The sequence below is a fragment of the Chenopodium album genome, chromosome 10 (assembly GCF_948465745.1).
Source record: "Chenopodium album chromosome 10, dcCheAlbu1.1, whole genome shotgun sequence".
In the NCBI taxonomy this organism is placed as follows: Eukaryota; Viridiplantae; Streptophyta; class Magnoliopsida; order Caryophyllales; family Amaranthaceae; genus Chenopodium; species Chenopodium album.
The window spans coordinates 46,000,918-46,073,006 of NC_137843.1; the positions used below are offsets into that span (position 1 = coordinate 46,000,918).

A 72,089-nucleotide genomic window follows, 5' to 3' on the forward strand; every position below is an offset into this window, starting at 1 on the left:
AGCAGCTGCTACTACATACTCAGCCTCTGCAGTAGACAATGCAACAGTATTTTATTTCTAGGAACCCCAAGAAACTAGACAAGAGCCAAGGAACTGAACCATACCTGAGGTGCTTTTCCTGTTGACTAAGTCACCAGCATAGTCAGCATCAGTAAATCCTCTAAGCATAAAGTCATCACTTCTAGGATAAAATAGACACAGGTTATATGTTCCTTTGAGGTATCTCAAAATTCTCTTAACAGCCGTTAGATGAGATTCCTTAGGGTTAGACTGAAATCTAGCACACAATCCAACACTAAAAGAGATGTCAGGCCTACTGGCTGTTAGATATAGCAATGAACCAATCATACCTCTATAAGTCGTTTGATCCTCACTTGTTCCTTGTGGATCATCATCAAGTCTCGTTGCTGTTCCCATAGGTGTGTGATTTGTCTTGGCATTCTCCATATTGTACTTCTTTAGAAGTTCCTTGATGTACTTCTGCTGGTGAATCATTATTCCTTCTGCTGTTTGCTTTATTTGAAGTCCAAGGAAGAAATTTAGTTCACCCATCATGCTCATCTCAAATTCACCACCCATTAGCTCAGCAAAGTACTTGCACAACCCATTGTTAGTATCACCAAATATAATATCATCAACATAAATCTGTACTACCAACAAATCAGTTCCTCTAGATTTAAGAAAAAGAGTTTTATCAACCTTTCCCCTTTTGAAATCATTTTTCAGGAGGAACTTTGAGAGCCTTTCATACCAGGCTCTTGGTGCTTGCTTAAGCCCATAAAGAGCTTTGTCAAGCTTGAAGACATGATTTGGAAATTTAGGGTTTTCGAAACCTGGAGGTTGTTCTACAAACACCTCCTCATTTAAGAAACCATTTAGAAAAGCACATTTCACATCCATTTGGTAGATTTTGAAACCCATAAAAGAAGCAAAAGCTACTAGAATTCTAATAGCTTCTAATCTAGCTACAGGAGCAAAGGTTTCATCGAAATCAATACCTTCCTGTTGGTTATAGCCTTTTACAACCAACCTTGCCTTGTTCCTTACAATGGTAGCTCATCTAACTTGTTCCTGAACACCCACTTGAGCCCAATGATCTTCTTTTCCTTAGGCTTTGGCTCAAGGTGCCAGACTTTGTTCCTTTCAAACTCATTTAGTTCCTCTTGCATGGCTACTATCCAGTCAGCATCTCCCAAGGCTTCTTGGTGATTTCGAGGCTCTAGGATGGACAGAAATGCTTGGAACGCATAGAAGTTCCTCATTTGCGATCTGTTTTGAGTTCCTTTCCCAATGTCACTGATTATGAGATCAGTAGGGTGGGAACCTTGATACCTGAACGGCTTGGGATGAAATTCCCTTGCTGGAACTCCAATTTGAGGAGCTTCTTGTCCTGTTCCTTCTGCATCTTCTTCTTCAGCTTGTTCCTCATTCACCTGTTCATCTTGGTGAGGAACATCTTTATTCTCTTGAGGTTCTTCTTCTGCTACAGGATGCTTTTCTTTGGTTGGCTTTTGATCTTCTTCTTCATCTTTGTCTCTGATCAATCCTATTTCAAAATCATTATCTTCTTCCTGTTCATGTACACTCACAAACTGGTTAACTTCATCAAATATTATGTGAATGCTTTCCTCAACACACATTGAGTTCTTATTGTAAACTCTATAAGCTTTGCTATCAGAGGCATATCCAAGAAATATAGCCTCTTCGCTTCTTTCATCAAATTTGCCTAGATTTTTCTTACCATTATTATGTACAAAGCACTTACAACCAAAGGCCCTAAGATGGGATATGTTTGGTTTCCTTCCCCTGAAAAGTTCATAGGGAGTCTTGTTGATGATGCTTCTGATTGTTACTTTGTTAAGAATGTAACATGCTGTATTCACGGCTTCAGCCCAGAAGTTCCTTGGCAATCCACTTGCAATCAGCATGGTTCTAGCCATTTCCTCAAGGGTTCGATTCTTCCTTTCCACAACCCCATTCTGTTGGGGAGTTCTTGGAGCTGAGAAGTTATGGTTCATGCCATTTTCCCTGCAAAACTCATCGAATCTTGAGTTCTCAAATTCAGTTCCGTGATCTGATCTGAGATGGACTAGTGAGTGACCACTGATTTTCTGTATTTTCTTGGCAAAAGCAACAAACTCGTCAAAAGTTTCATCTTTACTTGCAAGAAAAATAACCCAAGTGAATCTGGAATAATCATCAACAATAACCAAAACATATTTCTTGCCACTCCCGCTTTGAATTCTCATGGGACCACACAAGTCCATATGGATTAGTTCCAAAGGCTTTGTAGTGCTCACCATTTTCTTCAATTTAAAAGATGAACGAACATGCTTGCCTTTCACACATGCATCACAAACTTTATTCTGTAGGAACTTGATGATAGGAAGTCCCACAACCAAGTTCCTTGACCTCAGTTTGTCCAGTAGTGAAAAGCTAGCATGTCCAAAACGTTTATGCCATAGCAGGGGATCATCTTCAACAACACTCAGACATGTAAGGTTGTTCCTTGGGATTAAGTTGAGGTCTATAGTATATGTATTCCCTCTTCTTGTTCCTTCTAGAACAACCTTTCCTGATTTGTTGTTGATGATGTTGCAAGAATCAGAAGTAAAACTTACAGAGTTTCCCTTATCACAAAATTGTGATATACTGAGCAGATTGTGCATTAAGCCCTCGACCAGGAACACATTATCAATGGAATGAGATTTTGATCTTCCAATTTTTCCTTTTCCAATGATCTCGCCCTTCTTGTTGTCCCCAAAGGTTACTGTTCCTCCAGGGTAGTCTTCTAGTGAGTGGAATTTTGATTTATCACCTGTCATATGCTTTGAACACCCGCTGTCGAGATACCACGAGTTGTTCCTCCTCACTAGAACCTGCAAGAAAACTAAGCATTAGAATCAGGAACCCAGGTTTCCTTGGGTTCCTTTGACGTGGATGCAATATCAGTTTTCTTGACCCACACTTGTTTTACATTCCTTTTATTAGCTTCTTCTCTATTCCAACATTGACCATAGAGATGTCCAGTCTTACCACAAAAGGTACACATTTTCATGCTAGGAAGCTCAACATATTTCTTTTGTTTACCTTTCTCTTGGTCATATAACCAAGTCCTTCTGTTCTTTTTACTTGAGCTTCAGCAATCCATTTGGGTATAACTTTTGGGTCAATACTTCTATCCTTTCTAGCATTCAGTTCATTTTCAAGTTGATCCTTTTGATTTCTTAAAGTCGAAAGTTCATTTTTCAGATTTTCAAAATCAACATTGAATTTAAGCAACTGATCACTCGAGGAACTGCTAGAACTGATATCAGAATTCATGAGCTTATTATACTGAGTTAATTCAACATTCAGAAGAATACTTTCATTCTTGATTCTATCAGCTATCTCTTTTTGTGTTTATAATTATATTTAGCTCTTGCAATTTGCTTTGGGACTTGGCATAAGCTGTTTCCAACCAAGTGCCATGTTCCTTGCAAACTTTAAGAGCCTTCTCACACTTATTCAGTTTCACACAAGTTTCTCTAAAGAATTCTTCTTCTTCTAGACACGAATCTATTAAGACATCTTTAGAGAGAGTTTTAAGCTATTTAGGATCAAGAAATACCTCTTTGTGGAGTTCCTCAAGGTAGGCCTTTTCATCATCTGATTTGGCCATCAGACACAAATTGGCTGTCTCCTCTTCTGGTTGGTCATCCTCATCTTCTTCACTGTCAGAATCACCCCAAGCTGCTATCATGGCTTTCCTCATGTCCGACTTTTGAAAGTTTGCTTTGCTGAATTTTTCCTTTTCTTGCTCCTTACCCTTTCCTTTTCCTTTATCATTTTCCCAGAGGGGACAATCCCTGATAAAGTGATCTGGGGATCCACACTTGTGGCAGCTGTAGTCAGGTTTGGCATTGGAGTTCTTTTTCCCGAAGTTCCTTGAGGTGCGACCTTTCTTGAATATCCTTTTGAACCTTCGAACGATCATGGCAGCCTCATCCTCGTCCACTTCTGAGTCTTCCTCCTCCTCTTCTTTCAGAGCCAACCCCTTGTTCCTCATGGTTTCAGTGTTGACTCCAAGGTGTAGCTCATGGGTCATGAGAGAACCAGCAAGTTGCTCGATGTTGAACTTAGTGAAGTCCTTAGTTTCCTGTAGGGCTGTCACCTTAGCTCTCCATCTCTCGTCCTGTGGAAGACTTCTGAGAACCTTCCTAACCTGCTCATCTGTAAGAATCTGTCTACCAAGGGAAACCAGCTCATTTATGATGTTAGTGAAACGAGTTAGCATCTCCTGGATGGTTTCCTTAGGTTGCATCTCAAATCTTTCATACTTAGACATAAGTAGATCGATTTTCGAGCGTTTAACCTCATTAGTTCCTTCATAAGTAATCTGCAGCAAATCCCAGATTTCCTTAGCGTTCTTGCACCCCATAACACGATTGTGTTCGTGAGGTCCAAGCCCGCAATGGAGCAATTTCACAGCCATAGCATTGATTTCCAATTTGTCAAAATCCTCTTTCTCATATTCAGACATGGGCTTAGCTTAGGGATTACCTCATTCTGAGCGTTTGTCTTGATGACTTCGAAATCATCAACTTCAATGACCCTCCAAACTTGGTAGTTCTCCGCCTTGACAAAGACCTCCATACGGTTCTTCCAGTAGGTATAGAACTTCCCGTTGAACATAGGAGGTCTCTGAGTTGAGTATCCTTCCTCGAGCTTTTCGTGAGTATTCATTTCTCCAAGACCTTTCTTCTTCAGGGTTTTCTGATTCTCTTAGAAGTTAGGCTCTGATACCAATTGTTGTTTTAATGAATACTACAAGAAGGGGGGGTTGAATTGTAGTATGAGAATTTAGTCAAACTTTTTGCGGAATCAAAATTAAGTTAGCTAAAGGAACTGAGAGATTAACTAAAGGTACTAAAGAATGCAAGAGAGATTTTACGTGGAAAACTCCTTGGCCCTAACAAGGAGAAAAACCACGACCACTTGGGATTTTGGGAAAAGAATCTTCACTATAATAGGGCAAATGATCCTATTACAAGCTAAAGACTCAAACTCAAGTTCCTCTACGAACTTGAGACCCTGAGGAACAAGTCACCCAACTTGTTACTCTTCTCTTCTCTTTCTCTCTTCTCACTTCTCTGTTCTCTCTTCTCTTTCTCTTCTCTCTCTCTCTTCTCTTTCTCATACACAAACGTTCACTCGAACTTCCCCATTCCCCAATTACAACTCGAAAGAAAAACAAACTCTAGTATAAGAACATTAAGAATACTCTAATGAACTTGTGTGGAATTGACACTTGACTCGATTTGAAGCTTGAAAACTTATGTGAGCAAGGGTGAGTTTTTCCAGCAGAAATTAAGAGCTATTTATAGAGCATAAGACGCCTTGGAAAAACTTCTTTGTGCAGCAAATCCACTACGCCACTACTCATACCCACTAAGACGATCATGTCCCTAAAATTAAGGGACCATGAACTCCTCAATGTGCAAGACCATGTCTAGAAGAAGAACATGGGAGAGTAGGCCGCAAGTTTAGAGAAAACGTGAAAGATTTTATTTTTTAAAAATCATTTTCCGAAAATCAGAAAAAGAAAAGAAAATAAAATCTTTTTAATTAAAGAAAAGATAAACATTTAAATATCAACAGTTTTCCTAAAAACTAGCATGCACAATTTTTTATCCTAAGACCAATTCCACACAGAATTTTCGAGTGTAACTAACTTCCTTATACTTACATAAATCCTAAAATATATAAAATATTTAGTCTTCATGTTTCTCTGATGAAGCTTCTACTCCGAGGCTTCTGTTCCTTGTAAGGAACTTCTCTTCTCAAGTCTTCATTTCTGAAGCGCCAGTTCCTGTGAGGGAACTCTTCTTTTTGGATAACTTTGTTTCTGGCCTTCCTGTTCCTCATGGTATCTTTGCTCGACACTTAATTCTCCTAGTCTTTGCACTGATCACACACTTAAACAATCAAGCCTTTATTAGTATGTAAGTAAGTAAGGTTGTGTCATCATCAAAATCATTAAGTACAACAGATTGACACTCTGCCCGGAAGCTCTTTCATAGGTGCTGATGATATCAGCTATAACTGAGCATTCTTTAACCGTAGCTGTAGCAAATAAAATGCTGTCGTCTGCAAAGAAAAGGTGTGAAATTCTAGGGGCCCCAAAGCACACTCTTGCCCCATGAATCCGATTATCCATCGCCGTTCTCGATAAAAGGGTCGAAAAAGCATCCACAACAAGCAGGAATAAATATGGAGATATAGGGTCCCCTTGTTGGAGGCCCCTCGAAGGAATCACCTCACCAGAAATTCTCCCATTTATTTTGAAGGAGAAAGACACACTCGAAAGGCAGTCCATAACTCGCTGAACCCAACCATCATCAAAGCCCATTTTGTACATCACTCTCTCCAAAAATACCCACTCAACTCTTTCATAAGCCTTGCTTATATCCAACTTCATTGCTATTGAGTCATTCTTTCCATCACCCCGTCTCTTCATGGCATGAAAAATCTCAAAAGCGACTGAAGCATTGTCAGTGATCATTCTTTTCGGGATAAAAGCACTCTGATTGGCAGAGATTATTTTATCCAAAAAACGTTTCAATTTATTAGCTATCGTCTTCCAGATAATTTTATACAGTACATTGCAGCAACTTATGGGCCGGAATTCCGTCATACATTTTGGTTTGTCGCATTTCGGAATTAGAACTACACAAGTTTTATTCATATCATTCAATACAACATTGCCACGCCACCAATTCTTCACAAAACAAATTATATTATTTCTAACAATATGCCAAAATTTTTGAAAAAATAAAGCATGCATACCATCTGGGCCCGGGGCTTTATTAGGATGCATTTGAAATAATGCTCGCTTGATTTCTTCATTCGATGGCTCAGAGTTCAACGAAAAGTTCATATCATCAGACACCACTCTCTCCTAACCAGCAAGTGCTTGATCAAAATTACTAAGAGATTCTGAAGCAAAGAGAGACTTGAAATAACCCGCAACAATCTGCTCTAATTCCTCCTTCCCGGAACGCTATGTTCCACCGTCATCGAAGATACCAGAAATACTATTGTAATGCTTCCTGATACTAGCTTTTTGATGAAAGAAAGATGTGTTCTTATCCCATCCCGCATCTCATTCGTTCTATCTCTCGCATGCCAATATGATTCCTCCAAACGGTGCAAATCATCAAGTTCACAGGAAATAGTCTTACAATGTTCCAACATATTCGCATCAGGAAACAACGACTGGGCTGCTTCCAGTTTCTCCTCTGTCTCCTTAATTCTTTTTTTAATATTGCCGAAGGTTTTAGCCGCCCAATCAGTCAGGCTGTCCGCACATTTAGATAGACGTTGGGCAGTATGCACTCCAGCACTGTTAACCCAAGCTTCTTCAACCACTTTACCACATTCTGCATTTGATAACCAGAGGGCTTCAAAGTGGAATTTCCTCACATGTTTACCTCGTCATATTGAGCATTGGCATTTAATAATATGGGAGTGTGATCAGAGTGGTAGAAAGGGAAGTGCTTAACATCATAGTACGGGAACATTGAGCACCACCCTGTGTCACCAAGAAAACAATCCAGCCTTTCTCTGTTGAAAGTTGAAGGATGAGTACCACGTTTCCAAGTAAAGATGCTTCCACGGTAACCAAGATCCCTTAATCCACAATCATCTATTGCCATTCGTAACGCATTCATTAATCTTTCACAACGCGGAACACCCCCTTCTTTCTCATTATGGCTCACAATCTTGTTGAAATCTCCAAACATCACATATGGCAACGGGCTACTCGCTTTTAGACGGCTCATAAGAGACCAAGTTTGGTGCTTGTTCTCTTGCTCAGGCCTCCCATAGATCCCAACCGCTCTCCAACTAGGATTTGATCGAGCATATTCAAGGAAAATTTACTTCTTTTTTCAAACAACTGTATTTTCGTTTTTTTTTTACCAAAAAAAAAAAACATTGAAACGGGTTCTAGTAATCCTTAAATCATGGTGATATTTATTTTTGATGCAAATGAGGGGCTAGGCCCTGAGGAATAAAAATAAACAAACTCGGTCTATCCTTAATTATCTTTGCCTAAAATAATTTGTCAAAATTTTACTGTAATACAGTAAAAACTTCTTGGACCACCCCATTAGGCTATTACCCTATTATTTTTCCAAATTTTTGTATTTAACATTTAAAAGTTAAAATAAATTTTTTTTTTGTTTTCTTTTTTCTGTGCAGCGAAAATAACAAGGAATATTCATATACGTATTTAAGTTTTCTTTTACTAATTTTTGCATATGTTCAAATACCTATATAAAAACATGTGTTGGAACTTAGAAGTTATTTTAAATAATATAGAGAATTGGTAAAATTAGTTTCAATTGAATAAAAATAATTTCATTTCAATATAAATAATTTCAGTTCATTAATAAAAATAGGGAGAAGAGAATAGAACATAGCAGACTTAAACTTTATTTGAGCATGTTAAATAATGATTTCAAATAGTGATTTACATATTTGTTGTCCATTTAGAAATGCACAACAACTATTAGTTGGGATGATTATTCTATTTATATGCATGTATGAAGTATATATTTTTGAATTTATTAATTGTTCATTACTTCTTTTTAAATCATTAAAAGTGTACCTTAAAAAGTGATATCGTATTTTTTAAGATCGTGTTAATAAGGTGGTCCTAGATCATTAGTGGGTATCCCTACCTTGTTAGGGTATGATGAAAAAGGGGGTTGATCTTAATAAATTGCATTTTTTTATCATTCTTACCGGCAATAATACCCTTGTTGATTAAATTAATTGTTAAATACAATGTTGGATTCAATGTTTAAAGGTTCTTATCAATTTATTACCAACAGTGGAAAACGCGGCTCAGTTACACTGTATAATAATACTAGATAAGTTCTACTAAAACTTTTCACATCGTGAGGTGATACAAAAATAAATAAAAAAAAAAGAAAAAAAAAGAGGAAGTAAGATTAATTTGCCAAAAATCAATAAAAAACGGAGGATAAAACTCATTCGATAATGTAGCATAATAATGATTGTCACTCTATGATTTTTTTTTTTTACTCTATGATTGACAAGTATATCTCTACTCCATATTTAATACACCACTCATATTGTATTAATTAGATCTTTATTTAGACATCCCATAAATTTAATTTATGAATACACAAAATGAAAATGTATTTATTTTTATTTATTTATTTTTAACTAAGGTCATATATTTAGACATCAGTATATATTGGTCGTTGCAGCTAACCAAGGGCTTATTACTTTATTAGTTAATCACGTTCGTATTTAATATATATAACTTGAAGTCAACTACACATAATTGCTTAGCCAAAACATCTGTGTATATAATATAACACAAAAAATATGATTAGTCCATCCCAAATAATTATAGATAGCCCCAAAATAATAAAAAAAAAACTAATATTAAATTGCCTTGAACCAACAAAATTCGAAGAACATCATTGAAATTAAGTGCATTTGTGAGGCCTAATATGTTTTGTCACTCTAACGTTAGACATGAATATCCCTTACGTAAATATATATGATGTGGCATGGGAAAAAAAATATTAAGACAAGATAGGGCTAATTTTGCTCTTATATTTCTTATTTTATTTTACTAATTTTTACTAAACTAGAAATAAATTTACTAAACTGCACTTTTTTTGTTATGTTGAACTGAATTATTTTTACTAAAGTAAACTTATGCCATGTTCACTTCACATTATTTTTGCTGAACTGAAATTATTTTATTAAATTGAAATTATTTTTGTTGTAGTTGAATTAGTTATAGTGAACTGAAATTATTTTTGTTAAATTGAAATTATTTTTACTGATTCTCTATTATATTTCTTACTTCTTTATAATTAATGAGTTTTTATTAAACTGAAATTATTTATTGCTACTTTATAGTTATTTATTATTTACTAAACCCAAATATTCTTTACATATTTATAGTTACTTTTAAAAAAAAAAATGGGACTACCTAATATTTATTTAGGCTTCCTAATTCATTTTATGTGAAATATATCATTTTTCAACTCTTTGACTAAGCATTTGCATTTATTCATTTTAAGTTACACGATGTATTTCAAATAAATTACTTTTTAATAATAACGATGTTAATTAATATTCCAATTTAAAATCTCAATTTGAACAAGGATCGTTGTGTAAGGTAATGTTTTGGGCGAGCAACTATTTACAATATTTAAATTCGTACTTTCTACTTTAACAAGAACTAATGATGATTATTCTAATAAGACCTTTGGTTAGATAGAGTGACAATAATTTTAGTCAAGAGTACTAAAAATAGATGTGATTATCTTAAATAACCATAAACTTCTGTATTTTGTAAAAAAAAATAAAAATAAAAATAAAAAATTGAACCACTTCGTTTTCGGTATGTCGAAGTATTACTTAGGTATACCCAAAAGGGGAAATATTCTATGTACCGTGATCTATCTCTTAATCAATTTTTATCTTTGTCAATTGTTCTAATAAACTAATAAAATTTGAATTTTGGGTATTCTTAAAATTCAATTGGAGATTTCTAAAATAAAATTTATGTTGTGAGAGTCATAAGTTTTGTTCTATGCTAGAGTAATTCATTGCAAAAAAATAGGACTAATAAATGAAATTACTATGATTCTTGCATGTATGAATTTTGATAACAATCCTTTAATTAAAGGCAAACTAATCTTTAGCTATTTTTTTTGGGACTAACTAGTAGTCGTTTCAGATCACAGAATTTTGTTATTTGTTACGTAATATTTACATTCAAGTACATGTTTTCGCGCATCCTTAAATTAATTTAAAATAAGGGATTTGTCAATATAAACAAGGATTATTATGTAATAGGCAATGTTTTGTCCAAGCAACTATTTTCAGCATTTAAAATCGATTTCTTTATTTTAATAAAAATCGTGATTAATTGGTTAGATAGAGTTGCAATAAATCTCGTCAAGAGTGCTAAAAATGGATGTGATTATCCGAAATAACTTTATACTTTTGTATTTTTTTTGTAAACGAAAAGTAATTCAACCACTTTGTTTTAGGTATGCCCAAATATAACTTATGTATACCCGAATTGGGAAACATTTTATATATTCCCTGATCGATGTATGTTTTAATCAAGTCTTAGTCAATCCTTCTGATTAAATAAAAATCCACTTTTGGGTATGCCCAAAATTAAATTGGAAATATTTAGAACTGAAATTTATGTATGTATGCTCTATTGGGGTTGAGATTTTTTTTTTTTTTTTTCCTACGAAGGGTAATCCTCCATCGGGAACAATAGGACTAATACTCGAATTTTTTAGGATTCTTGTGTAGTATAAAATTTCGATAATCATCGATCCTTTGATTAAAGACAAACAGATATTCAACGTTTTATTTTGAGACTAACTAGTAGTCATTTGGGATGGCCTACTTGTGTTCATTATTGTTAAGTACTACGTGTAGGGTTTTAGGTATTATAATACGGAATTTCACGAATCATATTCGTTCGCACCTAAACAGGATCTACAAGCATAACACATAAAGAATCAAATAATACATACCTTTGACGAGTGATTTCCACGTTATGATCGCCTATCAATTAGGGAGAGAATAGAGCCCCAAGCGTGACTCCTCTACTTAGTCATCGGGATTCGAATGAGCCGTCCACCAATACTAGATTAGTCGAGTGAAGGAGGAAAACCACGATCACCACCTTTGCGGACAACCGTCCACCACCACGAACCACCACCACCGTGCTCATGTAACGCCCTAGAAATTCATTTCCTTTAAAATACATGTTTTGCTCTTTTTAAAACTCAAAATAGGAAAATCTAAGATATTACCGCCACCGTGAAAACGGCTAAGGCAATTATCAAAGACACATAGCGGAAGACTACCTTTAAAAACATTCAAAACAAGTCAACTATAAAGTCAACCAAAACGAAAGTAACCAAAGTCAAACGTACAACTTGGAACCATTGTAGGCCCTTATTAAAACCAAACAAACTTAAAAATCTTTGTGTTAGTCTCATAAGCATAATATGAAATAACTAAAGCAATAAATCACATCGTAATCTTATGGAAACTAAGCATGATTCGCTCTTCACTCATGCCCCATCATGAATATGCTTCATCACCTAAAAAACTCCTCTCTACTTGTCCCCACTACTCGCCATTAGAAATGGGTCGTCGTAGGGCCAAAGTAAAGATGAGGCCAAACAAACATAAAAATATACAATCAGCAATGCTGAGTACACAAGCGTAAATAAAACATACTAACATGTTTTCATCCTATCATCACACAACTTATCTTGTTGCACCTGTTTACAAGCATACATCATACCACATGATTCTATAAATAAATAACTAAATAATTTATTTACCTTGATTAGGCATCGAATAGGTTTCCCCTTAACCTACCCCATTAAAGGGGTACTAACACGGGAGCTAACCGTGCCAGTATAAAAGAACCACTCGTAAGTGGCGGAATTCCTACGCATAATAAAATGGAAAGTACAGCGTCCTGTACCCCCAGTAGAAGTTGTGGTCAAATATAAAGTCGCATAACTCCCCCCATATGTTCATACTCAAGGTATATACGTTCCAAGAGTTTTGGTGCATAATCTCTTTCACTTTACGTTACTTACATATTATTAGACTTGGTGATGACTGTAGGGAATATTTCAAGCATTAAGACCCCAAACTTGAACCCCACTATGATCATACACTAAAGTACGGTGGCGTTCCAAAGGGAAAGAAAAAGAGCAAAAAGAGTCGCCAACAAATTTTAGGAACTTGTAAACCCAAAAGACAATCCAAAGGACCATCAACTACTCCATAAGGTCTTGAACCAAACAGGGTCCGGGGATGAGGGTACGAATCCAATCTACAAAAGAAAGGACCTGCCCTATAAAATAGGCCTCTACTTTGTTCTACTCGTATTCATGCGCGCTTTTCGAATAACATACAAACATTATATTAAACCTAACCTGTTTATCTATGTTGGTTGAATATTAATGCACAAATAATACTATTATTAGCGATCACTTGAGTTAAAATCACATTAGCCTAAACCAAATTAATAATTATCTTATTAAGCGTGATTTCAAGTACAAATTCCCTTTAAACCTGCATAAGAGGTGTGATCAAGCAATAACAATAATATAAAACAAGCAACATAATAAATCAATATTAAATAATAACGATGATAATAGCATGATATAATAAAGCTTAAAAATAATAGCAAGATCCTAGGCATGATACTAACAAGATTAATAACAAATCCTATCATGTCACTAAGCAATAAAGATCAAAGCTTTAAACCTAACATGGTACTAACATGATATTAGAAAGAGTAAAGGCACCCTAAACATGATACTAGAAAGCATAAAATAACATCCTAACATGATACTAGAAATATAAAACAATAATAAACATGCTTTCTACATTGAAAGAGAGTAATAAGATTACATACTTTGAAGCCTCGTATCTCTTTCTAATAACAAAATACACAAGTTAGTAACTTCAACGAAAATAATAAAGAATAATTAAAGAATTAAAGAATTAAAGAAAAATCAAATTAAATAAAGTTTAGACTAGTTTTGGACCAAACCCTCAGAAATTATCAACCTTTCACGTCTAGGGCGAAGGCAACTTCGAACTTGGCTAAGAGACTTTAAGTCTAGCGAATGCGGAATTGTGTTTGTAAAAAGGCTAGTTTAGAAAGAGAGAGAGAAAAGAATTAAGTAATTCTTGAGAGGGAATAGAGAGAATTGAGAAAGAGTTTATGATTGTGAATTCTTTTTCAAAACAGGGATTGGGACGCTATTTATAATGAAAATAATCCGGAAAAACATAGAATTTGATAAGGAAAAAAACTCCACGCTGTCGCCAGGAATTAACTCTGTCGCGACGCGACAATGTCTGTCGCGAGGCGACAGGGTTTGTCGCGCGGCGACAGAGTCTGTCACGTGGCGACAGACTTGTCGTTTGGCGACAACCTGTATTAGCGCGTTTTTCTTCACGCGGAATCCGATCTTTAATCAACTTGATCTACGGAATCCGTACAGAAGATAAAATATATATTTTTAAGATAACAAAACGATATTTTATTCCAAATAAAAATCTATTAAAAATAATTAATTATTAAATCTAATAATATTAGAATTAAAAAGAACCTTCTAGAAACTTCTAGAAAACTATAATTAATCCTAATAATTTTAGGAATAATAATTAACATTGGGCCCTCCTCTAGATCATTGGGTCATATTTAAAATAATTAACTAGGCCCAGTTTAGTATTTTGGCCATAACTTCCTCAATATTCATCGGAATCGATCTCATAATATATCGTTGGAAAGATCTTTTCAAGCCCCATCCAACTACACTATTATTGGACCTTTATCATGGACCAAACGTAAACTGTTTCGGCTATTTTCAAATAAAGTCATTTTCAAAAACAGAGAGAAAAGAATTTTAATTAAAACTAAACCGCAACACCCGACTTTCAAACCACTTTCACCTAATTCGATAATAACACAAAGTGAAAGGCATTCATCACTGGGTTTGGTTTTGGGGAGACACAATTGGGTGTCCACAGAAGCCCCCACTTTGACTGAGTTTGGAGAAACTTAAGTTTCGAAAACAAAAGTCAAAGTAGCGATAGGGACGGAGAATGATTCAAAATGTTCTGCGATTCCAAATCATTCTTATAACGCCGATACCTGTAAAACAACCATTAGTTAAACAGATAAAAGAGTTAAGAAACGCGTATCTTGCACCGTCGAGCACACGTCTCTGAAAGTAACCATTTGTTGTTGCTTCATTTGTTGTTTGTGACAACACCCACAGTGCCTCGTGAACGCCATCGTTGAAGATAACCATATGTCGTCGTCTTCAATATTCTTGGTGACAATCCTCCACAGTATTTCGGGAACATCGTCGAAAATAACTATATGTCGTCATTTCCAGGGTGTGGCCGTACGTTGCCACGGCAGTACGTCGCCGCTATAGACAATCTCTTCTTTACCTTGAGGGACCGTCGAAGTTGATCTTGCTTCGCCATCTCCACTATTTGTGACACTACCTCGCCACGGCCGTGCTTCGCCACTAGACAACTCCTCTCTATGTTGGGACATCGCCAAAGAATCATTCTGCTTATTGACCCTTAATATATTGTTGTTTATCATTGCATTGTATATTTGTGCCAGTACTTTGGTGCTTTTGCCTTTGTGAACCATTACTTTGGTGCATTTATTGAACCAATATTTCGGTGCCTGTTGAACCAATATTTCGGTGCCTGTCGAACCAATATTTCGGTGCCTTATTATGAGCCAGTATTTAGGCGCTTTATGCTAAGTGAGACGATCTTCATCAAGTCGATCACTCAGTGCATTGCAATCAAGCTGACTAAATCATGTCAATTTGCTTAAAGGGGCTAACTGGCGTACCAAGGAACCCAAATTACTAAACTAAACCCACAAAACCACAAGGAGGGGCCTAGAATTCTGTCGCCGCTCCAACGCTGGCCAGAGATGCCTGTCGCGAGCTTTTGCATCTGTCGCCGCGCGACAGAGTCTGTCGCCTCGCGACAATTCTGTCGTTTGGCGGCAGAATCGGGGTTTTAAACCCGTCTTCTTCTTCATTTCTATTTCGCTGCTCTGCTTCTCACAAATTCACGAAACCTTCATCTCACTCGTTCTCGCTCATTTCTCAACCAAATTCGCTCAAACTTGTGGCAAATCGAAGCTTTTCTCATCTATTTTCCCGATCCATGTAAGTTTTGCTCAAACTCTACTCGATTTTTGACGAATTATGCATTCTTGTTCGCGAATTTTCGAAAAATTCGAAAAATGTTCTTGCTTAATTTGCTTTGTTTGTTGAATTTTATGCCTTGAATTTGTTTAATTATGCTTGTACATTACCTTGGGAGTATTTTGAGACTTGTTTGACTCAATTTGGTGAAGAAACGAAGGATTCACCATTGTTGGACCTCTTGAGGTCGTGAATAACAATGTGGGTCGTTCTTTGCATTTTTACTGCTTTTACTTGTACAATTTGTCACAATATTCATCATATGTTTGTAAGAAATTGTTTATTGGCTGAAAGAACATTTCCATGCTTGTTGAAATTTTGCTCTGTTTTAGTACTACGTACTCTGTTTTTTCTTTTTTTTTTTTTTTTTTTTTTTTTTTTTTTTTTTTTTTTTTTTGCGAACATAGTATCATGCGACCTAGGCGAACTTTAGATACTGTAGAGCCTTAAACTTAAATACTTTTACATACTTTAGCATGGCTAGACGACGTGGTTCCGGTTCTCGGTCGAGGGACACGCGTCGAGAGGACGAGCCCACCAGCGAGGGAGAGGACGTGCCTTCTACTTCCAGGCTGGGTCTCATGCCAGATTGGGACGAGCGCACCCTGTTTCACGCGCCGGTTCATCATTTGTCGGAGCGGATCCGACGAGGTCTTGCGAGTGGGAGGACCCGTAGCCATGGCTCGGGTAATTCTACCATCATTTCTCTGTACGACAACTACATCAGTCGCGATGAGGGTCTTCGTCGTCTTTGGGAGTCATGTGGGTTGACCCTCCTGCTGCAGGCCACCCGGGCCATGTTTTCATACGATGGGGGTAACCTCGTCGTCCGAGCTTTGGTGGAGTTCTTTTGGGACACCACCAACACCTTTTATTTTCCCTGGGGTGAGATGACAGTCACTCCAGCTGACTTCAGCCTCATTACGGGGCTAGAGTTTCAGTCTACTCCTCTGCCTTTCGATGCCGGTGTTACTGTCTATTCGCCGGAGGTTTAGGAGTTGTTGGGGCCGATCGTTGTTCGGGCCCAGGCTGAGGCTCAGTCGGGACAGTTGAGTTCCCGATGCATTCGTCGCGGCACGCTGGCTGCAGCTTTTGAGGATGCTGCTACCACCCGAGAGCAGCGGGTGCGCATCTTCATACTGATCTTGTTATCAGGGACGTTTTCCCCTGATCGAGGTAGTAGAGTACTACTATACTACCTGTCTGCTGTTTGCGACCTCCAGTTGGTCGGGACATATGACTGGGCCAGCATGGCCTATGCGGATTTTCTACTGGGCTTGCGGCGCTCCTATCGTCACAAGGCCTTGTCTGGAGAGATAGCCCTTTCCAGTTTTTGGAGGGTCGTAGAGGTACATCTCCTTTTCCTTTTTGAGATTTTAACTTTAGATTTAGAAGCATGACCTTTACTGATTTTCATTTGTTCCGTATAGATCTGGTTCTACGAGTATTTTCCTTCTCTTGCACCTGCGAGACCTTCTCCTCGCGTTCTCCCTATCGCTGCCAGTTGGGGAGGCCGCAGAGGTCCGCCGGAGGTGCTGCGCCTTCGAGAGATGATTCTCACGGTTGGTTTCTTCAATTCATACTTTTTCTTTTATCGTCTTTCGGTGTCAGTATCTTACTTAGTAATTTTTCAGGAGCCTAGCCCGGTTTATCGACCTTGGGCTGCTTTCCCTATCTCTGCGCTGGCGGCGCAGTATACAGCTGAGCGTCGTTACTTTCTGGGGACGTACGACGCGGTGGTCTACCTAGGGGAGAGGGTAGCCATCCAGCACTCCTCAGATACCTTTGTTGTTCCCGCTCCTCCACCTCGGCATATGTTCCACGATGCCTCACAGCGGGATCATGCTGGTGGACCTACTCGGGGTACTCCTTGGAGGTCCTACGTTCTCCTTGAGCAGAGCTACGAGGAGGACCTGTTGCCGTTGCTAGCGCCGGCTCCCGTCCTTTCGGAGGAGGCAGCGGTATGCTTTCATTTATTTAGTTTATCTTTCTTTAGGTAGCCCCCAAGTATCTTTCTAATCTTTTCATTCTTAACAGGCTGGCCCTAGGGAGTTCATCCCTCCGAGGATGTCCATACGCTACCAGGGCACGTATGGGCCGATCGAGGAGCTTATTCCGCCCGCTCCAGAGGGAGAGCAGTTCGTGGAGCGGTTTATTCCTCGTCACCAGACTCGAGTAAGTGGTTTCTCATATATCATCTTTATATTTGCTTCGTGATTGTTATTGACTTAGTTATTTTGACAGTTTTCTCGCGAGGTGGTGACGGCTATGGCTAGGTGCATAGACGCCTTTCGCAGCCAGCTTGTGAGGTTGCGGAACCGGGCTACCTGTCGTAGCAACGATGTTGAGGAGGTATTGCTTTTGTTTTTTATCTTTTTTGACTTTATTTTTTTCATTTGCTCTTGCTAACTTTGATTTACTTTTGCAGGGGCAGCCTATTCCTTCTCCGCGCACTCGGTCGAGACCCGAGCCTAGGAGAGAGACTACTAGGTCCGACTCGAGGCGTCGCCGGACTACTTCAGGTGGCCGGGGTGGTCGTTCTGAGGCCGCAGCGGTAGAGGACTCGGCGTCATCACCTGAGGAGGTTCCGACCGGGCCGACCGTTCGAGGTGGGATGGGTGGTGGGACGTTTGAGTTTGGCTCGTCGTCGCAGCAGCCTTTGCAGCCTCTTTCCGTCGGGTTTCAGGGTGAGGTTAGGTGGCCTGGCCCTAAGTTGCAGTTCGCGCCGCCTGGTGGTTCAGGGGACGATGATGGACATACTCCACGGAGTAGGACATTTTTCGATACATTCGGCATCCCTCGCGACTTGCGACCTCCGGCGCCATAGCTGTACCTGTGTTTATTTATTTTTGACTTTTGTAGGACTTTGTCTATCTTATTCATATGACTCATGTATTAGACACTTGTATATATATGCACTTTATTATTTATTAACATTTTATTTGCCAGATTTATTATTATGTAACAAATGTGTTGTGCATGTAAGTGTGTGAGAAAGTGTAATTTTTGCGCGAAATTTCCGTCATTTTTAATATTAGTGGAGGGTACCGACTCTCTCCACCAAAAAAGAAATAAAAAAGAAAAATGAAGGAAGAAAATATGATAAGCCTAGAATTAATTAAGCTTAATATGATATATGATAATAATAATAATAATAATAATAATAATAATAATAATAATAATAATAATAATAATAATATTGATAATAATAATAATAATGATAATAAGGGTGTATGAATAGGAATAGAACAGTTATAAAAGTTATAAATAGCCCCCGAATCATCCGTTTACTGCATAATTTAACCAGTTTATTACTTAGCTAATTAACTAGAAATCATGCCTTTAGCTAAAAGAACTTTTTGTGGATACATGGATGAATGGTGTCGTCATTTAACTGCTAAAGATAAAAAAGCATTAGATATTTGTCATATGGAGGGTATGTTTGGAATCAAGGGGATGAGTCTTGACATTGATTTTATTTATTCTGCCATAGACTATTGGGATATTGATACTCACTGTTTTAGATTTTTCCATGATGAAATATGTCCTTTACCGGAAGAATTTGGAGCCATTATAGGTTATTATTCCACAGGTCTTGCGGTAATGCCTAGAATCAATGAATATTATTATAAAGATTTTGAATGCTTTTTTGATTTGAGGGGTACGGCTTTAAAACATATAGTGCATGGGAATATAGTTGACTTGACGAAATTTGCACATTATTTTTATGATAATCCTAATCCCGATTTCCGTGTCTATAAGAGAAGGGCTTTTCTTTATTGCTTGTTTAACCAATTGCTCTTAGTTAGTGGTAATGATAATGAAGGCCAATCAATGATTATATCTGTTATAGAACAAGTTGAATCTGGGAGAAATCCAATGCCGCTAATTGTTGGAGAAACTATGCTATGGTTGGATGCATTAAGAAAGAATCCGAGAGCACCTTTTCGAGGTTCTCCAATTTTATTACAGGTATAAGATAATGCTATTTTTAATTTTCCAAGAATTAAAGAATATTATTTTTCACTGTAATACTAATTAAATACATATTTTACAGATATGGCTCATAGAGAGGTTAAAGCTTATTAATCCTCCTGACGATATACGCACATATGTTCCAAATTGCATAGTCCGGCGAAAGAAACGATTTTTGAAAATAGGTCGCCGTGAGTGGAGCAAGGTGTTTGCTGCCGGTGACTTTACCATAGGCTGGATTGTTCCTTGGTGGAGGATTGAGGCAATGGTTGGTTGTAGTAACCAAACATATTGTCGTCTCCCGAGCTTGTCAAGATTAACCTTTTATTTTCCTTGTAGAGTTATGATACAATATGGTCTTGCACAAACTATCCCTATAGGAGATCTCCGCCGTCCTTATGAATTTCCTATGTCACAAGAGATTGAGCGCTTTGACGGATACTGGAGGGGTAGGCCCTTATGGGAGGTGATTACCCACAAGGAGCCACCTTGTTTGTCAAATAAAGTGAAACAATGGCTTGATGGAAGATTCCAAAAATCTCAAGTCAAAATCGAGAAGACCAATGTGAAGGATCGTCTAGGCGACAAAAAGGTCCCTGCTAAAGAACGTCTAGGGGAAAGGATTGAATGCAAAACTCCTATTATGCCAGGAAAGAAAAGTTCTAAGAAAAATCAAGGAAAAAGAAAAGTTGACTCTACAAAGAAGGAAGCTTGGGTAGAAAAGAAACATGGAGTTCTAGCAGAGGGAGAAACCCTCTATACTAAGATAAAGTGTAGGTCTTCTAATGGTTGTCTCCTAGCAAAGGTTATGGATCAAGAGGAAGAGAATGAAGACACAAATTGGAAAAGAATCAAGAAAGAGAAAACAGACTAGAGCATTGCCTTTCCTTTGATTTATTAGACAAAGTTAATTTGTTTTAGTTAATTTTTCAGCTTTTATTTTATCAATAATGTACTTTCTTTATTAATTAATAAAATTCCCAGCTTTTATTTTAATTAACTTTCAATTAAAGCAATGAAAACAATTACAATATTTATTTTTCGGAGAATTAATTCGAGTACGGAAGTCGAATAAATTTCCAGAATATGTGAAACTGGTCTAGAAACTCGCAGAAAGTTGGCGCTGCTATCTGATTTACTGTCGCTGACGATTGGGCTCTGTCGCCTGGACAAAATTGTCGTCTGGCGACAGAGGCTATCGTCTGGCGCCAGTTTCGAAATTTTGCAGACATGCGTTTTTTACTTTGGGGATACAGAATTTGAAGAGATTAAAGTGGCCGCACCCCGTCTGGGTTGCCTACGTATCCTTTACTTAAGGAATCAGGCCAAACGTAGCTCTGGCCGAACCTCGCACAAGTGTGTGTATACCTCAAAAAGTTCTTTTAAGGGTTGTAACGTGGTTAGGCTAAAGGTTGAAGAAGAAAGGGATAAAGACTCAAGACCCTAGATAAGCCCCCCAAGGTGTGCAACCTTGTTTCTAAATCTTTATATTTTTTATGCTTGAGTTTTCTCATTTTTGAGCTTTTTTCTTTTTTGTTTTTGCTCTTCTTTTTTTGCTTTTGCATTCTTCATATTCGCATTTTTTTTTATAAGTGTGGGCAATCTCGATCATGCGGTTTATCACTCACTTGGCATTCATGTTTCTCAGGCACGGTACCGAGCACTCGATAAGAAACGCAATCTGAGATATGTTCTTATCAAAGATATTTTTATATCCAAGACATTGGAACACTTGCCCTTTTGTACACTTTTATTCATTTTTTCTTATTTTTATTTTACTCTTTTAAGATCACTCAAGCTTTCATATTTGGAACTTGCGTAAGTTACACACCATCCCATCCCAAGGTTAGTAGATGTGGGTTGAAAAAATGAAAGGTCTATCGTTAGACGAGGCTCAAAGTGGTTTATCAAGAAAAGGATTATATATTTAAAGGGTGAGAGATATGATATGGCTACAAGGGGTTCCTTAAATCATTGGTATACCTTGTGCTTAATTCGACCTTGATTTTTTTTAGTCGGCGTTGTTTGGTTGTTGGTGCGTTGTTGGAGTCTTATTTTCAAGTGTTTCCATTGCTTTAATTATTTCTTTATCATTTTCATCATTAGTTAAGCAATGCTCGTCATCTTTAGATAGAGAAGAACAAGAAGAATACGGGGAAGAAGACATATTATTAAATTCAGAAATCATTACATCAAATAAAGAAATGTTCGTTGGGACTTGATTGCTAACTATCCTAGGAGTAGAAATGGAAGATGAGGGTGCTACAGCTAAAGACTTAGAAGACTCGATAGGGGAAGACTCTAACTCAGACTTTGACTCAGGCGATTCTTCGAACATTGGTCCTTGTCCTGAAACATTCTCATCGTCATTGTCCCATACTCCATTAATCATGGCATCTTGTGGAAGTTGAACTAGCTTCTTCTCATCAATCAAACGTTGGACCAAGTCCTTAAACTTGAAGCATTGCTCTATTGTATGTCCCCCTGATTGATGATATGAACAATAATATTTGTCTATTCTTTTCAGTGATTCAAATGGTCTTGGTTCGAGAGGTTGAACTTTTCATTCTCGAAGAGCATTTTGAACATGTTTGTGTATGACGTCCCAATTGGAGTATATTTTCTATTATTCTTTTTGGGAGTGTCAATTACTTGGAGAGAAAAAGGTTTCTTTTGTTTAGATGGGGGTCTACTTCTAAGTAACTCATTTTTCTCTTTTATGGCCTCAAAGGTTTGTGAGATCAACTTTTTCAATTCTGTCAATATTAATGTCAATGCCACTACTTCTTGCTTGGTTGCAGGTTCCTAGCCATGGAATTCGAGAGCATCTTCGAAGATTTCTTCTTCCATGGTCTCGATAGGCTCTATGAGGCTAGATGGATCCTCTTGGTTTTCTTTGTCGGAAATGGCCAAGGGATCCGACAGCGGTGCGGTATTGATACTTGGTTTCTTACTTGCAGGAGGCAATGGGAGCTTGTTACTATCGATCAAGTCTTGAATGGCTTCCTTTAGTCTCCAACAATTTTCTGTAGGATGACCCCTACCTTGGTGATATTTGCAATGTGCATTTGGGTTCCAGCTAGCCGTTCTCCTTTCGACAGGTGGGTCCCCAAATGGTCCAATAGGAGTTATAAGACCTTTTGCATGTAAGCGATCAAATGCGGTGTCATAACTCATACCAATAGGAGTATAATTCTTCCTAAATGGTTTCTTTTGTCCTTGATTATTATTCATTGCCAAAACTTCATTTAGAGGAAAAGTGCTAACATTATTTGAGTAGGTAGATTTGGATGAAGAAAGATTGTCGTTCTTCTTATTTTTCCAGCCACTACTTGGGTTGTTATTAGCAACTTTTTGTTTAGCAAGGTCATCTTCAATATTAATTCCAATATCATCTACAGCTTTGAAAGTGTTTAAGTTGCTTTGGTACTTAAGGTGTTTAGAGTATTTTTCTTGGAGGTTCTTAATGAACATTCTAACGGATTCTTTTTCACTAGGCACTTCAACCATTTTTGCAGTAGTTTCCCTCCATTTATTAAAGAAGGAGGTGAAACCTTTATTTTCTTTTTGTTTTAGCATTTCTAATTCTCTATGATCGGTTTCAACTTGTATATTGCATTTATACCTTTCAATGAAAGCGCTCACAATGGATTCCCAACTAGAGGTTTTTTCTTTATCAAGTGAAAAGTACCACTGTTGACATACAGCTTCTAAGGATAATGAAAATACAGAATGAAACGCTTTTCTATCTATCCCCTTAATACTCATTACAGTTTCAAAAGCTCTTAAATGAAAATAAGGATTGTCCATAGCCTTGAACTTAGGGATGTCATTGGGATTGAACTTTTGTGGGAGAAGGTCCTTATCCACCGAGACCCCTTGGGAGCTAATCTCTTGAAATCTAAAGTCGCTGGACAATTTGCCCAAGCTTTCCTGGATTAGGTCCATTTGTTTTTGTTTTTCAGGATTACTTATTTGCAGCGATAGGTTTTGTAACATTTCAGCCAAGTTGGCTACCTGTCCTTTGACTTCATTAAGTTCTTCTTGACTAGCCATTGCCTTCTTAGCTTTCCTTTTCCTACCGACTGGTTTGTCAAAAAGTAAGACTTGAACAAAAGTGTTGTCTTTGATTAAACGCCCTTCCTTTCTTGACCACGCGCTGTAATTTAAACCATATTTGTTTTAATACTCGACTCTAATTGACTTGACTTTATGTTCAAAAGATTTAAAAGAAAAAGTGAAAAAATGAAAAAATGGGGTATATATTTTAAGGGATTTTAAAAATTGGAGGATTAATATCCGACTTACCCCCCTAAAAAAAATGACGGAAAACACGCATTCAAGACTCTCTAGACATGGTCAGAATGTGACAAACATGTTATGTGTGTGCTTTATGTGTATGTGAGTGACATGTTTTGACTACTAGTGTATGACCATGGGACTTTAAGTGCCTAAACTCAATTAAAGACTTAAACGTGGTTTGAACCATTAACAAACTGATTAATCCGATTAGTAGACTGTTAATTAGACTCGTCGTGATGACTCGAGCAAAAGAACTGGACTGTCGCTAAAACCACAGGACTGTCGCCACGGTTTGGAGCCTGTCGCCAGACGACAAGATTGTCGCCAAGCGACAGACGCTAAACTACAGCGCCACAGTCCAAATTCCTGCGCCATTGCTGGAACATTAATCTGGACTGTTTCCAGTAATTTTACTCTAAATGGACATGCCTAAAGTCATGCTAAGTCGAATTGATTAACTTATTAGTCTTTAATTAATTAATTAATTAGACAAAGTCCTTTTAGTCATTAGTCAATTTATTTAGTCTTTAACACAAGTCAAACAAACGGTTAACACATATATAATAAATACAAGCAAGGGTGCACAAGTAGTTCACATAGTCACAAGATGAGTTTGCAACCTAACCATGGCTCTAGTTCTCTAAAGTTCGAGGATATGGGTTAAGTCAAAAAGGTCCATGGTTAAGAATCCATATGCATTGCACACAAGCCTACCGGGAGGGTTGGAGCGAATGGACAGGATTCCGCGAGTGCGTGATGAAATCGGACTCGACTCCATGGTTTGGTGGATTCACAAACATTACACGTACCCAAATCTGAACTTTGCACATGATAGTGGAATATTCCATTGGGCAGGTGAAGCAGGAACCCCCAGAGGGTTATTTCCATATGTAGAACACATATGGGTTCAGAAAAGTGAGAAAATGACTCAATCAATAAGCAAAATCAAGCCAACAATGCTAGAAATGGTCAAAGCAAGAAGGCAGACCCCTGGCTCGGTATTGGAAGAACTTGGCGCCAGACTACAGGGACTGTCGCCAGGCGACAGAAACTTTTTACGGGCGACAAGCCCTGTTTTCTAGACGCTAGTTCCTACATGCCTTGGCAAGTTTCTGTGTTCTTCGAATTTTCCAGATTTCGCATCATCTTTTCGATTCTAGTCATGAAAGATATTTCTCAAATTTCCTACGTGTAAAATTCCTATGGATTGACTCATGGGGTACTCCCACGAGGACCTTTTAATGCATATGACAATAATGTTAATCAAATCACGCACATGAAATACTTAGAATTTTTCGAGTCTCATCCGCTCATTCTAAATAATTGCCAAAATTAAATAAATTTCAGGAATATAAATAGAAATCCTCCCCAGTGGAGTCGCCAAAAAACTGTAGGGAATATTTCAAGCATTAAGACCCCAAACTTGAACCCCACTGTGATCATACACTAAAGTACGGTGGTGTTCCAAAGGGAAAGAAAAAGAGCAAAAAGAGTCGCCAACAAGTTTTAGGAACTTGTAAACCCAAAAGACAATCCAAAGGACCATCAACTACTCCATAAGGTCTTGAACCAAACAGGGTCCGGGGATGAGGGTACGAATCCAATCTACAAAAGAAAGGACCCGCCCTATAAAATAGGCCTCTACTTTGTTCTACTCGTATTCATGCGCGCTTTTCGAATAACATACAAACATTATATTAAACCTAACCTGTTTATCTATGTTGGTTGAATATTAATGCACAAATAATACTATTATTGGCGATCACTTGAGTTAAAATCACATTAGCCTAAACCAAATTAATAATTATCTTATTAAGCGTGATTTCAAGTACAAATTCCCTTTAAACCTGCATAAGAGGTGTGATCAAGCAATAACAATAATATAAAACAAGCAACATAATAAATCAATATTAAATAATAACGATGATAATAGCATGATATAATAAAGCTTAAAAATAATAGCAAGATCCTAGGCATGATACTAACAAGATTAATAACAAATCCTAGCATGTCACTAAGCAATAAAGATCAAAGCTTTAAACCTAACATGGTACTAACATGATATTAGAAAGAGTAAAGGCACCCTAAACATGATACTAGAAAGCATAAAATAACATCCTAACATGATACTAGAAATATAAAACAATAATAAACATGCTTTCTACATTGAAAGAGAGTAATAAGATTACATACTTTGAAGCCTCGTACCTCTTTCTAATAACAAAATACACAAGTTAGTAACTTCAACGAAAATAATAAAGAATAATTAAAGAATTAAAGAATTAAAGAAAAATCAAATTAAATAAAGTTTAGACTAGTTTTGGACCAAACCCTCAGAAATTATCAACCTTTCACGTCTAGGGCGAAGGCAACTTCGAACTTGGCTAAGAGACTCTAAGTCTAGCGAATGCGGAATTGTGTTTGTAAAAAGGCTAGTTTAGAAAGAGAGAGAGAAAAGAATTAAGTAATTCTTGAGAGGGAATAGAGAGAATTGAGAAAGAGTTGATGATTATGAATTCTTTTTCAAAATAGGGATTCGGACGCTATTTATAATGAAAATAATCCGGAAAAACATAGAATTTGATAAGGAATAAAACTCCACGTTGTCGCCAGGAATTAACTCTGTCGCGACGCGACAATGTCTGTCACGAGGCGACAGGGTCTGTCGCGCGGCGACAGAGTCTGTCGCGTGGCGACAGACTTGTCGTTTGGCGACAACCTGTATTAGCGTGTTTTTCTTCACGCGGAATCCGATCTTTAATCAACTTGATCTACGGAATCCGTACAGAAGATAAAATATATATTTTTAAGATAATAAAACGATATTTTATTCCAAATAAAAATCTATTAAAAATAATTAATTATTAAATCTAATAATATTAGAATTAAAAAGAACCTTCTAGAAACTTCTAGAAAACTATAATTAATCCTAATAATTTTTGGAATAATAATTAACATTGGGCCCTCCTCTAGATCATTGGGTCATATTTAAAATAATTAACCAGGCCCAGTTTAGTATTTTGGCCATAACTTCCTCAATATTCATCGGAATCGATCTCATAATATATCGTTGGAAAGATCTTTTCAAGCCCCATCCAACTACACTATTATTGGACCTTTATCATGGACCAAACGTAAACTGGTTCGGCTATTTTCAAATAAAGTCATTTTCAAAAACAAAGAGAAAAGAATTTTAATTAAAACTAAACCGCAACACCCGACTTTCAAACCACTTTCACCTAATTCGATAATAACACAACGTGAAAGGCATTCATCACTGGGTTTGGTTTTGGGGAGACACAATTGGGTGTCTACAATGACTCTCAAACCATAATCATTCAATCATAATAATTATTCAAACAATCAAACATACCAATTTAATTCTTGAATAATTAGTGACCACATAATATTTAATGTTGAACCCTTTTTAAATCTACCTCGGTGTCAAAGACACCTTAAATACATAATGCGCCACAGATCCTATCCCTCGGTGTTGAAAACACCTTAAGTGACCGAAGGCACCAAAATATAATTTATTTCTCGTGTACAAAGACACTTAAATAGCTCTTTCTTCATGCTTATAGCATCAATAAAAATTATATGAACCATAATAAAATTCCTTTTCACTATTCCAACCTTAATTGAACATGCTTTCTATCATGTCATAAATAAAAGTGTGGTTCATATTCAACATGCCAAACAAATATTTTCCAATCATCAATCCATCACAATAAATCACGCTTCATAGTTCAATCACCAATATTAACCAAGCCACAAATTCCAATCACAATCTAGCATGATTCCACTTGGAATTAAATAATCAAAGTCTAGCATGCTCCTACATAATCAATTATATGCCAAATAAGCGAACGTACCTCAAATAAGCTATTAAAATAGCCGAGTACACTACAACAATTCCCGAACCAAGTCTCCTACATAAAGGGACAATAATACTATATTAATTACCCTTGTATACACAATTTTCAGCAACTTAAACTCACTTTAAGCAACTTATAATAATCTGAAAATTATAGTAAAACCCTTTATTAATCTCTCTTTCAATTGGTAATTAAACCCTTTTATTAAAATCACAATTCTACTACTTTAAATAAAATTCCAGCAATAATACTTTGTTAAAAGGAAAAATTAGAAAAAATAATCCCAACTTTCATCAATGTTGCTAGAATAATCCCAACTTTGGATTATTCTGGAATAATTCGAACTTTATGGGTTATTTTTTTTCTTCAATCCCTAACCGGTCAACCAAAGTCAATGACCCATTATATCAGGTCACTTGACACGTGTCAAGTCCTGATTGGTCTAAATTTTTTTTAAAAAAAAATAACAAAAAACAAAAAAAATTAAAACAAAAAAATTAAAAAAAAAAAGAAAAACCCATCCAGCAGCCTCCCCTCCCCCACCACTCCACCCTAACCTCCACCACTATAGAAATCCCGCCGCCTCACCATCACCGGACAACCGCCGTTCTTTCCTCAGTCACCGCGTTCTTCCCTCGCCATTTTCCCCCTTTCCCGAAATCCCCTTCAACGAGTTCAACCCCCCCACGCAACCACCAAAGCAACCCCTTACCCATGCCCGAAAAACCCCAATTACTCCTTCCCCACCTCAAAACCCTAGCGGCTAGGGTTTTCGACGATGGTGAAGGGGTTTTTGGTGGTTTTCGGGAGTGGGCAAGGTGGTTTAGAGGGATATTTCGAGAGTAGAGCTGCTGGTTTTTGGGGTTTTCGGGAGTGGGGCTAGTGGTTTTTGGGGATTGGCTGGTGGCGTGGGAGTTTCGGGGAGGTGATGCTGGTTTGTCAACCATAGGGTGGCTGGCGTCAGTCAGGGTTTGGGTTTGGTTGGTGTGAGAAGGGGAGGGGGAAGTTTTTACGGGATGGGGGAAAGGAGGGGGGAGGGTTTCGTAGGTGGGGGAAGGGAGGGGGAGGTGTTTTGGCGGGTGGGGGCGGTTTTCCGGCTGCGTTGGGGGTGTTTTCGGGTGGGGGCTAGTGAAAGGGGTGGGGGAGGGCTGGTGGAGGGGGTGGTTTGGGTGGGGGGTTGGTGGTTAAGGGGAAAGTGGGTGGGTTTATGTTTTGTTTTTTTTTTTTTAAATTTTCAAAGTTGTTCTTTTTTTTTTTTTTTTTTTTTAAAAAAAATTTGGACTAATCATGTGCTGACACGTGACTTTTAAAAAACATAAAAAAAAAATAAAAATTAACCTTCTCAACAGGTAACCGGTCATAAGGACTGAAGAAAAAAAAGACCCCCCAAAGTTCGGATTATTTCAGAATAATCTAAAGTTGGGATTATAGTACCAAAATTGATAAAAGTTGGGATTATTTTTTTCTAATTTTTCCTTGTTAAAACTCCTTAAAAACTCACCAAAATCATATCTTTATACTTAAATTATCCATAGAAACATTGAGTATATAAAAAGCCCCAAATTAATTTATACAAGAACCCTAAAAATCAAGTCTTGAATATATTAAAACCCTAACTTTTAATACTTTATAAAATCTGAAAATAAAACACTTTATAATATAAAATTTACAATGTTTAATCATCAAAACATAATTATAAAACATACTAATCATGTTTAGACAATTAAAATCCATACCCAAAATATATATAATATATAAATTAAATTAAAAACGAGGAGAGAGAAGGAAACCACCGTGGCTGGTGGCCGGCCGGCGGTGACGTGGCGGTGATGCGAGGTGGCCGCACTCCCACCTTCATGGGAACCCACGTGAAGGTGACCAAAAAAAGAAAGAATAAAAATGAGGAAAAAGGAAAGAAAAGAAGGAAAAAGAAAAGAAAAGTAAAATAAAACTTACCCCTTTGATTCTTGTGTGGCAAAATTTTTGGGGATCAAAGGGATATTTATAGTGTAGAGTAGGTTAGGGTAAATTTTGGGCTTATAAAAATTATAGACTTGGATGATGAAAAAGTTGGCCCAATTATTAAAATAGGATGATTGGGTTTACTATGAAGATAGGATATATTTAAATTAAATACTTATTAACCCAAATGTTAATACTTGTTTTATTTATAATCCAATAATTAAAATAGTTTGACCCAAAGTATATTTTATAATTAAATAAATAATTTATAAAATTCATTAAAATATGGGGTATTACAGTCTACCCCCCTTAAAAGAAGTTTCGTCCCCAAAACTTACGTCGTACGAAAACGAGAATTACCTCATTTGAAAACGAATACGTGCTTGTAAATTCTGAATTTTTTTTAAAATATATTTAGTTGCTGTACTTTTGTGATACTTACTTTCTACCTCATCTATTCATTCACACACAAACTAGTGTGTAAAGTAACCAACTTACTAACCAAGTTACACAAACTAGTGTGTAAGATAACAACTTTACTAACAAACCTACACAAAATAATGTGTAAACTATCACACTAGCTAACAACCTCGCACTACTATTAGTGTAAGATTCAACTTTGGTAATAAACTTACACATCTTAGTGTGTAAAATAATCAAACTAAATTACAAAGTTGGTGTAAAACTAACCGAAAAAGCACTTAAAATGCCAAAATTAAGGAAAAAGCGCGTATTTTATCGCACTCAGAGGCGGAGCCAAGGGGGGGCTGGTAGAGGCCTGGCCCCCGTGGCCCAAACACCAACTCTGTTATTTTTCACTGCTGGCCCCCTTTAAAATTAGGTTAAATAATAAAGGTATCCTATATTAATGCATAGAAAGATCTAGCTCAATGGTAATTATGAATGCCGCAATACTGGAAGACCCTAGACACAAGTTCGAATCTTGTTATGTTTTTTCTATTTCTAATCCTTTTTCTTTTTGTTAAATTTTGTACACCTTTTATACTATTTTAGTACTCCTTACTAATCTCTCTTTGCTTAATTCTCATATATTTTCTTTGGTCATGCCAATTTACTATTTTATTCAATCTTGTATTTATTTTTCTTGACTTTACTTTTGAACTTATCATCATATTATACAAATTTAACCATTGATAACTTTAATTTTACCTTTGTTTCTTATTATTTGCAACAAAAGAGATATTATTCCTTTTGATGTGAGATTTAAAAAATTTGTTTGGTGCAAGTAATATAGAAACGGAGGTAGTAATAATAATAATTAAAAGTTAAAAATGATTTTAAAAATATATAAGATCAATAAAAGTTATAAACACAAAAACAATAATTTAGCAATGAAAAAAGCGTACAAAATATTGTATGGAGTACTATTTTATTTGTATAAGTTTCGGCCCCCTCGAGTTTTAAATCCTGGCTTCGCCCCTGATCGCACTTTACTCCCCTTAAAGAAAACGAGTTACGCCCCCTTAACCCCACTTAACTCAACTATAGAGTTATGTTGTTCTCTTTCTTATTTATCCTTAGTAAAATCATAACACTTCTCTAAAAATCATAATTTAGACTTGTTGCGAGTACCAAAAAGCTCATCAATTCCTTACTCGTTATACCAAAATAATCAATTTTCATCTATAACATCTTTTACCAATCCTCTAGTAAAAGTATGAAGCACTTTGCTGTTCAAAACCTTGATTTTGTCTAGCTTTCTCTTGATCAAATTGGTTACACTCAATTGTTTCTTTTGCAATTCATACTTTAGTCAATGTTCTTCACAATAACTTATGAAGAAAAAAAATGTCTTATACCTTACCAACTACCAAGGTCCAATGATAAGGCTTTATTCGTCACTTTACCAATTTTACGCAAACTCATATGTTTTTATATACTTTAGCTCATCTTTTCTTTCTTACCAAAATTCATCCTTTGTTTCATAAATTACACTTTTATCAACACTTGTCCCTTGTGTACCTAGCACCACTCAAATCCATTCGTGAACACTTTTCACTTACATCACTTTATGTTTTATTTGTTTAAACGGTCATCTCACTTATGCTCCTTGACACAGTGAACTTTCATGGTTCATTCTATATCAATCTCAAAATGTTGCCATGCCAAAGTTGGCTTGTATGGTGATCTTGTTTTTATTTTCACTCCAAGCTATACCTACATCCTTTCTAAAATCGAATACGCATGTTCTCTGCATAACCTCCAATGTCATACATTTTTTTCTTCGTTTGTCCATTTACCAAATGGGTGGATGTTGTAATTGCCTCAATGTATTACCAAAGTTCTCCTATATTCTTTCCAGGATCTTGAAAGAAACATGGAATCTCTATCGGAAACGATATTCTTAAGAACTCCATGCAGTCTCACAACAAATTTGATGAAAGCCTTCGCAAGTTGCTTCATTCTCCAAGTCTCCTTCATTGGTGTTTAAACATCGATGACAATTAATCTATCCACCACAATCCAAATGAAACAATTACTCTAAACCATCAATACACTTTATTAAATCCTTTTACAAGTTGTCCTTTCCTGAGTGTATTTCAATTTCCCTTCATCATATTTCTTTTCAACCTCTTACTCTCACAAAGTATATTCAAGCTTTTATCTTCATGAATATTAAAATAGCACATCCTCTTACGAATTCGACTAAATTCACATTCTCTTCTTGATTTTCCTCCATCTCTTCGAACATCGTTGGTCATAAACTCTAGTCGCCCCAACATTTTTTTTACTTATCTTTTTCCAACGTTTTCGAAGAGATTGATTTTTTATTTCCCATTTACTTTTCGAATATTGCCAATGTATCAATCCACCACATTACCTCCCTTTTCAACGAGTATAGTATATAGAATACAGTGTAGATTTTTATTATTGAGTTCGAACACCTCTTGTAATTACTGAAAAATTTCTTTGTTACATTTTTGCTGTACTAGCTTGTTGATTATATCATGAATATTCTAGCTAGTTATCATTGAAGTAAACATGGGATGAAAAAGATGGAAGTTTGAAGGAATGTTTGAGTTCGAACACCTCTTGTAATTACCGAAAAAAATCAAGTACTGACTTGTTGTTGACCTTGTTCGTTGATAACATATGGTGAATATTTTTGTCATCATTGAAGCAAACATGAGATGAAGAAGATGAAAGATTGAATGAAAGTTGAAAAGTGATTACAAAAAAAGTTAACTACTGACTAGTTAGAAATAGAGACATTTAATTTGACGGTATGTCATTTGTGGGATAGAAGATTTGTACCCGTGGAAGAGTGAGAAAGTAGGTAGACAGAGTAGAAAGGACAATATTAGATCATACATGAATGAGAATATTCGGCTTACACTAAAAATAGAGCATATATAGGGGATAAAATGAGCTGAAATACTTAAAATTTCAACAAACGTAACACATACACACAACTGAAAACATAATTAAGAAGCGTCACTTCATCACCAAGACACCAAAGGTATCAAGTTGTCTTCATTTCTTCCCTCTCATACTAAAATTTTAGGATGTTACAGAATTAAAAACTTATACACGCATTATTTTCATAGCAACCATAGTACACTAAATGTTGCATCCTTTCCAGCATAAAGCACAACACCTACCAAACGGATATCAAATTGCATGATAAGGCAGTGAACATTAATAAACTTAGTTATTAACTTGTTCCTTTGGTGGATAGTGGCCGCCATGGCCATGACCGTGACCTCCATGACTGTAACCATAACCTCCATGGCCATAACCATAGCCCACTGGGTTCACATTACTTTCCTCTTTCTTTGGCTGATATTGACCATGTCCATGACCATGAACATGATGATATTCGTAACCTTCAAGGTTAACTTCATCCTTCTCCAGTAGACCATGACCATGCCCATGCCCATGCCCATGGCCATGACTGTGACCATAACCTTCAGGGTTAACATCATCCTTCTCTGATAGGCCATGACCATGACCGTGACCGTGACCATGATGATATCCATAACCTTCAGGGTTAACCTCTTCCTTCTCAAGGAGACCATGACCATGACCATGGCCAAGTCCATGTCCATGACCATGATGATATCCATAACCTTCAGGGTTAACTTCTTTATTCTCTAAGAGACCATGACCGTGACCATGTCCGTGGCCGTGACCATGACCATAACCTTCAGTGTTAACTTCTTCACTCTCTAAAAGACCATGACCGTGACCATGTCCATGTCCATGTCCATGGCCGTGGCCATGACCATAACCTTCTGGGTTAACTTCTTCACTCTCTAAGAGACCATGACCGTGACCATGTCCATGTACATGGTTGTGACCATGACCATAACCTTCTGGGTTAACTTCTTCACTCTCTAAGAGACCATGACCATGTCCGTGGCCATGACCATTACCATAACCTTCAGGGTTAACTTCTTCCTTCCCTTGGAGACCATGACCATGATAACCGTGGTCATGACCATGGTGATAACCATAACCTTCAGTGTTAACTTCTTTCTCATCTTCTATAGGCCCATGACCGTGTCCTCCATGATACCCATCCGTAGATTTTACTTCTGCGCGCACAAATAAATAAATAAGAAACATATTAAAACACAAATCAATGCATGCTTAAATCTAATATTTACATAAGAGCATTTTTTGCACCCATTAATTCTTCACACAACATGAATTTAAGGAAGAGGGATACATGAATGATATATTGCATTACATTATATAGTTAAATATTTTCCTATAATTTAGTACAGTAGCAAGGTTATTGGACATATAATTTGCATACGAAATGCCACCTCCTTTGTCTTAGAGTAATCTAACTTTTAATGGGATAACTAAATCCAAACGGAGATAGTATAAAGTATAAACATCGTTCATCTTATATTTGAATAACTTCAAAGATAAGTGAAAGAGAACAACTTACGAGTAGTCTCAGCTAGCTCACGAGCAGAAACCTCGGAAGAAATAAAAAGAAAAGAAGCATAAACAAGGCAAAAAACAACAAAGGGCATTGAGGAGGCCATCTTAGAAATTGTAAGTAAAATTGTTTGAGATTATAAAGCTATGGAGTAAACTAAACTCTATTTATAGATAGTTTACGCCCCAAAGTTGGGCCACACTTTGAAATTAATACGAGTATTGCTTCACAAGGGTCAATAATAAACCAGATTTTTTCGTGTAGATATGTTATTGCCCGAAAAAAAAAAAAAAAAAAAAAAAAAAAATGTTATCCTGGTAGTTAGAGAAATGAAAAGCTACTAAATACTTAGTAGGTGTTTTATTGATTATTTGAACAAAACCTTTTGCATGCCCCCGGTTTACAATAATTTTATTGTACATCGAACATTTTGCGAAAAGTGACCTTTTTTTTTTTTTACAAAAGTGACCTTTTTTTTCATAAAAGTGACCCTTTTTTTTTTTCAAAAGTGACATTTTTTTTTTCCACAAACGTGACCTTGAAAGTGACTCTTTTTCTCACAAAAGTGAACTTTTTTTTTCACAAAAGTGACCCTTTTTATCACAAAAGTAATTAAGTTACATATGCAAATTGCAAAACAGAGTATCAAAATGTCACTAGTTTTTTTTGTTTTTTTCATAAGTAACCCATATTCTGTTACTTTGATTCGAAACTTCTACTACTTTGATCTATTATTATTGCTGCTATTGTTACTCGCTTGATCTGTTGTGAAAGATGAACTATCAATTTAAATACAATTTTTCTGTTAACGAGGCTCAAGCTCACGTACGGTAGTGGTGGTGGCGGCGATGGCTTTTCGTAGTGGGTGAAAAATTAGATGAACATACATATCTCGAAATTGGCTGTAAAAGATAAATCATTTATCAAAACATGAAAATTATGTTACAAAATCAAGATAAAATCAAAAAAAAGAAGGAAATGGAAGAACAAAGGAGAGAGAAAGAGGGAAGAAGAAGTGTAGAGGAGAGAGAAAGTGCAGAGGAGAGAGAAGAGAGCAGACAAAAAAAGATCAAATAGAAACCCATGAAGAGAGAGAAAAATAGAAACTGTAGTACTCCGTAAAATTTTCTCACGTTGAATACCGCCATTCATTAAATTATTGTAAACCCGCGTTTTTTAAACTTTTGTGTTATTTGAATTATGCTAAGTACTTTTAAAGGTGAATAAAATTTTCTAAAATATGAGTTTGAATAATTGCACCTGTTATTAAAACTTTTATTTACTAACAAAGTGTTGACTCGCTTGTTAAAATTCTTAACTTTATCTTTGTTTTAGAGACATGGTCCGTAAATATTGAACTAAAAAATACCATGAGGGTTGAGGTATCATCAACATTCCTCCATATCAATTTCAAAAAATTAAGCAAGATATTATTATTATTAATTTCTTTTTTTAATAAAAGTCAGCAAGACTTTTTGTTATGTTAACTCTTCGTATCATATTGTAATTTAAGGCCAAATCAATAAAAATTTAAACTACATTCTATAAAAAATGTACGGTAAAGTTAAAAAGTATAAGTTGGAGTCTTGGAGACATCATAGTAACAATAAATGAATTCATTAACCGCAAAATTTTAAACATGGAGCAAAAAGTTGAATGAATGTTTGGTTTCAGTAGTATTTGGTAAGAAATTAAAACTTTGCCTTTACTTTGGTCGTATTTTGGAGTAAGAACGAAGGCAGATGAGGGGAGCTCGCCTCTCAAATTAAAACTTTGCCTTTACCTTTTCTAACCATTCCAAGATCTCTTAGAAACGAGAGGGGAGCTGTAACTTGAGCTATCTGTCACTCTCATTATGTGTATATATGTATTTATGAAGTGGTAAGAAAGAGTAAGATGATATTATATACTCTCTTTGTCCCTAATTTTTTGTCCCATTGCATAAATATGAGTTCAATTTATAATCCTTGATCATACATGTATTTCAAGACATTACTTTGATCATAAATATATTTAGTTGCATATTAGTAAAAAAAAACTATTTTGTATAAATTAATAATTTACTTTGATGAATCAAATGATCTCAACATACTATGTAATAATGTTTTATATGAGTAACTTAGAATGCTCTCATTTTAGGAATAGTACCAAGATTTCAAATGGGAACAGATGAGGGAGTTATCAAATATGTCACATCGTTCATCACATACCAATCAAACAAGAAAAAAAAAGGAGGGAGAACTCTTGGTGCTGGCACAAGAGGTTACTCACATCCTTAAGGAGGGCTTCCAAACAAGGGGTGTGAGACAATAAGCTATGTCTCATAAGGGCATTGAAGGCATTTCAGGCGTCATTTTAGAGAAGTCTCATTGAGTTGTCAAATAGTACCATTGGATCTTCAGTGATAAAAAAACACACTCCAAATGGTATAAAATATAGTCTCAGTGGTACTCAAAAAATTCAAATGAAGGTTCAGTGGAACAAAATATAAACTCAGTGGTACGTGAACATATAACAAAATTCAAATAGTACCACTGGATCTTCAGTGATAAAAAAATACTCTCCAAATGGTATAAAATATAGTCCCTATAACTTTTTGTTTGTTTTGCACGTGAACATATGTTTTGCACGTGAACATATGTTTGAAAAGTATTAGTCAGGCCACACACCTTTTTCACTCTTCCTATCTCTCTCTTTGTTGAGTAATTATGTTTTGATGATTATAAACTAATGATGATTATCTATCTAACGTGTTTGTTAAGTTGTGCATAGAAAGAACAAGTTATGCTTGGAATAGGGTACAAGGAACCTGAGTAATGACAGGTGTGTATATATATATATATATATATATATATATATATATATATATAGAACCTGAGCAACATATGACAAGCAATAGAAGGAACAAGACTAATGATGAGTGTTATGGTTAATAAGCATGATGATGGCGAAGGAACTATGAAGTGTTTTGATGTTTGCAGGATAAGTAAACTTTGAGAGTGGAAGTGAGGATTGAAACAAAGGAACCTTAGAAGACTAAGGATGACAAGTAAAGCAGAAGAAGAGTTCCAGAAAGAAGTTCTACGAACAAGACTGGATGGAACTACAAAGTGTTCCCTGACAGGAACACATCAAGCAACTTCCTAACAGAAGCAAGTTCCAGTGTAATGCTGGATTTCTAGTGTAATGCTAGAGAAGTGACAGCAAGTTCTAATGTAATGCTGGAACTTGGCATGTGGTTCTAGAAGTGGAACATTGCCTTGAGAACCAGAATACATCAAGACTATAGGATTCCAGAACAAGAGTTTCAGAGAAGCAACATGAAGACGGAGAAATAGAAGTATATTGCTCCAGGATTCATGTAAGTATGTTGGACATAAAAGTCGATCTGAAACAAGCCTATAATACCAAGGTGAACTCCAAACAGTCAATGAAATTAGAGTTACTAACTTGTTAGGAACTCATAGACTGTCAGAGTTCCGAACCTAATAGGAATTTAAGTATGCACATCTTTAAAAGTCGATTTTAATGACATATATATATTTACCTAATACGTGCATATCTTTTAGGGATTTGGTTTTACTGAATAAAGATATTTATTTTCTAATAAATCCCTTTTGGAAAAAGATAAGTTTGTTTAAAAAGTATTTTTAAACAAAAAGATAAGTTTTGAATAAAATCTAATTTTATGTTAATTATGTCTTATTATTATTGATAGATTTTATTCTTAACCAAAAGATATATTTTCGGAAAACTTATTTTTAGAAAATATCTTTTAAACTTATCTTTTCATAAAACCTATCTTTTTCAAGATGAAATGAATAATTCGAGTGTACTATAAATATGTTCATATGTAATCATTCAAAGTTGAGGCTGATGAAGTGTAGTGGTCGTGCTTAATGGTTTTATCCTTCACCACGAAGCTAATTCAGTCCTCCTGGTCAAAGTTCCTATCAGGTTTTGGTTTCACTATGTCCAGTGAGTTCCAGACAGATCTCGAGTGTCCAACATATTAGTATAATCTCTTTATTCACATATATGTATTTAGAGTTATTCAATGAGGTCTTGTAATGGGAAAAAGGGTTGAGTATTTTGGGTATTGGGGTGTGATGAGTTGAATTCTCTAAAATTCGTCTAGGAGTTTGAAAGTCTCTAAAATTCGTATAGGAGTTTGAAAGTCTCTAAAATTTGTGAAAGAGTTTGAAAGTCTCTAAAATTCGAGTGGTAGCTGTGAGAGCACAATGAGTGAGCTTCAGGTAGGAAGCTGAGTGTAGGCACTCTGGGAGTGCTGAGTGAACCTAAGTGGGACTTAGGTTGGGTAGGATAGGGTCCTATCAGGTAGCAAGTGTTCGCGGAGGAACTTGTGAGAAAGGTCTGTGCGTAAAAGGTTGTAACTAGGAGTTGCCCTATTATAGTGAAATGTTTGTGTTAAAAAATATCTTGGTGGGTCGAGGTTTTACTTCAAATTGGGCCTTGGAAGGTTACCTCGTAAAATCTGTTTTGCACTCTTTAAGTTCCTAACTTTAACTGTTTATATTCCGTGAAAATTAGGCATTAGGAACTCACTACAATTCACCCCCCTCTTGTAGTATATCATCCGAAATAACACTCTTCATTATACCTTTTTAATTTTTTTTAATAGTTGTGAGACATTTCCCTCCATTTATACTTCCTCCTTAAGGTGCGAAGTTTGATCCTCATCTACAACATATCCCACCCTTACCCCTTATAAAAAGCAACCAAGGAAAAAGGAGTAAAAAAGGCAACCCTTATCAAGATAGAAATACGAGAAAAAGATTTTAAATCAATGATTACGCAAGGAAAAAAAACGGCTACTAAAAAAATAAGTAAATTTCAATTATATCTTAACATGAGAAAAGATTAAATATACGAGCCAAAAAATAAAAAATTATAATTATTTTCATTTTAAAGTAAGCGAAGAAAATATGCACAATAAAAATTGTTTGGAAATTTAAATTAATAGTCTCTATCAAAAAAACAAAAAAAAAAAAAAAAAAAAAAAAAAAAAAAAAAAAAAAATTAATAGTCACACAAGGGGAAAAAAAACAAATGGAAAGAACAAATCAATGGTCGTGCAGTAGAAATAAAAAATGTAGGATGAAAAGTAAAAACTGAAGGAAAATGACAAGAAAAAAAAAAAAAGAAAATTCAATCCAGGCATGACCAAAAACTAACACTAACTTTTGCAGTGTTAGACCCTGTTCATTTCACCTTATTTTTGCTGAATTGAAATTATTTTTACTGAAACAAAATTATATTTGCTGAACTTAAATTATTTTCACTGAACTTAAATTAATTTTACTGAACTGAAATTATTTTTACTGATTTTCTATTATAATTCTTCTTTAAAAAAACTGAATTTTACTGAACTGAATTTATTTTTACCGAACTGAAATTAATTTTACTGAACTTAACTTATTTTTACTGAACTGAAATTATTTTTACTAAATTATATTTTTTTAAGGTGAAGTGAACAGGGCCTTATAGCTATAGGGTTACTCCCTCCGGTTTTATTTGAGTAACCTATAGTGACATAATACGTATGTCGATGCAAAATTTTGACTAATAATATCTTTAACTAGTGTGTGGCTCGGGCAATGCCCCGAATTGCTAGTTTGTACTTGTTTAATTTGCTAATTAAATTCGACTGTTTAGATAGTAAGACTTGTTGGTTTTGAGTTTAAGTCTTGCTATAAATATTTTTTAGTTGTCAAACTAAATTATTACATAATGAAAACAAATAGTATAATAAGACACAAAATAACTTATCTAATTTAACTATAATTTTATTAGATGAAAAAAACACAATTAATAAATGGCTAAGATGATAAGACTCTTAACTTAAGACTTGTTGGTATTGAGTTCAAGTCTTGTTATAAGCATTTTTTAGATGCAAACCTAATACATGTGAAAGTGACATGTCATATGTGCATATTACTGACATGTCGAACTTTGAAAAAGGTGACACATGGAACATATTCTGTTTTAGGAACGCTGACAATTTTAACAATTACCCATAGGACTTTTTTTTTTTTTTTTTCTTTCTTCTCTCTCTTATGTATAATTCAAAAACATTGGTCAAAGTATGTTTATTAAATAATGGTAAAATTCTCAATGGGGCACTTAAAAAGAACGGAGGGAGAACTTAATTAGTTTTATAGAGATTACTCTGTCAATATTATAAGAGTTACATACTCCATTAAGCTATGTTTGGATTGAGAGAAATGTAGGGAAAAGAAGAGAGAAATGGAGGGATGCATCCTCCTTTGTTTGGATATCTAATGTAAGGAGGGAATTGGAGGGATCCATTTTCCTTCCACTTTTGATAAATCAAATCCCTCCATTATTAGAGAGATTTGGAAAGAAAATGGAAGGTCTCCTTCTTCCTCCCCCTACCTCCCTTTCTCTTCCCTCTTTTTCCTTCCCCTCCATTTTCCTTCACTATTGTTATCCAAACATAGTGTAAGTGTTATAAGGGTTACTTTGTGATATAAGGATTACTTAAATATAATAAGGGGTTACTTTGTCAGAGTATAGGAGTTACTCCGTTGTTTTATAAGCGGTCACAAGGTGTGGCCAGCCGCACAGAAACACGTTGAATAACTAAATAATGAACCAAAAATAAATTTTAAAAGTGTTTTATTTTTTTTTAAGGAAAAATAAATTTTTTAAGTTGTAATTTTTTTAATAATAGTTAAAATTAATTTCATACCAAAATTATGGGTATAATATTAATAAAATTATAAACTTAGATAATTAAATTCAAGATCATTTCCTAACTTTAATAAATTAAAACCGATATAATCGAACATTTTGATAACTAACCCAATGTATTATAATGTACTAATGTAGTAGCTCATCAAAAAAAAAAAAAAAAAGAAAAAAAAAATGTACTAATGTAGTTTATATACTAGTGGTTAATTACCCAAATAAACAAATGTTACGTTCATGAATCATGATATGCAAATTTGTTGTTGCCCTTAATATCATCAGTATACTGAATTACTGACGTGAAAAGGACATTCTTATAAAAACACCAACTTATTAGATTACTTGGAGGATATAATCTTTCCCTTCGTGGAGGTTGTTTCCCTCATCAAAAACAGTTTTTGTAGCTTCATATAAATCTCGCTCTCTATTAGGTGTTATTTCTAATTGTCAACTCCTTACGTCCCTTGTTTTTTGTTCTATGAGGGTATTGTTACTTTGTTAATTTTTGGTTGGAAAAAAATGATAAGAAAAAAGAGTGGTAGGGTGGGTTAATGGGGTGGTTATAGGAGTAAAATTGTGGTCTCGTACGCGTAGAAAACGAATGGGGTAAAAATAAAGGAACGGATTAAAAAGGAAATTGAGGCAAAAAAATAAGAGACAGAGTAAATATTAAGTTTACGGTCATAATTAAATGATTTAAGAGTGAAGAATGAAGAGAAGCTAACATACGAAATAATATGATTGTGATTTGCAGATGGATAAAGTAAGAGAGAATGAGCGAAATGACAGGATAAGTTAGTATTATAAACGTTATGAAACAATGGTATCACTTTTATATACGCTACTATAATAAGAAAGCTTTTTTGTTTTTTTTGTAGGAATAATAAGAAAGCTTTTGTATTAGTGTATTACCCTAAATACTAAGATATTAGAAATTTAGATAAAGTATATAAGTAGGCTTTGACTGAGTAAAACTTTAAGTACTAACTACTAATATTAACTAGTCATTAAGCACTTGATTATTGCTGCCTACCCACTCACCTGAAATAAAAGATATAATACAAATTGTACAAGCAATAGTCGTTTTTTATATGAAGAAAGCAAAGAGAGAATTTGAGCAAACGTTAAAAGATGAAAATAAACAGGCCGCCATAGTTGAAATTTTGATACACAAAATAAGCTTTTGAGTTACATTTCTAGCATGAAGACATCATAATAGACTTTTATCATGAATATTTGTAATAAAAATAACTTTTTTTAGTCGTTCTCGAGTTTTCATCTAATTAAGCTAATGGTTTTGGTGATCTTGCAATCTAATAAATGCTTATCCTTTATTATATAAAGTTGCATTGTCTATGACTGCAATTATTATTAATGTTAATAAATGATAAGAAAAATGTATTTATGATATTGCTGTTGTTCAAAAATATGGGTTACTTTGGTACAAATAAAAATAAAAATATTTGGATACTACTTTAATCGATGTCGATCATTTGTCCTTTCCTATTATATTAAAAAAAAAATTGGAAAGAAAGAGTCATATAAATCTATTATTAATGTAGTATATAATAAAAAAAATTATTATATGTAGCCGATCACACGATGTAGAGACTAATCCTCATTGGGGTTACTTTGTTATTGTTATAGGAGTTCCTCGATTAGTGTTTACAAGGGTCATATGGTGTGACTAAAAGTGAACTAAACATGCTACAAAATAAATGTAGATTTTATTTTATTTATTTATTTATTTATTTATTATTTTTTTTTTTTTTTCAATTTCTTACCACTACTCTAAATAACGTCCATCTTTCAATTAGTGCATTTTTTTTTAACAACCTCTAAATAACTTTCACCGCTACTTTTTTTCAATAACTTTCACTTCTACTATTTTTTTTCTTGACATACATTTATCTTGAAGAATAGCACGAGTATACTCTAATAAAAAAACTATGGTCAAACCTAATACATGAATAATGAAAAATGTCCAACGTCCCATCCAAACATTTTGGGACGGGTGGAGTAGGCGTGAGTGAAAATATCGGGTACTCGGAATTGAAATCGGAACCAAAATATTCGTGGTTCCAAATTTAGATAATGAACTAAGAAAACGGTTGCAATAAGTTCCAATTAGTGACGGATCCAAGATTTTACGTATAGGAGTACGAAATTAAGCTTAAGAAAAAATCAAAGTAATATACTTGTACGGAGTATTATCATTTTTATACCAACCAAAAATTGGGCTATTAATTAATTTCACTACTATTGCATTAGTCTTTGTGGGTATGGTATTCCATCCATGTTCGGTAACAAGATCTACAAATGAGTAGATAAATATACAACATTTTTGTGTGGAAAATAAAATTATCTAAGAGATCAGTTTTATGTGATAATGAGTCTCTTTGATAAGTAAATACTTTCTTGATCGAGACTCAATATCCCAAAAATTTCAATTGCGATTGAAGATTATATCCATTAAAATTCAAATCACAGTGGTATCAGAGGCAGTCACAATTTTTCTTAAAAAATATCATGATCTAAACCCGATTTGTGTATTGATTTGTTTTGCTTCATTCTCCCTTAACTAAGATCATTAAACAAAGATTTTTTTGACTATTCATTTTTTTAAATATGGATATTTTTCTTCCAACTTTTCATCTGTGAAATTTCATAATATTTGACATGGCTTGTTGTTAAACTGTGCGCAATTTTGTTAAGGGGTCTGTTTTCATACCAATTTTGCATAATAGAAAGTTTTAGTTCATATATGGAGTTCTACATGGAGATTTTGCACGATTTTTTTTTTGCGTTGGATTCTAAAAACATTTAAATTTTATAACATAAATTTTTATTTCATTGAGTAACAAAGTCACATAAACAACAAACTTTTCACAAACCCATTCTACCTAGTTAGGTTGAAGCAACCAGGAAGAATAAAAGTTCGTTTGAATAATATATGGAAAATAATGGTGTCTTTCGAACAAGTATATTCTAATAGAGGGTTCAGAATTAATTATGGAGCTAATCAGTGGCGGATCCAGGATTTTATAGGTGCTGGGTCACCGTCATTCATCGATCCAAGAGGTTACTATTATGGACTAAATATAGAATTGAATAAATAAAAGCAATGGCGGATTCAAAAATTTTCCCTTAGGGGTTTGAACTCTCAAAATTATCTAACATTACATAAGATAACTTACATTAGTAAATTGATGTATATAATACGGAGAAAATACATCTACAAAACTAAAGTATGATTGTATAAAATAATATACAGAATAATAAAAATATAATGAAAAATAATTATAAAAATTATAAAATGTCAAGTAAAAATATAGTCAAACAAAAATCTAAATATGGTATGGGAATTGATCCGCATTCCCCCATGCCAAGTTGGAAAGTTTTCAATTCATGTACTTGACCACTAAATCATGGAGATATATATGAGATATAATTGCTTTCATTTCTGTTTCAACCGCTTTATTTTCGTGGTTCACATGACCCCCCTTTAACAAGGCTGGGTCTGCCACTGGAGCTAATTATTTAGTGAAGTCAAGTGATTAAAATGCCTAACACTACAAGAAAACAACCGATTTTTGATGGACACATAATTCCGCCTGAAAAATTGAACTTTTCGATGGATTTATGTTACATTGGATATTTATGACGAATTCAAAAATCCTGTTGGAACTTTTCGACGAAATATAAATTCGTTGGAATAAATGTACTTTCCGACAAAATATTCCGTCGGAAATATAAATTCGTTGGAATAAATGTACTCTTTTATTTTAACATAAACCTACATCCCCCTTATTGAAGTGCTTTCTTTAATTTCTGCCTTTTTCTTTTCCTTCTTTTTCTTTGTCCTCTTCTCTAATTCTCTGTCTTGTTCTCTAATTTTCTGTTCTCTCTCCTCTTCTCCTGCTCTCTTCTCTCATCCCTCTCTGCTCTCTTCTTTCGTCCTCTTCTCTTCTTCTTCTCTTTTTCTCTTCTCTTATTTGATTTTTTAAGGTTTTAACCCAAAATTCCGCAACCCTAACCCAAATTTTTCCGTTGTCGCACCGTCTAATGTCGCTTTTTTTACCCTAAGGGTTTTAAAAAAATTTGACCATGATAAGTCTGGATGGTTGAATTACTTCACCATGTTAAACCGAGTTAGTCAATAGGAATTTGGAGCCTATTTCAATTTCTAAGGTATATATGTTCACTAATCAGAAGCGGCCTCGAGTTACACTACTAGTAATTAGAAAAGGCCATTTTCGACGGAATTATCCGTTCGAAAGACCCCGTTTGGCGTCGGAATAATTCCGTTGAAAATGGCCTATTTTCTAGTAGTGTAATTGGAGGTCACTTTCGATTAGTGAGATTAATAAATAGAAAGTTATTTCACAGCTTGCTCTTGACTGAACCCAACGAGCCACACCTAAAGCATAAAATCAACCGGAGAGACGGATTAAGTAGTAAGGCCTAATATATATATATATATATATATATATATATATATATATATATATATATATATATATATATATATATATATATATATATATATATATATATATAAGACTCGAACATTGAACACTACTACATTTTTGATCTATTGCAACCCTCAAATCCGTTGCATTAGGCGTCAAAATCCGTGGCATTAGGCCTAATGCAACGGCCATGTACCATGGCATCTGATGGCGTTGCAGTAGGTCTAATGCAATGACATATGACACCTAATGCCACGACACTAATGATCCGTTGCATTAGATCAACACTTGATGCAACGAGAACATTATTGCCGTGGCATGAGCTATAATACCTAATGTCACGATTTCCTATACCTAATGCCATGGTTCCCTATACCCTAATGCCAATAATAATACTAAATATTATAATAATAATAATAATAATAATAATAATAATAATAATAAAAATAATAATAATACAATTATAATTAGATTTTTTATAAAAAAAAATCAGAATTTATTAATAAAAATTAAAAGTTTGTACATTGTTATCTATAAAAAAAATTACAAAATGAAATTATCACTAGTTAAACTAAGAAAAAAAACAATTAAAAATTTAAAAATAAATCATTTTGTCCCCCAAACCATATTTTTCAGCAAATGTTTGGACCGCATTATCATTTCTTTCTCCCCCTTCTCCAATTTCTCAAGTAAAGCAATGCGGGAAGCACCTCCTTCAGCTTCAGTATCCACCTATTTTACTAGTACTTGATGCTGCTGGAGTTCTTTGCAACGCAGTGTTCAAAGTTTCCTTAATCGAGTCCAACTCTTGTCATAACAATAGTTGATGTGCTCAAGCAATTGTTTACACCTACATCATCCTAAATATAGGTCAGTTCCTACTTATCATCGAAAACTAATTAGCTAATGAATAATAATTGCAAACTATATTAGTAAAAAAAATAAAAAGTCAAAAATCAACGTAGTCAATTTCCTACAACCTGCATATATCAAATAAAACCCAAAAACCTTATAAAAACACAATCCAATTTAAAGAATTCAGAACAAAAAAAGAAGATACACATCCATCATTCTTCTTTTCTCAAATATAATTCAAGCAAAAAAAAGTTAAGTAAAAAATACTCGGATGATGTAGTGGCTACAACAAACAATAAAGTCCAGATCAAAAACCTTTCATGTGTCTCAGACCCTAAAATTACATGTGCAAATGTAATAACAAGTAACTTTAAGCATATTCACTATTCTCTTTCTCTAAGAACTACACTGCAGCCTTTGCATGAGAGGTGTGCAATACATATGGACATTATTAAGCTCATAACATACAAGTAAGCAGTTGTATCAAGGTTAATGAAAATAAAGTCAAAGTAGTCTGAAAGTTTATCCGTGTACAAGAATCCTTCACTATCACAGAGTATGAGTAAAGAATCTAAGAAAATGACAAATTTAAACAAAAAGGAAAGAATGACAGTTCACAGTTAAACATGCATAGTATTTACAAGATATTGCACTCAATACTAATGACATAGTAGTAAGCTCATAGACAAGGAATAAGTGCATCTTCAATCTTCAATAACTCAATATATAAACGATATCAATAGATTAGATACATACTTATACAATCGAAACCAAATAAGACCAGAACATTATTATATCCCCGGGGACCAACTGTGAACTATACTCCTCACTCCACTTGCCATCTACTTGATGAAATAACGACTTAAGAAACAGCCTGATAAAAGACTAAACAACCGTAGCATTCGGTTCCTTATTTAATGTAAAAAATAGTTGTGCATCTAACCAAAGGTGAGCCTTGACATACTATACTTAGTACAGACTAAACTAACATAGTATAAATAATAAAAACTAATTATGATTAGTCTCACACAATATGAATTTCTTTGATGAATTGAATGATTTATAATAAATTGAAAACTGATTTATACAAGTGAAAATTCAAAAGGATTACCGAGTATGAAAATAAGTCACAAATCTAATATAACTAACCAGTCTGATACAATTTTTATAACTTTTTCTTTCTTATATAATTTGTTTTAAGGGAGAAAGAATAAACCTTTGAGACTTAATAATGGGATGGTGGGCTGCAATTAGCTCACAGAACAATTCAATGATCTCTTTAGCCAATATCATATTCTCTTCTCTTACTATGCGCTCCACCTGATGAAATACATAATCAAACTTTAAAGAATGTTTTATCTGCTTATAAATAATATATATGGGTAAATCTAACAATATTATTTTAAGCTACAACATGAATCACAAATGTAAAATAGAAATTACACATTTTGAGAGAAGATGAATAGCACTGTAGATAAGCTATTGAATTGAGGACTTGTGGCTTTTTAAAGGTTAGATATTAGAGATAAATAATCATGTAGCCTTGAGTAGCAAGTCTTGTGATACTTATTGTTCAGTTTAACCCAAAAATAAAAAATCTTAAGCCAAAGCTCTACCAGTAATTCCTTCTTTAATGTTGCAAATCTCAAAATTTCAAATTTATCGTAAAATGAAAACCTCACTCCCTACTCTACAAGGTTCCCTCATTCTGCACATCCATGCCTAGCAATGAGCTTACACACTGTTGAATGATCACAAGCGTTAAATCAAAGTATATACCAACAAAACTTGAGCTCATAATGCAAATTAAATAAATAGGTAAGCCCACAGGTGTCTCCTTCTACGGATTTGTAGTTGGTTTTCGTATGAACTTGGTTTGACTCTCACAATTGTACACACAGAGTAAATTATTCTCTGAGAATTGTACACCCATGGTAAATTATACTATGGGAATGATTAGATTTGTTGTATTAGTTTTAATAAGGGCTACTCATGTTTAGTATACAACTATAATGAGAATTCCATCAGCCATTAAGTGAGGGATCATTTTCTAAGAAGTAATTCCAACTAGGCTCCATGAATAACAAAACTCAATACATAGACACTCAAATATCGTCACGACCTTTGGTTTTCTTAGGTGAGAAATATATAACTTTTGTTTTGTTTACAACAATGATAAACTTGAGAATTACATCAAACATTATCAATTTACCGCCCAAAAAACCAAATTTGAGTCCTATAGGTAAACATTGTTCATTACATTGAAATTTCATCCATAAATACTCTACATAGGTAAACATTGTTCATTACATTGAAATTTCATCCATAAATACTCTACATTACATAATAAAAGGAATTTCTATACATCTTTCTATCCTCCACTAATCCATAGTATTTAACATTGTTGACTCAAATTCAATAGCCTCGAGGCCCTTATTTCAATTGCAGCAAAAAGACAGGTATGAAATAGAAGTGCAGCAACAACTTAACGGCATGCACAGGTTAAAAAAAAAAAAAAAAAAAAAAAAAAAAAAAAAAAAAAAAAAAAAAAAACCTAACTTACCAATTAATCATTACTTTGATTTTACACTCAAATTTTACAGTAAAAGATGAAATAATCAAAATATCACCTTCAAATATAAAAATGCACATCAGTAAGCAATTATCAATTAAACAAATTTCTAAATTCAAAATTATTCACTATAGCTAACCCTAAAACAACAATAATCACCATTACTAAATCAAAACTCAAAAACAAGAAAATTGATGATAGATGAGTTACCAGAAGGTGTAGCAACAACTAATTCAAGAACAAAACCCCGAACACAACCGCCATAAGAGCTTTGCAAGACTAGCAAAATTAATTTTTTTTTTCTTCTTCCTATAACGTTGTTCTCTCTCCTCTTTTTGTCTGGGCTATTTTAGGAGGATTAAAGTAAGAGTGTTGAAGGCATAGGCCCACCACACACCGCCGCGGCATCAGATTGTTGGAAATCCAAGCCGCCGCACCAGATCTACCAGATTACGAACCCTTGGTGCCCCTCATTACGAGATAACTCAAATCCATACCTATAGGAAACCCAACCATATGAATTGAAAATCCACCAAAAAATGAAGAAAAACGTGAATCTCTACTACTCTAATCTGATTTTTGAAAGAAAATTTAGAAACTTTGGAATCACTCTAAAAAACAACATTTTTCTAGGAATTTGGAGTTTTTTTTTAATTTGTGACTCTGATAACGGTGATAAGAGAATAGCGGGGGTTAAAATATTTGGTTTCTTTAATTTCGAATATCAAAATTTTGGGTATAGAATACAGAGGGAAAGAATATAATATTGAAAATTTAGCAGCCGTTGTGTTAGCTCTTGTTGCCATTGTATTTGCCCAATCTAATGCAACGGCATATAAGGGGCCGTGACATTAGATATGATATATAATTGACTGTTGTATTAGTTAATCCTACCGTTGCATCAGGCTATCTATTACGACGGCATTGAATAGGGCGTAGCATTAGCTCATTTTTTGGCGTTGCATTTGATCGAAAATGTAGTAGTGGAATTTTGAGCTTAGAGCATCGAAATCGAGTGTTAGACGTTAAGTCAATCCAAGGAATCAACTAAACGGAAAAAACGTCAACAGACACGACGTGCTAGGCACGAGGCCCTGCCGCACCATGTACATTCTTAGCCTTGTTAAGGTTTAAAGCTCATATAGCTTAGTGTTTCTTGATTTAGCGAGACTCAAGAGCCCAAAACCTTTGAATTGCGATTAAAGGTTATATGCATTAAATTCGATCACATCAAATGCGTATTTTATAACTTAAATATTTTAAGTTACATATATTGTTGTGAAAATTATTATTATTATTATTATTATATACATATATATATATATATATATATATATATATATATATATATATATATATATATATATATATATAATGAGAGTACATTCTGACACGAATTTAACATAACGTATAAATTACAAAACACAATCAATGAAGTGTGTGTTAATAGCTAGTGTAAAATTCCAAACGTAGCGATTAAATATATTGAGGAATTATTAGACTTTATAATACTTAACAAAGGAGGGTACATATATATAAACGACATGCTTATTAACGTTACATAAATCTAAAGAAGCTTAATTGCATTTTATGCATGCATGCATGTCAATTACAAGTTTACAACGCAAACTAGATAGCTTCATCTCTATTTTATTTGTTGATTATTTCTTTTGGTGTGTAGTGACCACCGTACCCGCCGTCTCCGTATCCACCCGTAGAACCATCATACCCACCTTGACCATATCCACCGTCTCCGTATTCACCGCTGGAACCACCATACCCACCTTGACCATATCCACCCTTAGAACCACCATATCCACCATGACCATATTCACCCATAGAACCGCCATACCCACCATGTCCATATTCACCACCAGAGCCACCATACCCACCGCTTGAACCATCGTATCCACCTTGATCGTATTCTCCATGACCATATCCACCTTGGCCATAACCACCATCATGGCCATAAACCTCTGGCTCTAAATCCTCCTTTACAGCCATCACTTCTTTTGGTGGGTAGTGTCCGTAGTGAACACGGTGTCCGTAGGCACCATGTCCATAGCCATAGCCATAGCCCCCGTGTCCATCTAATTCCTTTGGCTCTTTTGCGAATTCTGCAAGCACCAAGAGAAATATTAAAAAAAAAAAAAAAAAAAAAAAAATCCATTAATGCATATGTTTTCAAATCAAGTATTCTTTTACAGACCGGAGATTTAGGTTAAGCTAGCGCACCTTTTTATTTATAATTATTGCCCTAAATTGTTGTCAAAGAAACAATTGAACTAATTATAAGGTTTAATTAATTGTTAAAGCCTAAGGTTGGTCTGACATTTTATGAACGATATTTAGTTGTAATATAAAAACGAACCTTTGTTTTGTCTTTATTTCAATTAATGCTAAGCCGCGATCTTTCCTTTTTTTTTTTTTTTTTTTTTTTTTTTTTTTCTTCTTCTTCTTTTTTTAAAAAAAAAATATTTATAAGTATATAAATTACTGATGCTTGCTAAACAAAAACTTCTTGTACATTAAAGATGAAACTAAAAAGAAAGAAAAATTAAAAATTACGAGTCGTTTCTGTAGTAGAGGTAGATTCGGTAAGTTGGCGAGCTGAGACCATAGACGAGGAAATCAAGATAACAAAAGAAAGAAGCCCGAGAAGGAGAAAACCCTTAGAGTAGGCCATTTTCATGAAATGCTCCCAAGTTAACACTCAAATTTTTCTTGATGGGTTGCTTTGATATGAAAAGTGCGCTAAGGTGATTTCTTTTTATAGGAGAACATAGTAAGAAAAATAGTGTTGACAATTCCTCAATTCATGTAAGATGGCGAAATGCAACTATTGTTGGAAAATGCTTCATAAAATAACTCAAGCATTATTAGTCAATCCACCGAAGTGTTAGTACCTAAATATTCTCCTAATTAAAAGCAGCAGTTTGTAACTTAGTTGTAGTGCTTGAGTTAAGTCGGTATTAGTGGAATAAATCAAAGAGCATGTTTATACCCCTAGTATTAGTGTTTACTACTTCATACAATTTATGACATTAATAAACAAGTATAAGACAAGTGTTTGACTTCTCAAGTTGTTATAAACTAGTTCTTTTCTCCAGATATTTGTTGAGCTTGAATTTTTATTTTTATTTTTCTTTTATTTTTATTTAAAAAAAAAAAAAAAACAATTCATTAATAAAAAATCATACTACATTTACAAATGAAATCTAAATCAACAAATTCATAATATTGAATAAAAAAGGGTTATTTTTCATCAAAGCTACAATCGTTAAATAGATCTTGAACTGTGGTACAAGTCTTGCATACATCGTCGGAATACACAACCTTTTTTAGAGAAGACGGTCTAACATTATGTTGTAGCTGTAAGGATGATTTTCATCTATTTACCAAATATATTTGAAAATTTGACAACCAATGCGATCTTGAAATCTTTACCAACGAATTGATAATAAAGTTAAAGATGATTACCTTTTTATTGATAAACCCTAACACATGAAAAACCCCTAAACAAAAGCAAACAACTAAAACAAAAATGAACAACTCCACCATAGATAGAGAGACAGACAAACACCTACACTACGTGTGTAGATTTATTGAAACCTAAATTGCAAAACTAAAAAAAATTAAGGGAAAATGGTCGAAATTATTTCCAGCCTAAATGACCAAAATTTATAAAACCCTAAAAGCGAGGAAGACAAAATAGGAGAGGAGAGTAGATTCGTAGATATTTTTTTTTCATTGTTACTAAGCTTAATTGTTTTAGGTAAATTCAAATGTTTTTATTGTAATCAAATAATTTTTGCTAAACCAAGCAAAGTGTGAAAGTTTGCATCTCATAACCTAGAGGTTGTAGGACCAAACCCCATTAGAGGCACTTTTAGGTGAGGATCACTTACCCTTCTCCCTCACCTCCAAAGTGTCTAGCCTGCTAACCCAGACTGGGAAGACCTGTGAGAGGTTCCGACCCTCTTCTCCTTACCAACCAAAAAAAATAAAAATTGCTAAGCTTAACTTGTATATGCTGATCAAAATTAGTTTTTCTTGATTCCCCATTATTTTTGTTTTATAAAGTTACTAATTTTTTCAAAACATAACTTATTTTTACTTACTCAGATATACTGATGAACTTAACTTTTTTAAAAAAATAAATAAAAATTAAATAGGGCTCAAATTACTTTAACTAAATATTAGAAGAAAAGAATACGAAATAGGTTTTTTTTTCTTTAGCGAATATATGAAGACATATGATATAATCGTTAAAATGGATTGAATGAATGCATGCTTTCTCTCCCCCCTCCCCCCTCTTCTCTCATCTCATTAAAAATGAGTTGTGCCCAGTTTATCTTTCAGATAAACAAAATGGGGTATAATCGTCTTTTCAAGTACCAGTTGAGAGGTACATTTGTCTTTTCATGTACTAGTTGAGGGGTATATGTGTAATTTCCTAAATACAAGTTGCAAACAATAATTGGATACCTCACCAAAAGTATTGAATAAATGACCATCCTTTTTTTAATGTATTTACAGAAATTGCCACTATTCGTTAATCTGGCATATAAACTTCTATTTGCCCATAAAAAATGGTATTTGAGACAAATTAGGGATATTTAATGAGTACAGTAAAAAAAAAAAATCAAAATCATAAACAATGTCTAGTACGGTTGTACTCAGAGAGGTGCTACGATAATAATATGTTGCCATGCTGGTGAAGTGGTGATAAAATGCATCAACAAAATTGTGTAGGTGATGAGACTGTGTGTCACATGTAAAGAGTCTAGCATGCATATTGTGCATGAAATTCCACAAAAAAATACATCAAAAATAATTAATAAAGTGAATATAATTGACTAGTTGTGGTAGTGGAAGAAGCAATTTCCATAAATGTAATGAGTTTGAGCAAATTAAACCAATTATTTTTTTCTCAAATGTGGAATATAGCAAGCTCTTCTTGAAGAGGTTGTTCTATTTTTTTATTGGAAGCAACGGGGTCATCACGGGGTGTGTTAGAAGATGCTTCCAAAATATTAGGTTAGTCAATCTGTTAATGTGCTAGTGTTTAATTATTCACTTTAATAAAATTAATAGTTTATAACTATTAGTATTAGTGATTGAGTTAAGTCAGTAGGTTAGTGGAGTAAATCATGAAACATATGTATCCACCAAGTTTTGATAATGAGATTAATAAGACACTTGTTGGCTAATGTTAGGCTTGTTACTTTGTTAGATTTTTTAATTAGCTTATGTAAAGTCATATAAGATGTAAGTTGTTAAAGTGAATTGATTACAAGTATGTTTTTCTTTCCACACTCTTATATCATTATAATTTTCAGAGCGTACTGTCACGGGTCATCTCCCTTGCCAACCATGGGCGTCATTTGGGTCACTAGGCAACAGGGCATAATCGTGGCTAGGGGGCTTGCCCTTGGTGTCCAGGTGAGCACTTCCCCCTAAAGAGCTTTATTTTGATCTGGTGCTATTTTTCTAGTGAACACTCATGTAATAGTTACACAATAATGGGTCATTTGAGGACCCAAACGAAGTCCAAATGGGCCTAAATTTGGGGGTCCACCGTATTTTGGGCCAAGGAAGACCATGGTGGTGTCAGTTTTCCGAGATAAGGTCCTGAAGTACAAGTTTTGGCAGCAAGTAGCCCGGAAAATGCGGGAAGCTTCTAGAAGGTTCCGGAGCTATCTACGAGGTTCTTTGGAAGACTATTCTAGAGTGGATGACTCTAGAATAATCAAGGAAGGTCTGGTACATAGTAGGATTATTCTAGGTTCTTCTTCTATGTACATAACTCTTGTAAAGTTTCTAGAATGTTCTAGGTTAGTCCTTAGCATTCTAGGTTTAGATGTGTGTAGAAACCTCCATGTATGTAGTTCCTAATTAGAGGTGGGAACTCTCTAGATACTTGTAGTCTAGAACCCTCCATTTGAGGAGGTTAGGAATATTCTAGATATAGCTTGTAGCTAGGATGGAGCACTATAAATAGGTTCCAAGGATCATTTGTACATTCAAGTTGAGAGTAATATAAAAAGCATTCCAAAATCACTTGTGTTCTCTTGCAACTCAATCCTTTCCTTCAAACACTTAGAGAGTGTGAGGAAAACTAAGGCACAAGGGTGCCAAGTGAGTGATCGGGCATACTAGCAAGGGTGATAGCTTGTGTGCTCAATTGTCTACGACACTTAGTCGTAAATTCGGACTAAGACACTAAGGGTGAGTGCTTAGTTCAACCAAGGGGACTTGTTAGCACCAAGGGGTCGTGCTAGCAAAAATATTTGAGCAGCACAAAGAGTTGTGCTACGGGGGCACAAGGAGTAGTGCCAAGGGAGAAAGCCTGACTCGTCTTACGACGGACTGTAAGCGGGTGGCGCACGGTGTGTGACTAGGCAAAGTAGTCGGCACGTGACAGTACGCCATGTTTATGTGATATTTGGAGATAAAAGTCGTAATTGTTAGTCAAAAGATATGTATAAAAAATTTGTTTTAATAATTCCAATTTTATGCGATTCGTTTTTAATAATCTTAACTTTAGATTATTTTTTAATAATCCGAATTTTGAGGGGTTATTTGCTTCTTTGGTTCAGACATTTGATGGTGGGTTAAATTTTTGGAAAAATTGTAAAAAATCACATTTTATAACTTTTTTTTTTTTGTAAAAAAACACCTTATAATTTTTATTTTATTTATTTTTAATTTAATTTAATTTAATTTTTTTAATTTTTTTTTTCGATGTCTCACCTTACCCTGGTTTCCGACCTTTGACTTAGTTTTCAGGTGTTCACCTGCACGTGAAGATCACGTGTTATGATCACTCTCCCCTTTTATTATTTTTTTCCCTCAAATTTATCCTATTACTGCAATTGAACTTTCTCTCTCCTCCCTTCTTCTCCATCAAAACCCCAACTACTCACCATTGACCAAGGAAACTCCATTTTTAAGCATGAATTGCTCCAATTAAACTAATTTCAAGTAAGGTACTCCCTCCGTACCCTATTGATAGTTCCTTATGGGCATTTTTCACGGAAATTAATAAACACAAATAAGAATAGTAAAATTACATTGAAAAAGTAAATTGACATTGGATATGCAAAAAACTAGAGAGAGAAAGTAATAAAGGTGTTGGGTTTCGATGAGTCTGACTCACCGCGGAAAATAAAACCCGAGCCCAAGAACAAACTCACAATTAATATAACAAAATGCATAACTAACAAGATTAGAGAAAACATAAATTACCCTTGTAGCGTGTTTCGCTAAATCGGATGGAGCTCTTACTTGAGAAAGCCGAGCCTCACAAAGGGCGAGGACCTCCGACGAAGTCCACCCACAACGCGACCCGACCGGTCTACTACTTGGAGGTTAGCCAAGTCCGACCAAAAGGACTACCCGAGTAATTAATGAGCTTATAGATTTTCTCTCAAGTGGAGATGCCTAATTGAGCTCTTACTCAAGTGAGTTTTCCCATTTTCCAAGTGAGATATTTATAGGGAAACTCAAGTGAGAAATCTACTCTCCCATCAATGTGGGAGAGTTGGTAAAATCAATTTTCTCCTTTTATTTTTAAATCCAAAACAAAAGAAAATAGCCAACAACTAATTAATTAACCAGTAGCATTCTAAGAGGAGGGGTTAGGTAAGGACCACAAGGGAAAGGGGGGGGGGACCAAAACTTGATCCCCAAGGCTTCCCAAAAACCGGCTCCCTCAAGCCAAGTGGCCCAATGAGCTGCTTCCATGTAGAAGGCCGAGCCTAGGCACCCAAGCAGCCTAGCTGGAGCTTGGTGTGCGGATGGCCTGCTGCTATGTGCGGCTGGCCGTAGCACCATGCGCGCTACGCTGCTGCTATGTGCGGCTGGCCGTAGAGCCAGGAGTTTAAAGGTTTTCTCCATGGAGATGCCTTTTCTAACTCTTACTTAAGTGAACTATCCCAAGGTATGCGTTGGCTATTTATAAGGAGTGCTTCCTTGTGAATTCCACTCATCTTTCAATGTGGGACTTTTTCACAAAAAGATCCCACACAGAAAGAATGTTGAATTCAATCCTCAGTTAAATAAACCAAAAATAACACAAAGTAACAAGTGTCACATGGTTAGGTGAGGACCACTTCCTCACTTGCTCTCCAAGGCAACTCACATGCATTGTGAGCTAACCATGTGACACCCAATCTTGAGACCTAAGTTAGGTTCGGTTGGGCCGCCACCTTTTGGCCCGCGTCCATGACCTGTCACCCGGGTCCCCGGCCCGTTTCCACATGACATTGCCAACGTGGAAGCTGCCACTTGGTGGCTGCCAACGTGGCGCGCTACCACGTGGCACACTGCCACCTTGACGTGCTGCCACGTGGTGGCTGCCACGTGCGATGCCACGTGTACTGCTACATGGCATGCTGCCATGTGCGCTGCCACGTGGCGCACTTATATTTGGCGCGCTTCCCTAGCCTTCGCGTGGCTAGGGTTTTTACTTGACACTTGAAGCATTTTCCCGTCTCGCCAATTCTTAAATTTTTGCTTGAATTTTAAGATTCGGTTCCGACGCTCTAAGCTCGGAATCCGACGTCTTTGTTCATAATACTCGAGTGACTTATTAATTCCTTTCGGATTAATTCGTCGTGTCAGATCGTTAGTTGCTTGGGTGTGACACGAAGGGTTCAATCAAGATTAAGCTGTAATATTAATTATACATTAATATTACTGATCGAAAGCGGCCTCAACCTAGGCATTTTGATCACTTGACCTCACTGAATAATTAGCTCGGCTTGGTGCGCATGCTAGCCACCTTGCTATACCAAATGCCCCTAGCACTCGGTTTGCTCGGGGCATTCCGATGCTAGGGGTATTTCGGTAATTTGTTGATTAATTAGTGATTTTACCGTCTCGCCTTTTATTAATTCGACTCGACTTACGACGCTCGGTTTCGACGCTCCTAGCTCGATCTTCGACATCTAAATATTTATTACTCGAGCGACTTATTAATTCCTTCCGAATTAATTCGTCGTGTCGGATCGATAGTTGTTTGGGTGTGACCCGAAGGGTTCAGTCAAGATTAAGCTGTAATATTAATTATACATTAATATTACTGATTATAAGTGGCCTCCACCTAGGTATTCCGATCAGTTGAACTTACTGAATAAATAGCTTTCCAATAACTCCGAACCCTCTGTCGGAATAATTCACTTGTTCGATGGACACCACTCATTTCAAAAGGTACATGGGAAAACAAAATTTACATGGGAAATTAAATTTGCACAAATATTGTTGCAAATTGGAGGGAATTTTGGTAAAAAATTAATATTAATGGTTGTTGGAAAAAGCAAATGGGGTGAACATTTTAGGACTAAAATTTGCCCATAAGGGACTATCATTTGGGGACGGAGGGAGTATATTGGTTAAATTATTAAAATTTTGTGCTCATGTTGTTTTATTTTCGAATTTCTCCAAATTAGGGATTAGGGTTTGAATTCGAATTTGGGGTTTCTTTTGTAGGACTAATTTCTGCAATGTTTGTAGGATGGAATTAGAAGTTGTTTCGAGGGGTCAAAAGTATTTTGATGACATTCCTGTTACTATTAGGACCTCATGGACGCATGAGAATCCTGAGAGAAAATTCAAGGATTGTAAATTCTACAACTTTGAGACAGGACACAGAGGGTGTAACTACTTTGAATGGGTAGATGAAGACATTTTGGACTGGTAGAGGGATGTTACCAATACACTTGTTGCTAAGAAGTATAGACTTGCAACTGATTGAGGTTGTTGCAAGCTAAATTTGACTACACTGACAATATGAAGAGAAGGCTTTCTAAAGAACTTGATAACATGGAGAGGAAGCAAAATGAAGTAAGAGCAAGGCAACAAGAATTGCAGAAGGAGCAAATTGGTGTACTTGTTGCTGCATGTGTTATTGTTTCTATTTTAGTTACTGTAGTAGTTGTTAAGTTTACGGTACGGTTTGGGTGTGTATGCATTACATGTATTGTAATAAATTAAAGACATTTCATTGGCTTAGTGTTTACTGATTTTGACTTGTTAATGGTCTATTCAATGAAATGAAGTTTTTGTTGCTTAGTTTACCAACTTGATGCTAATATAAGTAACAATAATGAATCAATTGAGCAAAAGTGATAACATAATACATATAAAAAAGGCAAATGTCATTCACCATACATAACAGTTGATACTAATAAAGCTACCATATGTTCAAAATACATAAACCCTTGTCACCGAATAGTTCATAAATCAGACACATAATTGAGTTAGGCATTTCTTGAAGCTTGTGAAGATTGCACAGGGTCTTTGGTTCTAATTATAGCAGACATGGTAGAGGTTTTCTTTGCTCTTTTTGTTGTTGAAGCAGAGGCCACCTACCTTGCCTTTGTTGCCCTGGTTAAAACACCATAAGAAGTTGAAACACCTGATGTAGTTGATGCTGTTGGTGCTTTTCTTTTTCCTTTCTTAGCTGAAGTAGTAGTGGTTGCTGCTGATGGTGTTGACACAGCTGCAAATGTGGTTGTTGTTGGTGCTGCTGATCTGGTTGTTGTTCCGGTTGCTGTTGTGGTTACCGCTGGCGTTGCTGCAAGAGATGGTGCTGGTTGAGCTTATGTTGATGTAGGAGCTTCAGTTAGAGTTGGTGCTGATTGAGCTGCAGTTGTTCTTAGTCTTCCTCCCTTACTTTTTTCCTGAGGTGGTAGACTCACATTTTGACACTTAAACTTGTAGTGCCTTAGACCACCACAATTAGAGAACTTATTTTTCTTTTTTAATCTTTGCACCAACTGTCTCTCCTTATCTTCCGTTACCTCTTTCACCCTTTTTTTCTTGTTTGGCCTCCAAGGCATCTTTCTATAAGGAGGGGGGAGGGGTATTGGTAATGGTTGTGGATCCCATTACCAGGCATGGCTCTAAACTGAGGGGCATAACCTGCAGCATACGTGCTTACATGATAAGTAGGGTGTACAAACTCCTCATATTGCAGTCTCCTTTTGACAATACATGCTAGAGCATGGTAACAGGGAATCCCTAAAAGACTCCACCTATAACAACCATACTCTTTTGATTGCAGATTCACCACATAAGCGTCAGACTCATCATCAACCTCAAACTCATTTAAATCAGCCTGGTTAACCCTCATGTTTGACACTTGTTGCATACCTTTCTTAATCATTTTACAAACAGATGGCATAATAACTCCCTCAAAAATTTTCAAACCCTCCCTTTTTGCACATCTTTTCATCACATATCTCCTTATCCATTCCATAAGGGAGATGATGGGTTTGGTTCTTGCTTCTCTCAAAACATTATTATAGCTCTCAGTGTAGTTGATTAAAATCATACCAGACTTATACCTTGCAATAAAAGCATGCCTTGACCAATTAGCAGGTGATATTGACTCTAAGTACTTACACTACTAGAATTTTAATATTTAACAACAATTCAATAACGATGAAAACATAATCTCGTCGTTAAAAGCACTATTTTTCTGGTTTGTAACGTGAATATAAAATGTTTCTCGTAAATTATCTTTCAAATGTTAAGACAATATTTTATGCCCGTCGTTAATATTTAAAAAATAAAATAAAATAAAATAATAAAGCATAGATCTTTCGTTAATAGGAGTAAACACATACGCGAGATGAAAATTTCACCTAGCGCGCGTTAAAATAAATCACTCTTCCCCCTGGCCTTAATTATTCTGCATCCTGAAACCCACAGTTTTTTCTACACTCAAATCAATAATTCTCCAATTCTCAATCTGTGGTTCGTAATTCTTGCGGTTAGGGCTCGAAATTTCTCCAAATAAGCGAATTTGAAAGGAATATTTCATAATTCTGGTATGTTTAATGTCTTTTTTCAAATTAATAATTCTAATTTAGGGTTATGAATAAATTGTTGATAATCTAAAATTTTTGCTTTGGTTCCTTATTAATTATAGTTATATGTATAATCTGAATCATAGATTTCATTGAATTACTTTAGTTTTGTTTTTCAATTAGTTTCGATTTTCCGTTTAATTATCGTAATATTGTATAATTAATTCTCAATCTGATGTAATTTGGGTGTTTTAATGGATTCATCTTGTTTAGCTATTTAATCTTATATATTCTCTCTGGTTTTTTATTTTATTTTTATTTTTTTATTTTTTTATTTTCATTTCTTCAAAGTTTCGATTTCTTTAATATTAGATGCATGTATATTGTTTTCTTTTAGTTTTTCCTTTAGTGCGTTTTTAATAATTAACACTGTGTTGGACATGAACTTTTGAAATGGATATGAATCATATGATTCATACAACAAATCTGTCAGACATGAACTTTAATATTTTACATATAACTCAAGCCATTGATGGCTCGGGTAGGGGTTTTTTCTTTGAAAAGGGGTGTTACCGTGCAAGAATTTTTGTTGTATAGATGCTTCATTGCATAAAGTGGCTTGATAGTATGGAGATGGTGCTGATATCTAGGGGCTGATTTGGTGATAAGTCATAGACATCCTTTTTTTTGAAAAAAGCTTATTTTAGTCAATTAGTTGCATGATTTATTGTTTTTTCCAAAGACATGTAGATTATTGTGGGAAAGAGTTGATTTTTCTTTGAAGCTGGAGAGTGGCATTGACTTTGAGGCACCTTACAAGCTGGGTTCATGACAAAAAGGGTAGAATCATAATCTATATAGTTAAGAGACAGTTGTTACTTGCTGCGTATATGAAGCAGCTTGAAACATCTTGTGTCGTAGAGGAGAATTTGAGTGAATTAGGTTATCAGGCTCTTAACATTGTTACATTATTGTGGGGGTGGGTAAAGTACACCAGCCTAGTCCTTCAAATGAATTTGCCATAAAACTGATAATTTTAGCTTAAAATATTTTGTTGGTGTCTTGGTTAGATCCCTGCTGAAAAGGTCTGGTTTATTTGTAATTGTTGATCAGAGCAGAGAAATGATCTATGATGCTTTTAGAATCCTTCCTCTACCAATGTAGTCTTGGGGTCTGGTGTATATGCTATTTTGTTGTTGCTTGCTAATCTTGTGTTGGAGTGAATATCATGGGATTGGTGAAGAGGAGAATTTTATAACCTGGTGAGATTTGTCTCATGTATTGGCTAAGTTAAAGAAAATTTGAAATGGATATGATTCATACAACAAATTTGTCGGACATGAACTTTTGTCCTTATTAGCATGGATATATATAAAATTATAAAGGTTTCCATTGTATATGATCTGAGCTTTCTTTTACATGAATATAAATGGAAATGATGACTTTTTTTGTGAGTGCAAAGCTATTTCCAGCTAGATATTAATTAACATCTCAAGGAATTTAATTGAATTGTATTAACTTATTAGTTCCAAAGATATGGCATAAACTTCCTTGTCTTTACTTTGGCTTTGATCTATGGTAATGTTTCTTCTTATATACTTTGTCTTTTTTTGGATTTATAAATTAAGCTAATGCTTTGTAGTAGTGGTTGGTTATGCTATTAACTGAATAATTGTGGTAGGATTCGACGTATCGTTTTTTTCCTTGATTGACAATTATTAGAATTATTAGTTGTTGTATAAAATATTTAAATCATTAATGGCCTATAAAATTGCAGTATAATAACCTAAAAAGTTTTTAGTCATCAATGATTTTATTCTTATTTTATTTCTTTATTATTTTTTTTTGTTTGTAGAAATGACTCCTAGTAAAGATTGGATGACCATTAAAGATTATGTTAATGACCCATTATATGTGGAGGGAGTAGATATTTTTTTAGACTATGCATTTAAAAAATTAAAAACTACAACAATACGTTGTCCTTGTTGTCAATGTATGAATGGAAAGTCTGGTAATCTTAAAAAAGTAAGAGAACATCTACTAGTTTTTGGAGTAGTTAAAAGGTATACCTTTTGGTATCATCATGGAGAGGGGTTAGATGAGCCTCAACTTGAATCTGATGAGGATGATGGGATAGATCATGAAAACCAAGATGAGCTACATAATATCTTACGGGATTTTTATCTAGAGTATAATAATGGTAGTTCCCCCATTGATGTCAACGATGTTGAGGAGCCAAATGCTGACACTAAGAAATTTTATAGCTTGTTGAAAGATTCGCAAGATCCTGTTTATGAAGGTTGCAAGAGATCTAGAATGTCTGCACTCTTAAAACTCCTTCATATCAAAACTCTTGGTCATTGGAGTAATGAATCATTTACCATGCTATTAGATTTCCTTAAGAAAGAGCTTTTTCCCGAAAAATCAAATTTGCCCGATTCTTATTATGAGTCAAAGAAGATCATAAAAGATTTGGGGCTTTCTTATGAGAAAATTGATGCTTGTATCAATGACTGTATGTTATATTGGAAGGATGATGCGAAGTTGGATGCATGCAATGTGTGTGGTGCTTCAAGATGGAAAAGTAACAAACACAACGGTGAGGACAAGTGCAAGAAAAATGGCAAGAAAATACCTCAGAAAACCCTTCGATACTTTCCTCTAAAGCCTAGGCTTCAAAGATTATTCATGTGCTCAAAAACTGCTTCTTTGATGACTTGGCATCATGGTAAAAAGAAGAAAGATGGTACGATAAGACACCTTGTTGATGGAGCTGCTTAGGATTCATTTGATAAAGAATTTCCCTATTTTGCATCGGATCCTCGAAATGTTAGGTTAGGGCTTGCTAGTGATGGTTTTCAACCCTTTGCAAATTCGAAAACATCATATAGTATTTGGCCAGTGGTTCTTATTCCCTATAACTTGCCCCCCGAACTTTGTATGAAGCAGTCTAATATGATTCTATCAATGCTTATTCCTGGCCCTAAAGGGCCTGGTAACGCAATTGACATATATTTGCAACCTTTGATCGAGGAATTAAATGACTTATGGGCCACTAGGGTAAATACTTTTGATGCAGCAATTCAACATCATTTTCAACTACGTGCAGCTTTGATGTGGACCATAAATGATTTTCCAGCATATGCAATGTTATCAGGTTGGAGTACTAAGGGCTATTTAGCATGTCCTTGTTGTCTTAAAGAAACGCGATCAAAGAGGTTATCTCATGGAAGCAAGGAATGCTATATGGGCCATCGAGTGTATTTGCCAAAGAATCATAGATGGCGAAAGGATAAGGCTTTATTTGATGGAACGATGGAGCACGGTTTACCTCCAAAACCTTGTTCGATCGATGAAATTCTTCATCAACTTGAGGATCTCGAGAATATCATATTGTCTAATGATCCACAAGTAAAGACAAATATATCTCATGAGCTTGGGGGGACAATTGGAATAAAAAAAGTATTTTCTTTACGCTTCCTTACTGGAGGGTGCATCAATTACGACATAATCTGGATGTGATGCATTTTGAAAAAAACATTTGTGAAATCATTATAGGGACAATAATGAATGTGAAAGGGAAGACAAAAGACACTATTAAATCTCGTCATGACTTAGAAGAAATGGGATTGAGGCCAACATTACATCCAATCAAAGAAGGGGACAAGTGGAAGATGCCTCCAACCCCTTTTACTTTTTCTTCTGCAGAGAAGCGCACTTTCTGCAATTTTTTGAAAGAATTAAAGGTTCTGGATGGTTTTTCATCTAATATATCCTATTGTGTCAACTCTAAGGAGGCCAAAATTTCAGGGTTGAAGAGTCATGATTACCATGTTATACTCCAACATCTTCTTCCTTTAGCAATGCGTGGCCTACTAACTCCACTTGTACGCGAAGCAATAATTGAGCTGTCAAGGTATTTTACTATTTTATGTGCTAAAGTAATCAATGTGAAAGAGTTGAAACAACTAGAGTCCCAAATTCCTATCACCCTTTGCAAATTAGAAAAAGTGTTCCCTCCTTCTTTCTTTGATGTGATGATGCATTTACCAGTTCACTTAGCTAGTGAAGCTAGAGTTGGGGGTCCAGTTCAGTTCAGATGGATGTATCCTATTGAGCAGTATATGTACAAGCTCAAGTCTTACATAAGAAATAGGGCTCTTCTAGAGGCTTCAATTGCAGAGGGCTATTTAGCAGATGAGTGCATGACTCTTTGCTCAAGGTACATGCAGAATATTGAAACTAGATTTAATCATCTAGAGAGAAATTATGAAAATGCAAATGGTGATGATGAGGCCTTGCCTATATTTAGTCATCCTGGCCGAGGCTTAGGAGCTCCAATTGTCATCGATGTTCCAAAGTCTGAGTTAGATCAAGCTCATAATTATATTTTGAAGAATTGTGATGAGGTTAAACCATTACTTGAGTAAGACTCTTAGCCTTAATTAGGTTTCTTTATTTTTTTTTTCCATCGCTATAGTTTCATCATCAACTTTTTTTTTTTTTTTAAAATTTTTTTAGAGAATATTCTCAAGCCTGTCAAATTAATGGAATATCCGAAGAGAAATGGACCGAGAATTTTAAATTGTGGTTCAAAGATGAAGTAAGCCTTTTAATTTTCATCAAATAATAAGATAATTGAGATTCAAGTTTGCCATTAATACATTTTTTTTTTCTTTTTTTTTTGTATTTGTACTTTCTGGTAGGGTTCTCGGTTATATGTGAATAATAAGAGCAAGGAAATGGAAAATCTCCTTTCATTATCACGTGGACCAACCCAATATGTAACCTCTTTTAGTGGTTATATTGTGAATGGGTATAGATTTCACATACAAAATCGTGAGAAGACTTTGAGAACACAAAATAGTGGAGTGGTTGTGATTGGAAACACCGGAGAAGAAGATGATAACACAGACTATTATGGAGTAGTAACAGATATAATTGAGATGCAATATCTTGGAGGAAATCGAGTAGTGTTATTTCGTTGTAAATGGTGGGACGTATTTGATAAGGTTAGAGGAGTAAAAGAAGACGAATATGGAATTGTTAGTGTTAATTGCAATAAGCAATTAAAGACTAATGAACCATATATCTTAGCTAGCCAAGCAAGACAAGCTTTTTATGCCATTGACAATGCTAACAAAGGTTGGTATATCGTGTCAAAGACTCAACCTCGCAACTTATCAAGTGAGGAGGATAATGATTTTGAGGAAGGTGATGCATATCAGCAGGGTGAATTTTTTAAGCCTACATATGTTGCAACTTCGTCAACTATTGCAAGTGCTGAAATTTGTAGAAGTCGGATGGGTATAGATCCAATTTTTGTGGGTGCGATTTCCAAAAAAAAGGGGATGAAGTATCTCTAAAGAGGAGAAGAGAAGAATAATTTGTCAATTATCTTTTTTCTCATTGTTTTTATTTATTTCTAGAAGAATAATACGCCCATGAATTATCTCCTACTGACATTTAAATGGCAATGTGTAGTTCTCTGCTATTGTCTTTGATGCCTACTGCTTGTTTTTAATAATATTTTCCTGCATCCAATGTTAGATGAATAAAACTTATCGTTGTTCTGATTTTTTATTACTATTGAAATTCACTGTGTTGGTCTAAATCTTTCTGACATTTAAACTATGGTCTAAATCTGTCTGAAACTTATTATCCTGTTTCCTAATTTTACCTTAAGACCATTCCCCTTAATTGGTCCTGTATGTTGCTGGAGTGAAACTATACTATATGTTGCTGGAGTGAAACTATACTGTATGTTGTTGGAGTTAAATGAAAAGGTTACATGAAATATTTTAATTATGTTGCAGTCTTGAATGTCCTGGCTGTAAAACAACAGGCAACACACAAGCACCTGCCACTTAAAGAATATATAATTCTAAGACTGACAGTTGATGGGCAGATCTTGTATGTTCTCTGTTTTAAAGTAGTTGTTGAAGGTTATGCTAGACATGTATCAAAGTATGTCAGACATGTAAAGGTACAAGGTACAGGAGAAATAAATTTTGATGTGGAGTGCTATGCACGAGCAACACTAGAAATCCCCTGGCAGTCTTGTTTTTTTTTTTTTAATTATTTTTTTATTAGTATTTACTAATTTTCTAAAGCATGACATGCTTGTTTTATTGATATCCTAAATAGAAATACTAAAGTAAATTGTTTGTTTAAATCTAATTTTAATCTTTTAATGTTAATTAATAGGAACATAATGGTTGTCCCTAATGGATCCACTCAAAGACCATCGATGCCAAGATCTAAAAGGGAGTATGTTCCACCTCTTATGCTCTCTAAAGGACGTGGAAAGGGGTTAGCAGGTCTATATCCAAACAAAAGTAATGCTAATTCTAATGTTGATGGAATAGGGGCTAGTACTAGTATTTTACACAGAAGTAAACATCCTTTAATCCGTTCTAGTAATAGTAATGATTCTCTTTGTGTTAATAAAGGCCCTTTATCATCAAATAAACGCCCTTTTAGTCATGTTAGAGCTCCAACCACTTCCCCTAATGCTGATAGAAACGTAAGAGCTTCCTTTAATCCACTAGTTACTCCCCGTGCTCAGTTTAATGGTAATACTAATATAGATGATCATGATTCATTTTCTGAGTCATGTAATGAGAATATCAATGATGATGATGATGTTGATGCTGATGGTGAGATACAATATACATCACATGAAGATCAAGATATGCTCTATCAAGAAGGCTATGCAAATCTTGATGGCCTTGACCACGAGATGAACTTTCAAGATGATGGAAATGACAATGGAACAGAGGAACCTACAACATTTCAAGGAGATGCAAGGGGTAATACCTAAATTTTTAATACCTATTTTGAGTTTACTTTGTTTATTTTTCCCATGTCAGTGATATGCTATTACTTAGGTATAGATTTAGATTTATACTTTTGCTTTATCGTTATCTTTTGATACTATTAATTTTTAAAAATACATTATTTTCTTTGAAGATGGTGACCAATCTACTACTAAGAAGCAAGCAGCTAATGGAAAAAAGAGAGGAAGAAACAAATGTAAAGAGATTGCTAGACTAAAACCCAATGAGAAGTTACAAATACAGTTCTTCAACAATCGAGCCGTAGGAGAGAACCACAAAGTATTTTCAAGACATTTGGGGATCATAGTCCGAGATACTAACATTTTCCCATTAAAAGTGCACAAATGGGATGATATTGGGGAGAGAGAAAAAAGACCATATGTGGACAGCGGTTACGGTACCAATTTGACCAAAAAATTTGATGCTCTTAAATTTTGTCTTATTTTTTTATTGAGCTGTTCAAATTTTGTTATTTTTTGCAAGGTATGGGGTTTTGGATGTTGTTGGCAGCATGTCATGATTGATTTTATATAGTTATTTTTTTTTTGAAAGAGATTTTATATAGTTTTAATTATTCATAATATTATTATTTTAGGATGTTTTTACTAATGACATCATGGAAACATAAAAGGAGCATGTTCTTGGGCATATGAAAGAGCTGTGGACGAATTGGAGAGGAGATCTATTAAGGTATAATGTCACTAACAAAAAAATAACCTTAGAAGCTGCTGCTAAAGGTGATCCTCCAAAGGGGCTTGATACACAAGAGTGGAAGTGGCTCATAAAAGAGATTTATTAAAATGATAACTTTAAGGTAATTTTTACTCAACCAGAGATTGTGAACGAGCATATGTATTGAATTTTAATGTAATGCTATTTTTGTTTAGAAAAGAAGTGAAAGAAACTTTGTTAATAGAGGTAAATATGCCAAAGCTTTAATGCCGCGAACTGGAAGCAAGCCTATAAGGCAAATCATTTGGGACGATCTGGTATAGATAGTGTTTAGTAGGTTTTTTTTTTCTACTTTGAATTGTCATATATGATTAATTATTATTCAGAAAAAGTGTTTTATCATGTGATTATAGGGAGGAAGTAAAGGTAATAAACCTACTTTGGTTGATGTGTTTTATTCAACTCGCAAAAAAGGCAATAGTCTTCCAAATGCAGAGACAATTCAAAAGCATGTATGTTTTTATTTATTTGATTTTTTTTTTTCATAATCCACTATATTAAATTTTTCATGAAAATCTTATAGGCTGAAATTCAAGAAACCATGGAAAACGATCCGTCGCTTTCATATGTCCAGGTAACTTACTTCTATCGTATTACTCATTTTGTTTTTGTTTTTTTTTTCTTTTTTTTCTTTGGCAGTGGTTTGGTAGTTTTAAATCAGATTTTCTCAATTGAAATAATTGTGCATGTTGTCTCATGGAATTCTTTGATTGGTGGCTCTGTTAAAAATTCTCGATTAGAGGAGGCATTAAGAATGTTTAAGGATATGTGCTTATTGGGTATTGAGCCGGATGAGTTTACATTTTCTTCTGTTATTGCTAGGTGTGCACGGCTTCAAGCGCTCTTGATCATATTTTATGGGATACATATTCTCTTGATCGAGAAAATTGCATTGAATGATATTTTACTGTCTGCAATTATTGATATGTATGCAAAATGTAAAATAGAAATAGCAAAAGAAGTTTTGATGGCTGCAGAAGCTAGTAGTAGTATGTCTGCTTGGAATTCAATGATTACTGGCTTGGTAGTCCATGGTCTTGCCATTGATGATATATCTGTATTTATATTTTTTTCCTAACAACATAACGTTTCTTGGAATTTAAGTTGCATGCAGTCATTGTGGTTTAGTTGATCTGGGAAATAAATATTTTGACATGATGAATAGAAAATAATATATAGAACCAGAATTTGCATTGTGGAACCATGGTGATATTATAGGCCGTGCTGGACAACTAGATGATGTGGTAATATGGGAGGCACTAATATTTTTGTCATGTCGTTCAATTTTTGAAATTCCATATTTTTGTCATATGTCGTTTTTATTTGATATCATTAATGTATATGTGTAGAAATAACTTTTTATTTAGAAACATATATTTTATTGTCTTTGAATATCAGGTTTCACAAAAGGTTTTTAAATCCAAGTCTCGAGATCGAGTTGTGGGCTTAGGTGGAGGAATAACTCTAAAGGATATGAATGGACCACAACCTAGCAGAGAAGTTCTTCAAACTGAGTTAAATGCGGTTAAAATACAAAATGAAGCTCTTACAAATCAGGTAGAACTTATTCAACAAGAGAACACCGAACTTAAGAGTCGCATGGGTTTGTTTGAAGCTGAAATTAAGATGTTTAAAGATACACTCTTAAAACAATTTAATGTTTCTCTTACGAACAATGTTACAGACACACAAACTCCAAGCACCTGATCGTGAAAAGCAATGATGTTCATGGCCATAAAGAATAAGATATTTTTCTTTGTCTTTTACTAATATGATTATTTTAGGAATAAGGATCATACTAATGTATGTATGACAATTATTTGCGAATATGATACTTTTAGCATTAAGTATTATTTCCTTCACTTTAGGATGGAGAATTGGTTTATTGTTAGCGTGATCTATATGGATCAAACTAATATTTGTATGACACTTTGTTTGAAATTGAAGACCAATAATTGATGTTAAATTATGCATATGGTTGATGAAATTATGTTTGAATCAAATGTTAATTATTGTTGCGTAGTCAATTGTTCTTGTTGTATGTATCCATTATTAACGACAAACATTCATTGTCGTTAATAAAGGAATTTTTGAATTTTTAAGATTATAGTCTATTATTTAGCAAGGGATAATGTGGTCGTTAATATATAAATCGTTCATCGTTATTGATTTCTAATTACGACAAAAAAATGCACCGTCGTTATTAAACAACGACGACTTGAGTTTTTGTCGTTAATGAGTAACGACAATTCTTTATTTCGTCGTCATTATAACCAATTACGAGAGAGCCTATTACATCGATTTGACGACGAAATTTTTTTCGTCGTTAATAATTTTAACGACCACTATTTGGGCTTATAACGACGAAATTGTTTGTCGTTAAAAACCCTTTTTCTAGTAGTGTTAAATGCATCTACATTTAGAGCTTTAATTGCTGCCATATTCTGTTCAAAATGATGTTGAAAAAAATTGCAAAGACTCTAATTACATGGAATGCATAAACCAAATAGTGTAATTACAAAGCATAAACGAAACAACCATTTCAACCTCAAACCAAACAAGCATTTCTATCTCATAACCAAAGAATGTAATTGGACAGCATAAACTGTCCTTAGTTGAGGATATGGCAGCCTTCCAAAAGTGTTCTCTGTAAATTTCACCGGGGAACTTTGTTTTGAAATTAGACCAAATGTGTCTACAACAAAACCTTATGTCTACATTGGGAACAATAGCCTGAAATGCATCAAGAAGACCCTGAAATGTTGGCAACAACAAAATGTAAGCTTGTTCTAGATTACAAATAAAAAAAAAATTCACCAAATAAGGTACATTAATGCATACCTTTTGTCTATCTGACATATATGTGACATCTTCCCTCTCATGAACCTATGTCACTGATGAAGCCGCAGAAGTTATGTCTTGCACTAACAGTTCAAGGAACCATTTCCAAGTTTCAGCACTTTCTGTCTCAACAACAGCCTAGGCAACAGGGAAGATGTTTTTATTCCCATCCTTGCCAACAACCTTTAGTAATATATCAGGAAATGGCCCCTTTAAATGAGCTCCATCAACTCCAAGGATGGGTTACTGCCAGCCATAAATCCCTGTTTACAAGCTTGCAAACAAATGTACATCCTTTGGAAGAGAGAGGGTGGGTTCTCAATGCCAACCACCTATACTTTGGTTGTGCT

The 72,089-nt window shown here is 34.9% G+C and overlaps 1 protein-coding gene across 1 annotated transcript; it reads right to left on the reverse strand.

Annotated features, from left to right (window-relative positions):
• Nucleotides 1-1,043: 1,043 nt before the first annotated feature.
• LOC145565269 (uncharacterized) lies at nt 1,044-28,947 on the reverse strand. Its single transcript, XM_081625328.1, has 8 exons — nt 28,595-28,947; nt 7,583-7,887; nt 7,069-7,421; nt 6,829-6,940; nt 6,038-6,708; nt 4,543-4,641; nt 1,333-1,433; nt 1,044-1,071 (listed from the first exon to the last, which is right to left on the reverse strand). Exons 1-8 carry the CDS (start codon nt 28,945-28,947, stop codon nt 1,044-1,046), a joined length of 2,022 nt encoding a protein of 673 aa, XP_081481454.1.
• Between the last annotated feature and the right edge of the window lie 43,142 nt (nt 28,948-72,089).

Coding starts and splice junctions, on each gene's coding strand:
- LOC145565269 (XM_081625328.1), bottom strand. CDS start 28,947: ATGGTTGACAAACCAGCATCACCTCCCCGAAACTCCCACGCCACCAGC. Junction 7,888..28,594: donor GAAAGAACGGCGGTTGTCCG/GTGATGGTGAGG, acceptor ATCAAATCCTAG/TTGGAGAGCGGTTGGGATCT. Junction 1,434..4,542: donor AGACAAACGCTCAGAATGAG/GTAATCCCTAAG, acceptor CAAGATGAACAG/GTGAATGAGGAACAAGCTGA.